The sequence below is a fragment of the Vigna unguiculata genome, chromosome 5 (assembly GCF_004118075.2).
Source record: "Vigna unguiculata cultivar IT97K-499-35 chromosome 5, ASM411807v1, whole genome shotgun sequence".
NCBI classification, from domain to species: Eukaryota; Viridiplantae; Streptophyta; class Magnoliopsida; order Fabales; family Fabaceae; genus Vigna; species Vigna unguiculata.
The window spans coordinates 24,987,817-25,059,905 of record NC_040283.1 but is presented as its reverse complement, the minus strand read 5'-3'; the positions used below and the strand labels follow the sequence as shown (position 1 = coordinate 25,059,905).

The 72,089-nt window shown below is 36.3% G+C and overlaps 3 protein-coding genes across 5 annotated transcripts; 2 read left to right on the top strand and 1 right to left on the bottom strand.

The window, feature by feature from the left end:
- Positions 1–16,017: 16,017 nt before the first annotated feature.
- Positions 16,018–25,292, top strand: LOC114184204. Of its 3 annotated transcripts, none has more exons than XR_003604553.1 (2): positions 16,018–16,420; positions 16,905–19,106. XR_003604553.1 is itself a non-coding variant. In XM_028071482.1 (2 exons), exons 1-2 carry the CDS (start codon positions 16,121–16,123, stop codon positions 25,210–25,212), a joined length of 342 nt encoding a protein of 113 aa, XP_027927283.1. In that variant the 5' UTR covers positions 16,018–16,120; the 3' UTR covers positions 25,213–25,292. The 3 variants fall into 3 exon arrangements, 2 of the variants coding, with proteins under 2 accessions (XP_027927283.1, XP_027927282.1); XM_028071482.1 differs by lacking the exon at positions 16,905–19,106 and adding an exon at positions 25,171–25,292; XM_028071481.1 differs by lacking the exon at positions 16,905–19,106 and adding an exon at positions 21,206–21,557.
- Positions 25,293–35,617: 10,325 nt separating this feature from the next.
- Positions 35,618–36,355, bottom strand: LOC114184517. Its single transcript, XM_028071825.1, has one exon. The coding sequence runs from the start codon at positions 36,353–36,355 to the stop codon at positions 35,618–35,620; it is 738 nt and encodes a 245-aa protein (XP_027927626.1).
- A 24,381-nt stretch (positions 36,356–60,736) lies between these two features.
- Positions 60,737–61,996, top strand: LOC114184516. The gene is made up of 2 exons (XM_028071824.1): positions 60,737–61,209; positions 61,267–61,996. The coding sequence occupies exons 1-2, from the start codon at positions 60,737–60,739 to the stop codon at positions 61,994–61,996; spliced, it is 1,203 nt and encodes a 400-aa protein (XP_027927625.1).
- Positions 61,997–72,089: the final 10,093 nt, after the last annotated feature.

Sequence of the window (72,089 nt, the reverse complement as noted above, 5' to 3'; positions counted from 1 at the left end):
TTGAGACTTTACTTTGATTAATTAAGCTTTTTATTTGGTGAAGAGATAAAAGAATAGACATGATTAGGCATAGTAAAATTTGATTGAGACTGTACTTTGGTTGAATTTACTATGGATAATCTAAAAGTTCTCACTTTTAATTGAGACTGTACTTTGGTTAAAAGTGAGAACGCCAACAAATTCATTGAGACTTTACATTGATTAATTTGTAAATCTACAACAATAATTAATTGAGCAATAATCTTTAGATAACCGATGATGAATCTATTTTGAAAAAGCAATGGAATCAATCTATTTTCTTTACTATTATTTTTATTTTTTTTTTATCTTTTAAATTTTATTTCTATCTTTGTTTATCTTAATCCCCTATATTTTTTTATAATTTTATTTGACTAACTCTTGTATAGTTTTATAAGAACTAATTTGTTAAAAATCAATTCTGTGTTCGTTGGGAGACGACTTTGGGTTACTTTACCCTTACTATTTTGTTGACTACTTTCTTAACAATACTGAAGTTGTTATAGATAAGTAGTATTAATTTGAACGCGTCAACGACAGCGTTATCAGCCGATAACTTCAGTATACTTAATAAAAGGGAAGTCCCCGCGTTCAATAGGTCTTGAGGGCCTGGGTTAGGGCCCAGGCCCACTTACAGCCCAAGCTAGAGCCCAAGCCAAGGCCCGACCCAGTGGGAACCTTTCACCCTGGACCGCTATACTGGCGAAACCGACCCTGACGAGCACCTCAAAGTCTACATCACCCATGTCGCCCTGTACACGTCCCAAGATGCAGTCTTCTGCCAAGCCTTCCCCACCACCCTCAAGGGCCCTGCCCTAGAATGGTTCACAACCCTTCCCCCTTACTCCATCGACAATTTCGACGTCCTTTCCTACATGTTCTCCACCCATTTCGCTGGCAGCCGTCCACACCAAACTACCACAATCTCCCTCCTAGGCATTAGACAGGAACAAGGCGAACCACTCAGAGCGTTCATAGATCGCGTCAGTAAGGCAGCTCTTCGCACCCCACACCTCAACCAGGAGATGATCCTCTAGTGCATGGCACTTACCCTGCAACCCAGCCCCTTCGCCAACAACGTCTACCTCCACCCACCATCCTCTATGCACGAACTCAAATTACGTGCAACCGACTATGTCCGCATGGAGGAAATGCAAACCCTTCACACCAAATTCTGCAATGACTATGCAGCTACCACCGTCAATCCTACCTCGCAACCTCCCCGCCCTGATGCCCGCCCGCACGAGCCCCGCCAACCTCGCTTCACAAGATATGCCCCCCTTACCGTAGCTCGCTCCCACATCCTCGATGAGGCCCTACAAGCTGACCTAATCCCTCCACCACGCAAGACAACCACCCCTCCTAACGCTGACATGACCAAATATTGCCGCTACCACCGCAACCATGGCCACACTACAGAAGAATGCAAAGCACTCCAGGATAAAATAGAAGAACTGGTCCGTGCTGGCCACTTTCGCCGTTTCATCCGTAGAGATGACCATTCCTCTTCTTCTCGATCCCGCTACCCCCTCGATCCGACCACAGACGCCCTCAACATGACTCCCGTTATGACAGACGCCCCGCCCAACCCACCAACCAAGAACCCGAACTGGCCCGCACCGACATCACCCCTGCCGACATCACCCCTGCCGACCCCCCTACGCGGCACCATCAACACCATCTCTGGTGGCTTTGCTAGTAGAGGATCCACTTCTTCTGCCATAAAAAGACACCTCCGCCATATCCAATCCATCAACCATATTACCCATTCCCACCACAGATGCCGCATGCCTCCTATCATCTTCACAAATGACGACTTTCATGGCCTCGACCATCAACAAGATGACCCATGGTTATCACTGTTGAAATCGAAAACTACGCTGTTAAGAAAGTCCTTGTTGATCAGGGCAGCTTCGTTGATATCCTCTACTGGGCCACCTACCAAAAACTTCAACTTCTGGACACCGCCATGGTCCCATATGACGAGCCAATCTATGGCTTCTCTGGTGAACTAGTATCCACCTGTGGCTACATCGACCTCCACACCGTCTTTCGTGAGGGGACCCAAACCAAAACCATCCCAATCCGCTTCCTTATAGTCGACGCGCCAACATCCTACAATATCCTCCTGGGTCGTCCTTCCCTCAACACCCTTGGCGCCGTCGTCTCCAGCCCTCACTTGGCCATGAAGTTCCCTTCCCCTTCCGGCGACATCCTTACCATCCACTACGACCAGCGCTTGGCTCGCGAATGCTACATGGCCAGCCTGCGACCACAACTCCCAATTCAAAAAACCAACCACATTGAACGACCCCCTGGCTCTAGCATCGCCCTGTCCGGCGAAGATCTGGACCCTAGAGTAGGCCTGGATGTTCGTCTTGAACCAGTTGAGGAGACCTCCCCTCTAGAGCTTCCCAATGGCCACTCTATAAACCTAGGCACCGGTTTAAACTCTGACGAGCGTGCCATCATCACACCCATCCTCATCAACAACACAGATATTTTCACCTGGTCAGCCGCTGACCTCCCTGGGGTGGACCCTCTAGTGGCATCCCACAAACTATCCATCTATAAAGAAGCCCGCTACGTATCCCAAAAAAACGCAAACTTGGTGAAGAATGTCGACTAGCAGCTAAGGTCGAAGCCGACAAGTTACTAAACACAGGATTCATAAAAGAAGCTCAGTACACCACTTGGCTTTCTAATGTTGTCTTGGTGAAGAAAGCCAATGGCAAATGGCGGATATGTGTAGACTACACGGATCTAAACAAGGCTTGCCCTCGCGATGCCTACCCCTTACCCAACATCGATCGACTCGTTGACGGCGCGGCAGAAAACAAGGTGCTTAGTTTTTTGGATGCATATTCCGGGTACAACCAAATTCCCATGGCCTCATCTGACATGCACAAAACCGCCTTCATCACGGACGATGCCAACTACTTCTATAAGGTCATGCCTTTTGGTCTCAAAAACGCTAGAGCAACCTACCAACGACTGATGGACAAGGTTTTCAGTCATCTAATGGGACAATGTGTCGAAGTATATGTTGATGACATGGTGTTCAAGTCTCCAAGTCATCGCCAACATGCCGAGGACCTATCAATAGTCTTCTCTGCACTACGCCAATACAACCTTCGCCTCAACCCAGACAAGTGTGTATTCGGCGTCGATCGGGGTAAATTCCTTGGTTTTATGTTAACCCAGCGCGGCATAGAAGCCAACCCCGAAAAATGTAAGGCCATCATCGAGATGCGCAGCCCCACTACCATCAAGGAAGTCCAACGTCTCATAGGTCGCCTCACAGCCATTTCCCGCTTCCTACCCAAGCTAGCCGAACAAACCCAACCCATAGTCCAACTCTTAAAGAAATCCACCCGGTTCACGTGGACTGATGATTGTGAACAAATCTTTCAAAAACTGAAAACCACCCTCACCTCACCACCTATACTCCAAAAGCCGGACACCCACCAACCCCTCCTCGTATACATCACAACCACCGACTACACTGCCAACGCCGCGCTTGTCCAAAAAATAGAAGTGATGAGTGCGTATTTTTGCCCTCATTTAATGTTTAATTCTGGGTATTTAATTGAATTTGTGTGCTTAAAGAGTGATTTAATTGATAATTCTGATAATTAGGTTGTTTGAGCTTGTGTGATAAAAATGTCTTAAAAAGTGATTTTTAGCTGCATAAATTATTTTTGGATATTTTAACGTTTGTTGATGCAGCTGAAGTTAAGTTTTAAGCTCATTTAGAGGTGTGGAAATAAATTGATTAAAGCTTCATGACACCTTAAAGATAAATCAAAGAATAAGAAATTATCAAAAGCACAAAAATTCAGGCCAAGCATTGCATGAAGACGATAAGAAAAACTTGGAAAAGTGAAGAAGTTTGGCTAAACCAAGAAGAAATGGACAAAAAAATTGGACCTTGCGGTTTTCTTTATCTTTATGATAGAAGATAATTTGGGAAAATATATCTTTAGATATTTTATTTGATATTTTTAAATAATTATCTTATTTAATTATATCATAAAATATTAAAAGATAATAACTACCAAATCTGTTTAAATATGACAAGATCTTCTTGAATCTTTTTAGTTACACAACAAACAAATATATCTTGAAGATATTGGATTATTTAGAAGATAATTTAAGGAGATTGCAAAGGGTTGATTTGGAAAATTAATACAAATATTAATTGGTGATAATTTATCATATATCTTTAAGTAATTAATTAATTTAATTATATTAGATATTGATATTATCAACCAATTATATTTGTCAAATAGTCTATATCTCTCCAAGTATTTTTAAATATTTATATTTATCTTTATTTCAAAAGATATTTGAGAGATTTTAGCAACAGAAAAGCCCAGTCCAATTCCTATATAAAGAGACCAAGGGAGAAGTAGAAAACAAGCTCGGCACTTCGGAATTTAGGAACCCTTAGGGGGACCTAATTTCTTTCTCTCTCTTTTCTTCTCTCTATTCTTCCTTTATTCTTCTTTTGTATTCCATGGATTGCTAAACTTCTTGGGTTGATTCCATTGTAATTTCATTATGGATTCTGAGGTTAGAATGAAATAATTTCTTTGTTCTTTTTATTATTGTTGAGGTTTTAATTCATCTATGTCTTTTATCTTTGAATCACGTAACAAGTAATGATTTTAAATCTATATGCATGTTGATCATATGAGTTCAAGGGTTTTTAAATTAAATTGAGACTTTACTTTGATTTTATTTAGAAACTTTCACATGATTAAATGAGTTTTTACCAATAATTGAGACTTTACTTTGGTTAAAGGTATTTACTCTAATGAAAATTAATCGAGACTTAACAAAACATATTCTTCCAAAATTATTTTTCACTCATGATCTTCAAAGAAATTGTGATGTAGAGATCCAAAAGATTCGTTCATGTGAAAAGCTAGCAGCTTTGTTTGCAAAGTCTTTGTCAAGGTGAACTTTTAAGCAATTGGTTCATAAGATTGGACTCTGTCATCTTAATGATGTAAGTTTACATAAGGGGGAAAATAAAAGATGTAAAAAACAATATTATATAGAATGATGTACTCTTTTTTAGGGGTGGCAATGTGAGCTTGGCCTAGTGGGCCGACCCGTAGACCTGCAAAAAAAAAATACAAGGCGGGTGAGGATATTCAACCCAGTGGCCTGTAGAAGACCGCAGCCTGTGCGAGCTGGCTTGCTGGCCCACATAAAATAAAAATAAAAAACTTACATTTTTGTATACAGTTACTTTCCTTCTTGACTTTTGCATGAACGTTTCAAATTCTTGTATGACTGGAAAAAACAAGTATTATGTATTTTTGAATGTGGTAAAATTTGAAGAATAAATCATGTATGTCAAAGTACGAATATGAATATGATGAAAATGTTGAATTATTAATTTATCATCCAACTTCCCAAATTATTTGCTTCATTTTGTAAACTTGTTAAAGTTTTCCAATTTGTTGAACATTAAAAGCTTTATCATAAGATTTAAAAAATAAATAAAAAATAATGGGCCGATCCACGAGACTGCGAGCCCATACTTATGCAGGGTGGGCCAGACTTTTCAACCCACGTTGAAAATGCGGGCCTGGCTAGTCTGACCCACATTTGCGGGTTAAGTGCGGGTCGACCCTCATTACCACCCCTACTCTTTTTCCTTCACTAGGTCTTTATCCTAAGGGGTTTTTTCTAATAAGATTTTAACGAGACACATCCTCTTATCAATGGACAGAGACATATCCTTTTATCAATGGACACCCAAGGAGTAGTGTTATGAATTAATGGTCGTCCATTGATTTGATATTACTCATATGATTGATACTCATATGATTCATTACTTTTTATGTAAATATTTGTATTAACTATTTGATTTGTACCCTTTATGGGTTACATCTTGTATCTATGAATAAAAATCTTCCTATCAGTAATAAGACAATTGTTTCTCATTCTCTCATTCTTTATTCTTCCTTTTCTTCTTTACTCTATTATTAACTTTATTTTATATTCTTTTCATCTATTTTATTTAATTATTTTTCTTAATGTGTAATCTATGTTTTCCTAGTTTAAAAAAGGAGCAGACACTACAAAATATATATTTTATAGTGGCATTTATTTGCCGTTAGTTTTATAAAATAGACGTTATGTTATTCAAATTTTAAATTTATATTTTATTTAGAGTCAGTTCAAAACTGACGGAAAGTATACATCTTAATTTTTTCTTTCTCTTTCTTTCCGCTAACAAATTCCTTTTTTCAGTATCGCACACCACATCGTTCTCTCTTCGTGAATGTATGGACTGAAGCAGCTTCTTCTTCAAGCAATGCATTGAAGCACTCCTTCTTCTCTGTTTATTCTCTTCGTCAACGATATTCTCTTATTTTCCTGAAAGCCATCACATGGAGCTATTCTTTGTAGATCCATTTTCTCCTCCATGAAAATCCTTTTGGTAAGTGTTTTTCTCTTTAGTTAGTTTTTTTCTCTTCTTTATTTTGATTTAAGTTTTAGATTATTATAAACCTTACCTCTAATTTCAAATTTTACTAACCCTAACTTAAATTTTGAATCCTAATCTTTAGCGTGTTATAAAACTAAAATGTCATTTTCCCCCTAATGAATCGCAGCTAGTTATTTTGCAGCTGAAATGAAAAATTTTCTCATCTAAAAAATACAAATAATGATGCATTTAAGTGTCAAGGGAGAATAGAGACTGTACTAGTCGAAATGTTATTATGTTTCACTAGTATCCTAAAATGAAGTAGTAATAGTTGTTAGTTTAATCATCGTCTGTGAGATATATGAGTTAAGAAAATGGTGGTCAATTCTCCAGGGAGGCTCCATGAGGTAAGGCACTAGCTAATAACAGAGGACCAAGTTGGAATATAAGGACCAGAGGATGTCTGTTTTTAATGTGAACAATATTGCCTTTTTTCCCCATTAATTATTTTAATCAAAATGTGTAACTCAATGGGAGAATTGGTTTGTGAACCCAACTGTAGCATTGCAAGCTATCATATGGCAGTTTACCATTTTCTAGTAGCAAAGCATATTAAACTTTTATATATTACATATTACATGCGTTCAAAACCGTTATTTAAATTTATGGTGCTAGGTTAGCATGTTGATTTAGTTGTTTGTAGTCAAATACTGCAACGTGAATGGTTAATTATTTTCTATATTGAAAAACTAGCTTCACAAATTAATTTAAGATTCAACATACAAACTTACACTTCTCATTTTGGTGATTTCAACCTTTTTATATAATCTTTAGGTGTCCAGTAAGAAATTGCCCCTGATCTTTGTTTAATGAATTCAACATTGAAGGAGATATAGAAAATATCCTCAGCAAAAGGTGATATGATGTCACTTCTTTTGATAATTTTCAATATGCATTATCATTGTCTTTATTATCTATCTTTTATTATCTTCCCGTGTTTAAGAATATATTAAAAGATCTTGAACATTTCATGGAATCACCTAGTTGTCTAATTGAAGAGGCAATCTTAGTTATCACTTTTTGTTCCACAATTTACTTAGGATTATTAGTCTTAATGTACTAGTTGGTTTGTGAAATGAAAGTAATAGTAATACTAGTATACTACACTAGTGCTTAAATTATTATCTATTTCAGTATAAAGAAGATTGTTGGAAAAGTATTTTTATTTTAGTACTAGTAGATTAATGAGAAATATTGTGAAGTTGTTTGATTTGAATTAAGATGAAAATACTGCATTACCATTACATATAAAGTTTGACAAATTTTATAATATATTATCCAATAGGAGAAAAATAATCAATACAAACATTTATTTCAATAGGATTTATATGAAAACAATAAAAGAAGATGCTAACGAGGTTTCTAATGTTAATTCTATTTAATTGTCTATTTTTAATTTTGTCTAATGAGATAATGTACTTCATATAATTTATTAATTTTTTTTGTTGCCTATAGAAATCTAATTATATGATTTATATTATACTAGGTTTTTCTCTACTAGGTAATAATGTATGATATAAAGTTTTTTGTATATGTAATTTAAATTGTGTTACACCATCATATATCTCTTATTTCTATATTCACTTAATGATTATAATTCATTGTTCATATTTAGAGATGGATAATTCTTGGATTAAGTTGCCACGCAATACACCACAGTATTTAGTGGGACTAAATAACTTTTTAGATTTTGCCTTTCAATATGGCGCCAGCGCGAATACGATAATATGTCCATGTAGTAAATGTGGCTTTAGGAAATGGAGAACTCGAGAAGAAGTATATGACCATTTGCTTTGTAAACCCTTTCCTCAAGGTTACACATTTTGGTGTCGTCACGGGGAGCCAATATCGAGGGAGCCTGTATTGGTAAATGGAGATGACACAACAAATACAGAATATAAAGATCCAATGCAAATAATGATAAATGATGCATTTGGATTGTCTAACATGTACACCAATGCAGAGTCATTTACATCATCATTTGAACATAGAGATGATGTTGAGGGAGGTGTATTAGAATCACAACATGGATGAAATAGTATGGCTCAAGAGTTGTTTGATTTACTTAAAGATGGGGAGCAACCACTCTATGATGGACGCACAAAGTTTTCAAAATTGTCTTTCTTGGTGAAATTGTATCACATTAAAGTTCTTTGTCGAATTAGCAACAAAGCAATGGACATGATCCTTGAGTTGTTGCATGATGTCTTTAAACATGCAAACATTCCTTCATCTAATTATGATGCAAAGAAGCTCCTCAACAAGCTTGGTCTTCATTACATTAAGCTTCATGCTTGTCCTAACGATTGTATGTTATATTGGGGACAAGATGAAGGTAAAGAGGAATGCAAAACATGAAAGATATCTAGATAGAAGCAAAAGGGTCATGAAACTACTAGTGAACACAATTTGATTAATGAGAAGCAACAAAAGAAATTGCCAGCAAAAGTTTTACGGTACTTTCCATTGATCCCACGGTTGAAAAGGATGTTTATGTCTACAAAGATATCTAATAGCATGGTTTGGCACATTGAGAATACTAACACTGATGGGTTGATGAGGCACCCTAGAGATTCAAAGGCTTGGAAGAATTTTGATCTAAAATATCCTGATTTTGCTTCGGATCCTCGAAATGTACGATTGGCCTTAGCAAGTGATGGTTTTAATCCTTTTGGATCTTTGAGCAATAGTTACAATATTTGGCCATTGATTCTCATTCCATACAACACTCCTCCATGGATGTGTATGAAGCAAACACTTTATTCTCTCAAGCATAATTCCTGGAAAGCGAATGCTAGGTAATGACATTGATGTCTACATGCAACCACTTATAGCAGAGTTGAAAGAGTTGTGGGAAAAAGGTGTTGAAACATATGATGCTTCAAAGAATGAAGTGTTCATGATGCGAGCATGTCTTTTATGGACCATTAGCGACTTCCCTGGTCTTGGGATGCTTTCAGGATGGAATACTTATACTGGCCTAGCTTGTCCATCTTGTAATTTTGATACAACTTCACTTCGGCTTCCATTTAGTAATAAATGGTGTTTTATGGGTCATCGACGATTTTTGTCTAGAGGGCACAAATTTCGGTTGAACCGAGTCCAGTTTAATGGAAATATTGAAGATAGGGACCCACAAAAACAATTATCTGGGTCAGAAATTTTGGAGCAAGTCAAGAATATAAACATCACATTTGGTAAGAAACCAAAATCATTAGATAAACGAAAGAGAAATTGTGGGAAAAACACCACTACATATCCAACACAACAGTGGAAGAAGAAAAGCATATTCTTTGAACTTCCATATTGGGAGTTTAATTTGTTGCGACACAACTTGGATGTGATGCATATTGAAAAGAATGTATGTGACAATATAATTTTCACATTGGTAAATGACAAAGACAAAAGAAAAGATCATGTTGAGGCTCGAAAAGACTTGCAAGCGATGGGTATAAGAAGAGAACTTTGGCCACCAAATGATGGGAAAAAGTTTCCTGCAACTTTGTTTACACTACAAAAAGAAGAGATAGACATTTTGTTGTACACCTTGAAAAATGTTAAGGTGCAGATGGATATTCAAGCAACATTTCTAGATGTGTTGATATAGATCAAAGAAAGATTTTTGGGTTAAAAAGCCATGATTGTCACATTTTAATGGAACAGTTGTTGCCATTGTCCATTAGAAATGTGTTGTCGATCCAAGTTGCAACTATATTGGTTGATTTATGCAGATTTTTTAAGTTACTATGTGCTAAAGTTTTAAGCCATGATGAACTAGACAAGCTTAAGGAAGAAGTTTTTCTTATAATGTGTCATTTGGAGATGTTGTTTCCTCCATCATTCTTCACAGTTATGGTTCATCTGATGGTGCATCTAGTTGATGAAGCCAAATTTGGAGGGCCAGTACATTATAGATGGATGTATCCGATAGAAAGGTATTACGACTTCTAAAGTTTAACGTGTTCAAATTTTTATTTTGCTATTTTTTTAAAGTTTCTAAATGTAATACATTATTCAAAGTTGTAGATTTATGGGGAAATTAAAGTCTTATGTGCATAATAGAGCACAACCTGAAGGCTCAATAGCTGAAGGTTGGCTTTCTGAAGAGATGCTAACTTTATGCTCAAGGTACTTGGATAATGAAATCGAGACAAGATTCAACTGAGGAGGTCGTGTTGATGATGTTCTATTGGATTCTTCATCAACTCTATTTCCTAATATAGGCAAACCTATTGGAGGTTCATCTTATTTCACTTTGACTCCAATTGAATTACTTCAAGCACATCGACATGTGTTAATCAATTGTAAAGAAGTACAACACTTTATTGAGTAAGCCTTACTTAAACAACTTATATATACACACACATTATAATGTAAGTAATATTTATATATATTACTAACATAATTTTATATATAGGGAATTTAGAACTATTATGAAAAGGAGGTTAAGAAATCGAACAAGGTTATCAAGTGTGATAGAAAAAGAAGTTCATCAAGGCATCGTTGAGTGGTTTCGATGTCATGTGAGTAAGAAAATATCATTTTTGTAATTTCTAAAGAGTTAATATGAATTGCTAATGATATTTGTTTTCATTTTCAAATAGATAATGAACAATAACCCTAAAGCTTACTCTGATGAGATTCGTGCCCTTGCACAAGGCCCACTTTAACAAGCCAAAAGGTTTACTGCATATAATGTTAATGGGTATAAATTTCGAACAATACAACATGAGCAAGGGATGAAAACTCAAAATAGTGGAGTGTTTTGTAGCTTTGGAACTAAAAGTTACGTAAGTACAAGTAATAATAGGCCAACAGAAGGCTTAGTGCCATATTATGGGAAGCTAGTTGACATTATTGAATTAAATTACTATGGTCGTTTCATGGTGCCTTTATTTAAATGCCAATGGAGTAACACTACAAATTCTAGATATATTAGAAAAGATGCATTGGGGTTCACATCAATCACTTTTTCTCATTTGATACATACGGGTGAAAGGGAGGATGATGAACCATACATTCAAGCTTCTGAAGCTCAACTTGTGTATTATGTGGAAGACAAGAAGGATGAAGGATGATGTACCCCAGTTCACTTAAAACCGAGAGACTTATTTGACATGGGTGGGGATGCTACAAGGATAACTTATGAAAGCGAGTCTCTTCAACCACAATTATCCTCATTTTGTTCGGATGACAATTTTGAAACTCATTTGTCTAGGCCAGGTGTAAATGTAGAATTTGATTAGGTGTCTACTCTTGAATTAAAGTCATAATAATTTCATTTTGTGTTTGTCTTGGATTAAATTTTACTACACATTTTGTTATTAAACTCAAATGATTTTGGATGGATATTCATAAATATATTATTTCGTAAGTCAAGTTTGGCAATGATGAGAACAAGAATGAGAAGGTATATTTTCTAATATACTTTTCCAGCTGCAGGTTCATCAAGAATGAGAAGACAATATTTCATGTTATGTTTCTATGGTACTTTTAATGAGTTAACTTTTGTGGTAAATAGGAATATTCTACTTTCTTTGTATGGAGACACCTCAAAATTCTCATGATTCAGCCAATGGTGAGTCATTTCTACATGATCATCATGATGAACTATTATCTCATCCACATAGAAGTAAATCAAAAAGAAAATATTGGATGGTTCAAGTGAGAAGTAAGTTAAATAATTTGCCTTTGTTAATCTAAATATTTGTTTATGAATTACTTGAAAGGTTTGATAACAATTTGTTAACATTTTTTTCTTATTTATAGCTAATGAAGGAGAGATAAGAGAGCGTGGTATAATGGTTAGAGAAATTTATGACCTTCCATTGGGAGATAAAGTTGTGATACCTTTTGATGGAAACCAACCAAGTGCCACAGATGTAGATGGTCTTTTAGGAGGATTTTTAGGTCGATTGGCAGCAGATTCTAAAATATTTCCCATCTATTTTGAGAATTGGCATTTAATGTTTAATAGTTACAAAAATCGAGCATGGAATGATATCATTAAGTAAAAAATACATTTTTTGTTGTTACTTTTATATATTGTCATAAATAGTTGATTTTTTATAATGTATTGTTATATTTACAAATATTAAGCTATTCTAGGCTAAGTTATGGTGGGATCTAATCTACGAAACTGCGACAAAAGTATATATGATGAAAGACATAGGCAAAAAATGGAAGGAAAATAGGCTAAAATTGTTTATACTTACTATGATGATAAAAAGAGCCGGGATGAAAATGTAAAGAACCCACCATTGTCAATTCCAGAAACTGAGTGGACAACTTTCATAGACTACAGATTGAAAGAAAACACAAAGGTATTTTTCTTACTCAATATTTATAATTTGGTTGCCCATGATTATAGAGTTCATTTTGTGTGTATGTGTATTTGCAGAATATGTGCAAAAGGAATGCTGAAAATAGATCCAAACTCAAGATTAATCACACTGGTGGATCTAAAAAACTCAAAAGAAAAAGAGTAGAGATTGTAAGTGTACTGTTTTTTTTCTTTCTTGTAAATTAGATATGCTTGACAATTAGAAATATGATTATCATAATTAGATGATAAAAATTGGCCATTATATATATGTGTTTAAGTTACTACATGTATAAAAATCCATTATTACACGCACATTGGTACAGTGCATCCACAATTCTTTCTTATAAATTATCATATAGTGAATTCATAATATTTTGTATTTCTTGATTAAGTTTTAACTTTAAAGATATCAACTAAGATTTAACTTTTACGTTTAATTTAGTTTATATTTTGTATTACTAGCATTTAACTTTCTTGGTTGAGATTAGATTTCAAATACCTTAGTTTATTCAAATATACTTCTCCTTAAGAAATATTGACTTCCTTAAGAGTATAAAACTAACAAATATGTAAATTATAAAGTTCTTATAACCTTGATAGTTATTGTTTTTACCTTTTATTTTCTAAAGCACGTTGCATATTTCAAGAGTCAAATTCCTTTCAATATTAGTCGCTTATTTTAATAAAGACATTACTTCTATTACTTAAAAAAATGTTTATATCATTTTATGAAATTAAAAATAAAAATTATTTACATCCTAGATTTACCGTGATTTACGCTATTAAATTTTTTTAATTCTTAGACTTCCTGGCAGTTACAATTGTCATTAAAATCTTTTAAATTCTTAGATTTAGTGGCAGTTATAAATGCCACTACATTTTTTTTAATTCTTAGACTTTCTGGCAGTTATAAATGCCACTAAAATATTTTAATTCTTAGACTTAGTGGCGGTTATAACCGTCACAAAAGTTTTTAAATTCCTAGATTTACTGGCAGTTACAACCGCCACAAAAATATTTAATTATTAGTCTTGCTGGCGGTTCCAAGTGCTGCAAAGTATTTTTTTTAAAAAAATAAAAAAGGATTTAGAGGCGGTTAAAACCGACGTTAAAATGACTTTGTGGCGCTAAATTCGGTGGCAGTTAATTAACTAACGGTAGAGAAAATAGTGACAATTATAACCGCCACTAAATAACACATTAAACTGACGCGAAAATTCAAAATTTTAATAGTGAGAGTTCATTTCATGAGTTGATCCTATCATTAATGCTTTACATTTGAATTAACTAGCCTTAGGAAAACTACTATTAAAATTGCCATTATTTTTAAAATTAGTTATCTTATCATAAAATATTTATTTTAAAGTTTACAATGATTTCTATCCATCAATGTAATTCTTTTAACTTAAAAAACACGTTCGTGATAATAAAAACAAAAAAGTATCATTAGAGACGACAGGAAAACAAAATGTAAGAAAAAAAAAGTAAAAGTAAAAATTATTTAGTTTAAAATTGAAATAAAATAAGTTGATAAAAAATAAATTGAAGAGACAAAAGTAAATATAATTTTAATTAATGTTTGTTTAAAAATATTATTATAGTTTATTAATATTATTAGTACAATTTATCTTTTTTATTGTTAATATTTGTTAACGTATTATCAACTGTATAAAAGAAATGTATTAAGGAAAGTACTAAATTATTTACGCTTATTGGGTAGACACCTGTTTTTTTTATCATTTTAATTTTTGTACCTTATGAAATTTACCATATTATCCATATATGTTAAGTTAACACCTATTATTTAAATTGTTTTTTTTTTCATTTTACAATATTTGTACTATTATTTGTACTAGGAAATCAACTGTATAATCAAGAAAAAAAAATATGTAAGGGAAAATACTAAATTACCCATGCTTATTGGGTAGACCCCTTTCAATTATATTAGTTTTTTTGTCATTTTCATTTTTTATATCTATGAAATTTAGCATATTACCCATATATGTTAAGTTGACATGATAACATATGTTCCACTATGAGCCCAATTACTGGAAGCATGTTGAGAAGAATACAAGAAGGTTGGGAGCATACTAAGACTAATGGGCTTAATGGACTTCAAGTCCTTTTCACTTGGGCCAAAGAGGACATTAAGATTGGATGGGCTTTTAATTAGTCCAGTAGTACAACTTTTAATTGGTCATGTATTAAGCCATGTTTTCAATAAAATGTTAGACAACTTATGAGAATGGATCATGAAAATCACCTATCCATTGAATTGGATCAATTAAAGCCCAATTTAATAGTTAGGCCGAAAACTCATTTCTAGCATGCTTCACATTTAGCATATTTAACACATGGTGCAAACATGATAAATGTGACTAGCCACATGGCTCATGATCCGTGAATCATGAGAGGGAGTTAGAAACCATGTGCTGAAGTTTGAGTCTTCCCTTTATTTCTTTGGTCGAGCTTTGGAGCCTTCTTCTTCTATAAAAGGAAGCCTCCACCCTTGTACAAATCAATCTTGAGATCTGAATGAAATGTTATTGATATTACTCCAGAAATTCTCCTTAAGAATTACCTTTGCTAGAGCTTCCTTAGCATCTCCTCTAGTCACCCTTCCTTTAGGATTGACGTCACCTTCCTAGACTTCTTCCACCACCAAATATCTTCACCACATCGAACATAATCTTCATTCAAGCTTGCTTCAATGCTGCACATCTCATGCAACTCTCAATCTACATCAATTCATGCACTTGGAGCTTCATCAAGTGGTATCGAGAGCCAGATTAAGCCACATGTGTCTTAGTTTAAGCTAAGTGATGAGTGCGTATTTTGCCCTAATTTAATGTTTAATTCTAGATTTTTAATTGAATTTTGTTCTTAAAAGATTGATTTAATTAGGATTTCTTATAATTGAGTTTATTGAGCATGAGATACAAAAAAATGTTAAAAATAATTTTTAGTTGCATTAATGTTCTTTCACTACAAAATAATTTAATTTTACTTGAGGTTATTTAGAAGAGGTTATAATAACTTCCAGAAAGAACCATACTTACTTGAGGTTTTCTAAACCTCCAATAAGTACCAGGGTTTTTTTTATCTAAACCCTAGTTAAAATATAGGTAGAGGTAGTACTATGATATCCAGCTTATTTTGTTCACCTTCCCTCCTTCATTTCTTATGTCTTTTGTATCTTATTCATATTTTTACTTCATCTTTTCTTCTCTTTGTTTTAATGTCCACCTCCTCCGTCTTCACCTATACAGATGCACGATTCTTCTTCCATCTTTGCTATTTCATCCACCGATTCACGAGCCCTGCGTCGCCTGACCTTGCCCTGTTTTGGTTCGCTATTCGCCTCGGCCACTGGCATTCCTCCTCCGCACAAGTCGTCACGAGCACCTACTTGTTGCGCCTCATTGCAAGTTCGTTATTGCGTGCGTGCCCTCATTTGGGTTGTCTTCTGCCGTCAGACGCTCACGCACTTCAGGCCTTCAATCTCGCTCGCTAACCGTTGGGGTTGGGGAAAGAAGCAGAAACCCTCAATACTACCAGCGACGACGAAGGTATGCATTTCATTTTATCCTTTTACAGAGGTTAGAGAATTTGATTTGTGGTGGGTCGAATTCGGTACCTTTGTACAAATATTCTAATTCGTTCCTATCATTTCATGGTGTCTATGATTTTATTGATGCAATTTTTGATTGGATTTAGCTTTGTTGTTTTTTAATTAAACATTTTGCTTGGATTTAGGAAATAACAGTTTTGATTTTCCATAAGTATGCTCTAACATTACAAAAAAAAATGAGAATATGCTCTGGTAATTGTTGTTACTGGCTTTTGTTTTTATGTGTTAGAGAAGCTCCCAGTGTCCTATGTGTTAGTAATCTATTAGCTTGAAGGATCCTACTAGGTTGGTTATCCTATGTGTTAGTAATCTATTAGCTTGAATGATCCTACTAGGTTGGTTATGAATTTGCTTGGAGGATCTATTATCATTATTTTGTTGACTGTATTATTAAACATGTATTTTTACTCAATATTTTATAGGAAATCTTGGCATGCAGATAATCAACTTGCTACATAATATTCTATAACATCTATTTGCATTTGAGAAGATTATACCACAATCAATTTGTTCTCGGTATGGTTTAACAATTGGTGCAATAGTGGTTCCAGCTGTTCGCGTTCTTGTATGGATACATTTTCTTGTTGCTTATCCAATTAGTGAGGTGACACAAATTAAGAAAATTTTATTGATACTTCTTTATTTTTATTTCAGTAACCAATAACGAATTTGATTATTTGTGGACTTTCTTTTCGTTATTCGTTATTTGTGGACTTTCCTTCTTGATTATTTGTGGACTTTCTTGATTCTTGGTGTTGCTCATGTTTAAGTTGTCCTCAGGATTGTTTTCCATTTGTTTTTGGTTGAAAGTTTATTTTTATGGTGTCCAACTCATTTTTCGTGTGTATGATACATGAATTTTTAAATCTATTTCTACTAGCATTCACATTAAACATGAAAATTTAGTGGGATGGGCTTTTGAGCACCTTGTTATTTGTTACTATGGAAATGGCTCATGACCTTTGTGTAATTTTTATTTTTAATCTTATTCCAATAGGTCTGGTGGTGCCATTGTGATTGTTGAACAACTCAAAATAAGTTTATAGTTTATTCTGTAAGCATCATGGTGAAGCATATAATATAAGTATGCGTGTTAAGTTGAATATAAGGGGTGAATTAAGTTGTTTGTTGGATGCACTCTGGCTTGGTTGGTGTTGCTCATGTTTAAATCATCCTTAGGATTATTTTGCATTTATGATAAGCTTATGATATCAGCATGTCATAAGCTAAAAAAAAATTGTGAATTAAGTTGTTTACTTGGCGCACTCTGGCTTGGTGTTTCTCACGTTTCATTTGTCCTTAGGATTATTTTTCATTTATGATTTTGGCTGGAAATGTATACTCTATTTTGTTGTGTATATGATACATGAATTTTTAAAGCTATTTGCACTAGTTTTCTTATTAAATGTGAAAAATTACACGAGATGGTCTTCTAAGCACCCCTTTATTTATCCTTATTAAAGTGGCTTATGACCTTGGTATAAGTTTTTTTAATCGTATTCCATAGGTTTCATGGTGATTGCTGAAAGTTATTGAAATAAGTTTTTTTTTTTAGTTTATTTTTGTAAGCTTCATGGTACGCTTATGATATATGCGCTTATAGATAAGCTTAAAGTAAGTGTTGAATTAAGTTTTTTACTAGATGCACTTTGCCATGTTGCTTATGTTTATTAGGGTTGTTATTGTTGACTTTTGGTGTACAAGAAAATTTAGTACTGCACTAAGAGATAAGAGAAGTAAGTAAATGTAAGTAGATGAACTATAATGGGTTGTATACTTTACGCTTTGGATTTATGAATGGTTAAAATTGTAGATTTTGTTTTTTGTTTTTTTATCTTTTTATGAATGTTATAGGAAAATTGTAAATATAAAAAATTTAAAACCTTTTGTCTTTTGTAATTTTTCATTTATTTTAAGATTTATGTATAAAAAAAGTAACAAACATAAGGTGGGTTTGAAACCCTTTGAAGAAAATATTGAAAGCTTATTGTTGATATGTGGTTCTAAATTGTAGACAACATTGTGGGTTTTAACTCCTAAGCAGTACTAGGGTTTTATAAACCCTAGCCATCATTACTAAGGGTTTTATAAACCCCAACCATTACTAGGGGTTTTGTAAACCCTAACCATTACGAGGGTTTTGTAAACCTCCGTCATTACGAGGAGTTTTGTAAACCTCCACTAAGTTGTGCTAATACCAGAGGTTATTAAAAACCTCGATAATCTTTTAGCTACGCTGGCTCTACTAGAGGAAAAGAGAACCCCTGGTAAAACCATTAGTCGGGGTTAAAATCCCAGAAAAACAAAAAATAACCCCAACTAAAAATAATTATTTTTGTAATGTTTGGATATTTTGAGGTGTGTTAGTGCAGTTGCAGCTAGGTTGAGCTCATGGAAGTGTGGAAATAAATTGCTTAAAGCTTCATGACACCTTAAAGATAAATCCAAGAATAGGAAATGATCAAAATCACAAAAATTGAAGCCAAACATTGCATGAAGACGACAAGAAAAACTTGAAAAATTGAAGAAGTTTTGCTAAGCTAAGAAAGGGAACGGGCAACAAAAATTGGACCTTGCGATTTTCTCTATTTTTTTCAAGAAGAAGGGCTTTGATAATTCATAAATATTTATGATAAAAGATAATTTGGGAAAATATATCTTTAAATATTTTATTTGATATTTTTAAAGAATTATCTTATTTAATTATATCATAAAATTTCAAAAGATAATAACTACCAAATTTTTTAAATATGACAAGATCTTCTTTAATCTTTTTAGATCTCTACAACAAACAAATATATCTTGAAGATATTGGATTATTTGAAGATAATTGAAGGAGATTACAAGAGGGGCAAAATTGGAAATTGGATAGAAATTAAGTTGTTGAATAATTAATTAAAGATTTTTTATTAATTATCTTTGATATATCTCAAATTATCAACAAAGGAAATCTTCCAAATATTTTAGAAATTGATAAAATATGTTAATTATTTGAGAGATATTATATCAAAAGATAAAAGATTTCAGCAAAAGAAAATATAAGATTCAAGTACAATCAAGGCCTATATAAAGAGACCAACACTACAAAAAAAAGGATTTTAACCGAAGTTTATTTTTACATTACTCAATGATAAAATTTCTGCTAAGTTATTTTCTTAAGTCTAATTGTATTTAAGGAAGGTTTTAAAACTTCTATTAAGTTCTATGAGTTTAAAACTCCAGTTTACTACCGTGATTTTTGTAACCTTCCTTAACATATCACGAGTTTAAGAACGTCCATAAAATAATTACTTTTCGAACTTTTATAAACTACCAAATGTTAGAATTAGTTTAAAAATAATTTTATAAATTCAAATGTAACATTTTAAAACAATCACTACAAGAAATTTTCAATTTTGCTAGAGAAATTAGAAAGGAAAAATATTTGTAACTAATCCCTCGCTAATTTGCGAGAAAATAGCGAAAGAACAAAATTGTAGCTAGTTTGTAGCAAAATAGCTACAGAATTAACAAAATATATATCTGAAACTAATCTTTCGCTAATTTGTGAGGAAATAGAGAAATGATTAAATTGTAGCTGGTTCACAGTAAAATAGCTATAGATTTACCATAACATATAATAGTAGCTAATCCCTCACTAATTTGTTAGAAAATTGCAAAGAAATAGAATTATAGCTTGTTCGTAACAAATTAATTAATATATATTTATAGTTATTCTCTCTCAATTAAATTTATACTAAATTAAAAAATAAAATAATTTTTAATTTAAATATCTATTTTTTAAAATTTAAATATTTTGAAATTATTGTTAATTTAAATATTCTAAAATTAATTTGAATTTAAATATTTAAAATTATTATTTTTAAATATAATTGTATGTATTAAAGTATAAAATATAAATATAAACATAAATAAATAAATAAATTAATTAAAACATATTTGTCTCATAAAAGCATTAAAAAAGTTTCATAACAAATCTTAATATAAACTTAATTATTAATTACAATTAAACAAAAAAGGTTATATATATAAACTTTAATTTTAATAAAAGAATTATAAGTTAAAAGTGTTTCAACAGGAAAAATATAGTGAGATGAAACTAATTTTATTGGATAAATTAGGACAATTTAAGTACTTTTTTTATGAATATATTTTAACAAAACATTCTTGCATATTTTTCTTTTAAAATTTTTTAGCATAAAATTTATTTGATTTTTTGAATAAAATTCATTTGACATGAAATATTTAAAAATTTTATAGTGAATAGTCTTTTTGCATAAAATTCTTGCAAAATTATTTTTTTAAGTTTATTACATTAATTATTAGAAATGTAATTATTACCTACAAGTTTTGTATTCAAATTCTTTCTATCAAATTATATTAAAAATATATGTAATTTTTCTTAAAAAATATTTATTACAAAATAAATACATATAGATTATTCTTTTTAAAAATACTTGTAAATTATTTTAATTTTATTTTATATTTTCATGACTTGAGTACCCACACATTCTAGGCAATTACCCTTGCGCTCCCTCTCATTGGGTGACCTTCATCTCATCACTTAATGCCGAGCATCCTTTTCAATTACTACATCATGTTTTTAATTCTATCTTCATTCATTCATATTCGGGAAAAGAATCTCACCTTCTCCAAATTCTCACACTCTATCACATCTCTTGGTAGTTTACATCTCTCAATTCTCCCTTCTCATTTTCTTCAGCCCCAACTACACACGATCCCGGTGATGTTTCAGAGCAATTCCGGTGATGTTCCCGTGCGATTTTGACAAGCTTCCACAGTCAACAATGACAACAAATTTGCTAGTTAATAATCTGTAGCAAAAGTTGTTAGCGAGAGATTAGCTAAGAAATTTTTCGTAGCTAATATGCAACTTTTTTGTAGTGCAAGGGAAAGCAGAAAAGGGAAGCTCGGTACTTCAGAGTTTAGGAACCCTTTAGGGGGCCTAATTTCGTTCTTCATCTCTACTTTCTTCTTCTATTTTTATTTTACTTTTGCATTCCATGGAGGGCAAAACTTCAAGGGTTAGTTCCACTATAATTTCTTAATTGGATTCTGAGATTTGAATAAATTTGTTTATTCTTTTGGTTCTTGTTGTGATTTATTTTCATTTATGTCTTTTGGTTCTTGATTTAGTAAAAGTAATGATTTTTGCATTGTAGCAAGTTAGCACAGTGTTATATCTACATAACATAACAATCATATGAGTTTAAGGGTTTTTAAATTTTAATTGAGAAGTTACTTTGGTTAAATTTAGAAACTTTCATATGATTGAATGAGTTTTTGCTAATAATTGAAAAGTTACTTTGATTAAAAGTGAGAACTTTGAATAGAATTAATCAAGAAGTTACTTTGGTTAATTAGCTTCCTACTAGATATAAGAGGTACAAGAATATACATGATTAGACATAGTAATATTTAATTGAGATGTTACTTTGATTAAATTTATTGTGGTAATCTCTAAAGTTCTTGCTTTTGATTGAGAAGTTACTTTGGTTAAAAGTGAGGACGTCAACAAATTAATTGAGAAGTTACATTGATTAATTTGAAATCTTAGACAAGAAATCAATAACAATAATCTTTAGAAAACAAATGATGAATCCTATTTTGAAAAAGTAGTGGAATCAACCTCTTTTCTTTACTATTGATTTTATTTTATTTTTATCTTTTCAATTTTATTTCTTTCTTTCTCTATCTGAATCCACTTATATTTTTATTATTTTATTTGACTAACTCTTTTGTATAGTTTTTATAAGTATTAATTTGTTAGAAATCAATTCTGTGTTCGTTGGGAGACGACTTTAGATTACTTTACCCTTTCTATCTTGTTGACTACTTTTTTAACAATACTGAAGTTGTTATAAATAAATAGTGTTAATTTGATTGCTTAACTACAACTTTATCACTAAGTTCTCAGTTTCATTATTTAATTCTGTGTTGTTCACTTAAATTTCATTCTTTTCTTGTTTTTAGCATTAATTTTGATTCTATATGTATGTATGATGATGCATCTTGCTTCTTTTCATGGATCAATTGGTCAAACTTCATAGGATTCAATTTCATGTTAATTCCGTGAGTGATTTTTCATTTTGTTTGAGTTTCTATCATTTTTAATCGGTGGATCTCAAACTTTTTGCATTCTATTTTAATTTAAGCATCCAATTCATGTTGTCCAAGTCATGTGCATCCTTTATATGTCATAAGTTCTTGGTTTACTTGGTTTAAATTTTGAATTCCAGGTCTTTATATTGAAAATTCAGTAAGAATTTGGAGCAATGAATTGATTGAACATTAGCTCAAGACAAATTTCAATTGTGCAGCCATGATTTTTATGCCACTTTCACCGATTGGCTATGCTTTGAATGCATTTTTTACCTTTTTCCATTGAGTTCTTGTTTGATATCGAATCATCACGTTCTTAGTGTCACAATTCCATGTTGTTTTGTTAAATTATGTTGTTGTTTAAAATTTTGTTTCAAGTTTTATTTGATGAATTTCATATGTAGTGTCTTTGTAACATCCGACCAAATATTACTAATTTAAATAAAATAAAGTAAAATAATATTAAATATGCCATTATTATTCACAATGCTTTCCCAAAACGTAGGAAAATTAAAATCTTAATAAAATGTCTCTAAATTCAAAACCATAAATTAAACTCCAAGTTTACATAGTTCAAAACCGATCAACTAAATATTTACAAAATAGTCAAATATAGTCTATAAAACTTCCCAAGCTAGCCCCTCTCCGGCTCTAAGCGTCACCAACTCAACCTAAAACAACGTATGCTCCCATGTAACGAATTACACGATCATCGCCAAACACACACAGAAAGGGTGAGCTCATGTAACTATAAATGTATAATTTAATACATAGAAGTTCACCCCAAATTACTTTATTTCAGCCAATGCTTAACCAAGAAACCTTACCGCCCTAAGGTTTCCAACCCATAATTCTTGACCATGGACCCATGATATATATGCTTCCATGAACCTGCTCGCTCGTGGTCCTGCCTCTACGAATCTCCCCTATCGTAGTCCAACTCTACGGACTTCCTCGGTCGTAGTTCAACTCTACGGACTTCCCTGCTCATAGTCCAACACATGTGATCCAACAACTACGAACCTCTCCGCTCGCAGTAGCCCTTAAGTGTGAGCACAGAACATATGAACTTCCCCGCTCATATTATCACGTGTTCACCACCAGCCATGAACCTACCCACTCATGACACATTCAAGCATCTCTTGGTCCAAGTCCACATCTAAACATATTAAAACAAAATTAAGAAAAACACACTACCCTATACAAGATAAACATGCAAGCTGGTCTTAGGGATTCCAATGCTTCCATGAATCTACCTGCTCATGGTCCAACTCTACGAACCTCCTTGCTCATAGTCCAACTCTACAGACCTCCTTGCCTGTAGTCCAACACATGTGATCCATCCAGCTACGAACCTCCTCGCTCGTAGCAACTCTCAAGTGTGAGCACGAAACATAAGACCCTCCCCGCTCGTATCCTCACATAAGAGTATCATTAATATGAACCTCCCTACTCATATTAATCACGCGTTCCAACACTAATCATGAACCTACCCTCTCATGATACGATCAAGCATATCCCAAACCAGACCCAACACAACAAGCCATGCAAATCATATCATAAATGCACCTTGCCATTTGCACTATCGCCTGGCGCAACTTAAGCACCACCAGGCGAAATGGTAGTGCAGACCACTTGGCGATTCCATAACACCGTCGGGTGCCACAACACATAGGGCTTCCCTATTTCTTGCTATCCCCTTGCAGTTTACTATGCACCGTTAGACACCACACCAGTAATATGATATTACTAGTTTTAGGTACTCTAATTCTGTTCCTAGCATCCAATAATTCAATTCTTAAACATCCAGAAACCAAAATATACATAATAGTTCTCATACTTACTATACCTATAGTATACATAATATTCTAATATGCACCTAATGTTTTTTTTCTTGAATATTATATAATTTTATATCAACTATAATTTGAACAATATTCCTATATAATTTATGTTATATATATATATATATATATATATATATATATATATATAAATTCTTACAAGTCTTTTATTGTCTTTTCATGTAACTATAACAAAATCACAACCACTTCATCTTTATATCACTGAAAATACCAAAACCTAATAATCACAATGTTTACTTCCAATGCATAAAAGAAACCTTTGTATATACTCACCTATAAAAAAAATGCATCAAACCTAAAATAAAGCAAATTACCAATCCTAAAATGCTTAATTCACTTCTGCAATTTCAAACATAACGATCGAACACCCAACCCGTTTTCTCTATACTAATATATATTATAATACAATTGTGACAATACATTTAGATGTATAATAAGAACACTAAATATCCAAGGGTTTAAACTTCATATATATATTGTGGTATACATCGGCACTGTACTGCATACCTATTCATATTCATATGATTTTTTATAAATTTTTATCCAAATCACAAGAAAATACATATTCATATAAAAGAACAAAAAAATCTAGATAGCTCCCCTTACCTGAGAATCGCACTTCAATAATGCTCTTTAAATTTCATGGTTTATCAAAACTTGCTCTAACTTTGGCTCTAATCCTCACACTGTCCTGTTTCAGTGCTCTGAATTGAGATGTGGACTTGGACCAGGAGATGCTTGACTGTGTCATGAGCGGGTATGTTTATGGCTGGTGGTGAACATGTGATAATATGAGTGAGGAGGTTCATATTATGATACTTTCGTGTGAGGATACGAGCGGGGAGGTTCGTATGTTCCGTGCTCACACTTGAGGGCTGGTGCGAGCGAGGAGGTTCGTAGCTCTTGCATCACATGTTTTGGACTACGGGTGGGGAGGTTCGTAGAGTTGGACTACGAGCGGGGAAGTTCGTAGAGGCAGGACCACGAGCGGGCAGGTTCATGAAAGCATATATATCTTGGGTCCATGGTCAAGAAATTGTGGGTTGGAAACCTTAGTGCAGTAAGGTTTCTTGGTTAAGCATTGGCTGAAATAAATTAATTTGGAGTGAACTTCTATGTATTAAATTATTCGTTTATAGTTACATGAACTCACCCTTTGTGTGTGTGTTGGGCAATGATCGTGTAATTCGTTACACGGGAGTAAACATTACGTCAGGTGGGCTGGTGATGCTTAGAGTCGGAGAGGGACTAGCTTGGGAAGTTTTATTGACTATATTTGACTACTTTGTAAATATTTAGTTGATCAATTTTGAACTATGTAAACTTGGAGTTTAATTTATGGTTTTGAATTTCGAGACATTTTATTAAGGTTTTAATTTTCCAACGTTTTGCGAAAGAATTTTGAATAATAATGGCATATTTAATATTATTTTACTTTATTTTATTTAAATTAGTAATATATGGCCGAAATGTTACATTTGGTATCAGAGCAATGGTTTTCAAAAGATTTTTGGGGTTTGGAGAGTAAGCTTGTCGCGTTTTGGTTGCGAATCTTTGTAGCAATGGACTGCTTGTCTATCAATCATGTTGTCATTGATTGTGGATGGTGCAAAGTGGTGTTTCATAAATAGGCTGGTTAGGAGACTGTTGTGTCTCTTATTAAGAGTTCAAATATTATGGACTCCTTGGTGAAACAGGGAGCATTAAGAATAGGAAATGTCTTGGTAGAGAAATGGGGGCGCACATCCATGACTATATCAGAGATAGTTTCCTTTCTTAATTCTAAAGCTTTTGGTAAGAGAGGAAACTTATAGTTTGAGTTTGTCTCCTATACCTTTTATTGTATGTTTGCGCTTCAGTGGTTTGTGTCTATTGCCTATAGTGGTAGAGGAATGCAGATTCAAGGTCAAACTTGACCTACTAGCCTTTGCAAAGGTTGAGTAGGGCCTTTGAGACAATCTCTTGCTAAAAAATGTGAATATGCAAAAGGTTGTATATTAATGGACGAGGAAAGTTAAGTCTTGGTTTAGTGGGCTGAAAAGTGATGTCAAAACTTAGAAACAACGCGTTAGGCGGAGGGATCTTCAAGAGCAAATTATTCGGAAGCATACCACAAGTTTTGCAAGAGAATTTGAGCTCAAAGGTTAGATTAGGGAGGGGTACTAGTGTATGCTTGTGCAACAAAGTTTGAAAAGCCAAATTAGTACTACATTCTACCAAGGTCGGAGGTGTGAAATGGGAAGTAAGAGAAGTAGGAGAAAAAGATATCGAAGACCTAATGGCAAGGACCATTACAAGTTTTAATGGATCTTTAAGGAGAATTGCAAGTTTTAATGGATCTTTAAGGAGAAGTTGGGGAGTTAAACCATCTAAGTGAAGTATTGACTAAGATTATAAGGCTACTCTATGAGTCATTGGATGGTAAGAGAGGTAGAATGCCTTTGTTCTAGTACCAAGATGGGGAGTTGGTTCCTATTGTATCGGATTGTTACAACATACAACGGAGAAAGTCAATTTTATCCAAGATCAGATGTGCGCGACACAGAACAATCAATCTAGAAATTTTACTCAGAAGTTTAATGGGCAATATCGGATTAACTAGAGGATTAGTTCGATCACATAGGAGATCGTCGTACCACCACACTAGACGAACTTGCACAATGTGTTTCACATGCCACCACTAAGGAAAAAAACACTACAAGTCCCTCTCATGTGCTAGCGGGGGTGAGGTTTAGATCAGGATGAGGTTCAGATCAAGGAGGATCTGACTTTGGACATGAGGTTAGTGAGAGTATTGCATTTTCAGGTCATGAAGTTGAGGGGGAAGGAGATTTAGACAGTGAAGGTCCTTTGGGACGAAGCTACACACGAGAACACGTGGGAAATGGAGGACCTCACAAGGAAATCATATCCACAATTATTTCCGGATAAGTGCAATTTTTGAGAACGAAAATTCTTATAAGTTAGGAGGAATGTAAGACCTGGGAAAATTAAATAAATAAATAAATATTTATTTAATATAAATGCAATGGAAGGGATCTTTATGGCAATTAATGCGAAAAGTTATGACATGAAATAATATTAGCTTAAGTGGTTGAGAGTACTTGTGATACGATCCTATCCAGGAAAGAGTGTGATCGTTTCTGAATTTGAATTCTCAAGAAGCACGACACGAATAAATCAGAAAAGAGCGCAAAATAAGACATAGATGGAGGACGCCACAATCTAGCAGATTGATAAGTCAAGTGAAGATTCGCCACAAAGATGTTAATCTTTGATAAGAACTGGAGGCCTAATCCAAGAACAAAGAGAATCCTCTCTTTAATTAAATCAAATTCAATATATGACTAAAGGTGCCTACATTGTTTTTGGTACCTCTATATATAGGCACATAAGTTTAAGAAAACATGAGAACCTTACAAGAAGGCCCAAACCCATAACATAGAAACATAAACTAATTTATAAAAGAAAGTCCAAAGCTCAAAAACATAGAACATGACTAATTTCTAAAAGAAAACCCAAAGTCTAAAAACATAAAACTAATTTCCTAATAACTATCCTTCAAAAGTGCTCCAAGTCATGATCTTCATATCCTTTGAATGTCCACTTGCAGTTGCTTGTAAGTATCAAGAGCCTTGAATAGATTTTATTTTCCAATCTCTTGCTCCTTGTCCTTGCCATAGGTCCTTTGAACTATAAAGTTTCATCTTGGTTCTTCTTGTATGGAATCTAGGGATAGTCCTCTATCAACTTGGTTATGTTAAGAGGACTTGGGTTCGAGTCTTGTTGATACCATTTGTGTGTTAATTTAATTATTTTATTATTTTAATAATATGCTTGACCATGATGCGTGATAATATAATCCTTGAGGACTGAAACGGGACGGTGCGAGGATTAAAGCCAATTTGAGACTAAATTAGTAATTAAACTTAATTACAACTTATATAAACATGTTAAAATATTTTTTAAACATTTATATATCAAAATTTTCACCTAAATATTCAAATTATTTTTTTTTTACATTTTTACATAAAAAAAATCCATATTTAAATTTATAATTTTTTTTAAAATATTAACAATGTAAATGTAAAGTGACACTTGTAATTTTTAAATGTTTAATGTGACAAATATTTTTAATGTTACAAGTGTCACTTTACATTTACATTTTTTAATATTTTTAAAATATTATAAGTTTAAATAGGGATTATTTTTATGCAAAAATGTAAAAAAATAAAATAATTTGAATATTTAGATGGAGTCATTTTGTAACGTCCCATTTAATAAACAACCTTAATTAAATGAAACATCACACACAGTAATATAAAGAGCAATGTTATGGAGTATAAATATCACTCCTTACAGTTATCCCAGAAAGTTGGAGAAAAAATCTAAGGCACACCACGATGCCATTAACAAAACAAGATAAAAGTTAAACAGTATCACAAAAAAACAAGATAGTACATAGGCCTCGGCCTTTTAAGAATATTCAGAATAGAGAGTCCAACCCATGGATAGCTACGCAACGAAATTTCCATCACCCTGATGACTACGAGGAGTTTGCACATCTGCTCACATCAATACATTGATGATCATCGCAAAAGGAGAAAAACCACACATAAGACCCCAAAACAAACAGAAAGGGTAAGCTAGAGTGAAAAAAATGTTTTATCATACAATTGCATACAATTTTATAGTCAAAGATACATAAATCAACCAAGCATGTGATGACCAACAAGCAAGACTCTAAGACTCAATTATCCGGATACATATAATCAGTTAGATTCACTGAATGCTTGCACTTGTGGTGGCCTCTACTGCTCTGTAGAGCCAATTGCCAATGGGTTTCACCCTACCACACACAAGGTTAGCCTTCAAAACGTTTAAGGCCATTATCCTGCCAAAGACTAGGGCCTCCTACTACTCTCACCACTTGCGTCAGTACGCTCTACGTGAGACTAACTAACTCTTTAGAGTTTCAGGATGCAATCCTTACTAAATTATATAATGAGGCACCACCATGAAACCTTCGTGGAATTACATCCTAACCATGAGGCACGACCATGGGCTCCCACTAAAAGAGGTCATGGAATTATGTCCTGACCTTAAGGCACTACCACGAAACCATCGTGGAATTACGTCTTGACCATGAGGCACAACTATAATATATCACCATAAGATCTCCTCGCTTGAGCGAGACTACTCATCGCCCAAAAGAGAGACTCCCTTGCTTCAACTACTTCTGAAGTGAAACACATCAGGTTCCCACGAGTTCTCGCTTAGGCGAGCCTCTCTCGCCTGAGCGAGATGATTCGTCGCTCAAACGAAAGATTTCCGCCTGAGCGACAGCTCGAGCAGTAACCTGGGCCAGCTTCTTCTATTCTTGCCTAGGCGAGACAAGCTCGCTTGGGCGAGATTATCAATACTGGCCATTGTTTCATGCACGCAAAGCTAGAGATTCATCCAAACCAACAAATAATGCATTTTCATTTCATCATGAAAACCACACAATCACAGAAATGCAAAAAAAAAATAGGAAAAATGAATTACAACAGGAAACCCTAGCTTCCCTTACCTAGAAAAGCTACTATGAGAGGTTTTGGTATGAGCAAAGAAGCACCACAACTCCTAGAACGGTTTAACGAGCTGAGAAATAGCAACACTAGAACAAAACTAGGTTACCCAAAGGTACCCTAGCTGGAACCACGAAAGAAATACTTAGAAAGGAGAAAGTATAGTTTGAGAACTAACTTACATGAGATGGAAATGAGTTTTGAGCTAGCGTGACCAAGAAGGGGACCAAACCCTAACAGAGCTTCTGTTGAGGGAAAAAGGAGAGAGTAAGGTGGTTGTTTTTTTTTGCAAATGATTGCAAAATGAGAGTGTTAAGGCTGCTTAGGGGTTTTGGGCACCCTATGGGCCAGCCTTAGGCCCAATAAATTAGGACAGACCCTCAAACATTGAGGTAATAACTCTAGCCCAACTAGCACTGCTTCCCCATCTTGGTACCAACACAAAGTGTAAAACCCGTGGAATTTAATTAATTAAATAAATAATTAATTAATAAATACGGGTGGGGAGAGCCTTTATGGCATTAAATTCTAACTTGTATGATGTGGAAAAGTACTAGCTCAAATGGTTGAGAGTACTTGGTAGTGTGAGAGGACTTGGGTTCAAGTCTTATGTATGTCAATTGTGTGTTATTTAATTGTTATTATTTTTAAATATATGTTGATCATGTGGTGGGATAATATCATCATTGAATGATATTAGTCAGCATGAGATGTGAATTGGTTGAATGGTTTAGCATTGACTTGGCATTGGCATAGTTGTGGGTTCAAACCTTGGAAAACCCAAATTAAACTTTATTTTTGCATAATTATGAGAGTGAGTTCAGAGTGATTTGGTGCTGTGAGAGGGAGCATAGGAGCTAATTGGAGGGAGAACTAGGAAGACTTTGGTTGAGCAAAGACGAACCTTGTAATTCTCAAGCTTTTAGCAAGGAAACCAGGTTACGGGAGTTTTACCCATTTTTGTTGATATACGTGATTAAATTACATGATGTATAGCTTGAATTGCATGATCAATCTTGGATTCTGTTTGAATTGTTGAGTTTCTGGAAAAATTCCAGAAACCGCTTGGCGGGCCATGCATAGTCGCCAAGTGACATGTCCTGTTCTTGGTATTTCTGGGTTCTTGCAAGGAATCGCCTGGCGGTGAAGCCTTGTACCGCCAGGCGACATAAGCCATGTCACCCAGTTTCTAGGTTTCCTATGAACATCCTGGCGGGGTTAATTGACCCGCCAGGCAATGCGAACCAATCTGATTCATTTTTTGGTATTTCGACCTCTTTGGGTGAATTGTGATCGATGGAAACTATGTTTAACTTGTTAATTGATTAAGTGGGAAGGAATTATTATGATCTTATAATGAAACGAAGGGTAAGAGGATAAGTTTAGCACCATTCTTCTTCTAGGCTTGAACATTTAGAAACCAGGAGTTCTTGATTAATTCATGAGATTGAAATGTAAAATGAATTGGTGTAGTGAGATTATGATCTATGAATAGAACCTTAAGTGCATGGAAACAATATACTGGTGGGGAAATTGAGAGGTTGGTTTGTAACGCAGAAGTCAGAGTTCTCGTAGGTGCATGACAGTATTGTGGACTTCTCAGAATTGATGCATCGCCTGGCGGTAGGCTAGGTGCTGTCAGGCGCCGATGCAGAGTGTGTGGATTTATGAATTTTGGGATAAAATTGTGAGACTAGGTCTTGGTTGTATATGGAATTAATTAGGAAACTAATCGTGGTTATTGGCCGAGTAGTAGAAGGGAGATTATGAGTAGGAGTATGATTTAACTTGGGTATTAATTGTGAATGGTGAGCTTGAGAAATTGTGTGTAAGCTACTGTAATAATTATTGTAGTATTTGGAGTACTCGAAATAATACAGTGAGGGTCTAAACTCGTTATGACAGCGTACACTTAGTATGAAATTACAAAGGATAGGGGACTGTAGATGTCGTGAATGAGTAAGTGGTAGACTACAAAATAAGGCATTTGAGATGGAATGAGGATTGGGTATAGGTAGTATATTAGGGACCAACACCGTTAATAATGAAGGTGTTCGCATAGCTATTGTGTGTAGACTGTACTATCTCATATTCTGGCCTTGACCAAATGGGGCATTAAGGAAATCAGAGTATCTTGAATGATAAGTGTAAACTGTTTGGGACTGTGTAAATGTCCACATGTAAAGAGTGAATTCACTATTGTGGTGTTATAATGGTAGGAGATAGTGTAGGTAGCCAATTTATAAGCTAGAGGTTCTCTGGAATGGGGGAAAAGTGAAGCGTTCCATCAGAGTTGGATGATCAAAAGCAGAACAGTTCGTTGTACTGATACATCGCCTAGCGGCAAAGCTGAAGCCGCTAGGTGATAGCTGCCCAACAGAGAGCTACTGGAACGTGTGCGCCTGGCAGTGAGGGTCTTCCTGCTAGGCAGTATGTGCAGTGTTGATGAATCAGAGGCGCTACGCACCTGGTGCTATGCGTCCCCTGCCAAACGGTCTGGAAGCTGGCAAAGCCTAGCGGTACGTGTCCCCCGGCAGGCGATTTTACTGTAGGAGACTTGGGTTGTTGGTTCCGCATGTGTGATCTACAAGGCTTTTAGGATACTTTAAAGGTCGACTTGCTGGTGTTCCTTGAGTTGAGCTCAGAACGTATCCTTGGAGTTGAGCTCGGGATAAGGGTTAAGCATGTGGCATTCCTCGAATTGAGCTCGGAATGACATCCCTCGAGTTGAGCTCGAGATGGCGGATGAACACGAGAAACTCTTGAGTTGAGCTCGGGTTGGTGAGTGTTGTCGGTGTGAGTGTGCTGGTTGTGGCCAGTACGGATGGGTCCAGATAGACTGCCCTCCTCAATAGTTATCTAACAAGTTTGGTAGTCTTGGGACGTTACGGACCATGTTCGTATTTGGGAAATCCACCTGGCGTTACAATGTATCATTCGTAGCAATGGTTTCCCGCATGTGCTCTATCGGTTGTGGCCGATAGGTATGGCAGCAAGACACCTTGTGATAGTCACTAGAAGACGTAGACATGGTGGTGGCCATGTGGTATGAAATCTAAGGAGGGAAATTCCTAGGGTGTGATTGTATGATTTATATATAAGTATTATATATATATATATATATATATATATATATATATATATTCATATATGTTTATTCATTTAAGCTCACCCTATTTGCTTGTGTTTGGCGATGACCGTGTACGCGGTACACGTGAGCAGATGATGTTGTTACAAGTGGTAGGCTTAGCTACGAAGCGCAGATAGCTTGGGATGTTTCATCATGGAATTTTATTTTATGATTTTAAATCAGTTGTAAACATTTATGTTATCAGACTTTCATTTTATAAGGGATGAATACTCGTTTTGGATTTCAGTTATTATTATCGCGAAATAAAGTTTTAAATTTCCCTTATTTTTGGGAAAAGATGTTTTATTAAATGACGAGTATTTATTAATTTCCTTAATTTATTATTTAAATCCGTAATATCCTGACGGGATGTTACACAAAGGGGTCTTACACTTTTTGCCATAAAGAGCTTTATATCGCGCTATGCCAATGCTTGCATGGAAACTATTGTTGTAGGTGAATTCTATCAAGGGCAAAACTTCATCCTAAGCACCCAGATGATCTAGCACGCATGTCCTCAATAAGTCCTCAAGCGAATGAATCATTCTCTCAGATTGACCATTAGTCTGGGGGTGAAAGGCTGCGCTCATAGTCAACCTACTACCCAAAGCACTCTACAAGGTCTTCCAAAAAGGGGAAGTGAGCCGTGGATCTCTATCTGAAACTATGCTCGACGACACCCCATACAATCTCACAATCTTTTTAATTTACAGCTGGGCCAACTTGGCCATAGACATCCTTAGATTCATTGCCAAGAAATGAGCACTATTGGTCAATCGGTCCACTACAACCCATATCATATCATGACCTCTACAGGTTCGTGGCAAATGGATCACAAAGTCCATAGTTATGCTATCTCATTTCCACACCGATATGTCCAAAGGCTGTAGGATTCTACCAGGCCTCTGGTGCTCAACCTTTGCCTTTTGACAAGTCAAATAAGCGGATACAAATTGTGCAACATCTTTCTTCATACCCTGCCACCAGAAGGTTTCCTTGAGATCTTGATACATCTTAGTCATGGCAAGATGCAAACTAAGACGACTTTTGTGTCCTTCCTCAAGGATCAACCTCTTTACATCAGCATCGTCAGGTACACACACCCTACCCTGGAATCTCAGTACACCATCACTACCCAAGGAAAACTCCTTTGCTTCATTTGTACCCAGCAATTCTGTCACCCTTATCAAACTGGCGTCCACCAAATGGTTCTCCTTAACTAAGTTCAAAAAGTCACTAGATATAGTAAGAGTACTACACCTAATGAACTCAGATCCCAATTCAACTTGTGGCTTCATATCTCTGAATCTCTCTAGTAACTCTATCTCCTTGATCATAAGGTGTGTAATATGCACTATCTTCCTACTCAAGGCATCTGCCACCACATTCGCCTTCCCAGGATGATATAGAAGTTCAAAATCATAATCCTTTAATAACTCCATCCACTTCCCTTGTCTCATGTTCAACTCCTTCTGATCAAACAAATACTTGAGGCTCTTGTGATCACTCGACACACGAAATTGGACACCATACAAATAGTGCCTCCAAGTCTTCAAGGTAAACACCACACTTGTCAACACCAGGACATGAGTGGGGGTAGTTCTTCTCATGCACCTTAAGTTGCCTCAAAGCATACGCTACTGCCTTCTTCTCTTGCATCAACATAAAACCAAGCCCTAGATAAGAGGCATCAAAATAAACCTCAAAGGGTTTTCCAACATCAGGGATTACAAGTACTAGAGCACTTGCCAACCTTCACTTAAGCTCTTGAAAGCTTTCCTCACACTTATATATCCAAGCAAAAGGTTGGTCCTTTAGGGTAAGCTGTGTTAGAGACGCCACTATCTTGGAGAATCCTCTTATGAATCTCCTATAGTAGCCAACTAAACCCACGAAGCTCCTGATCTCCGTTGCTGACTTGAGACTTTCCCATTTAAACACTACCTCCACTTTCGTTGGATCCAACGCTATGCCCTATGCAAATATTACATGTCCCAAGAACTGCACTTCTTCCGTCCAGAACTCATACTTGGACAATTTAGCATACAACTGTTTCTCTCTCAGAATACCAAGCATTAGCCTCAAGTGTTCTGCATGTTCCTCCTGAGTCCTGGAGTATATAAGTATGTTGTCTATGAAGACTACGACAAACATATCCAAGAATGGTCTGAAGATCCTATTCATGTAGTCCATAAACATTGCTGGAGCATTGGTCACACCAAAAGGCATAACCACGTACTCGTAGTGCCCACATATGGATCTAAAGGCTGTCTTCTAGGTGTCCTCTGCCTTCACCAAGATTTGGTGATATTTTGACCGCGGATCTATCATTGAAAACACTGATGCCCCATGTAACTGGTCCATCAAATCATCTATCCTTGGGAGGGGGTACTTATTCTTGATGGTCATCTTGCTCAACTGCATATAGTCCACACACAGGCACAACTCTAATCCTTCTTCTTCACCAACAACACTAGTGCTCCCCACAGCGACATATTGGGCCGTATAATCTGTTTCCCCAATAGCTCCTCTATTTGATTTTTGAGTTCCACCAACTCCTCTAGAGCCATGCGGTATGGAGCTATCGACATTAGATCAGTTCCGGGTACCAGGGCAATAGAGAACTCCACCTCTCTACTTGGAGGCAACCCTGGTACTTCCTCCAGAAACACGTCTTCAAACTTGTGCACCACTGGTATAACTGATGTTCTTTCCTCCTTCTCCAACTCCAGATGGGTGAAGATAATGAAGCACTGTGCGCCGCCTTGAATCTCCTTCATAACCTTGTGAGAAGATAACAATTCAGGCTCCTCTAAGTTGGAGAACAACAACTTTTTCTCTCGGCAATCTATAAGAATGCGATTGGCAAAAAGCCAATCCATCCCCAAGATCACCTTCAACTCTTGTAGAGGTAGGCATATCAGATTCACTTTATATATGCGCCCCTCTACCTCCACTGGACATCTAGCACACAAGGACGATGTGCTGACCATACCCAATGTCGGAGTAGATACCACAAGATCACATTGCAGCTCACACACCGACAAACTTAACCTTTGCACAAAAGTTTTTGACACAAAAGACTGTGTCGCTCTAGAATCATACAATACACACAAAGATTCACCAAGAATTATGCGACGACCCATAACAAGGTTACTTGAGCCTGTTGCTTCTGCTCCCGTCATGGCATATACCTTGCCTGCTGCTTGAGACCTGTTGCCTCTATTCCTCTGCTGGTTCTGAGCTGGAGTCTAAAGTGGAGTACGTGTCTCTACCCTCGCAAGAATTGGGCAATCCTTCCCAAAATGGCATTCCCTACCACAATTGTTGCACCTCTTGAAGCGTACTAGTTGAGGGTAAACACTCCTTAAGTGCGGTCCTCCACATCGGAAGCACTACACTTGGTTCTGCTGTCAAGGAGAATCTCTAGGCCCTTGAGATTGAGGGTGATGCCTAGCATATGGTTTTTTCCTCTCTTCATGCCTATTGTTGTGGGTGTTGGGCTTCCACATCCACCTTCATCTTCTCCATAACCCTAGCTTTCTCCACTAAGGATAAGTCCTTGATGGAAAGTGGGGCCATCATCAGGCGAATGTCTCCCCGGAAGCCATTCTTAAATTTCTTGCATCGCCACTCCTCATCAAGTGGCATGGTGTAGAAGCGGCTAAAGTGCTTGAACTTATCGGCATACTCGACCACAAACTTATTTCCCTGAGTTAGTTGGAGGAATTCCACCTCCTTATTATATTTGACGCTGTCTGGAAAGTACTCGAAGAGGAACTTCCCCCTAAAGGCTTCCCACGTGACCGACTCCTCTCTTTCTTCCATGATGGACTTCATCCTGATCCACCAATGCTCGACTTCTCCAGTGAGAATGTATACTCTAAAAGCCAGCCTACTCTCCGTAGGGCACATCTTTGCATCGAAGATCCTATCCATATCCTTAGCCACTAGTCTGCGGCATCCGGACTGGTCTTGCCATTGAATTCCACCAGTGGTGCTTCAAAAAGTACTCCAAACTCCATTCTCTAGGTGGAGGTCATGGTTCGGGGCCGTAAACAGGGCAACGATCCTTTTCTCCTCCAACTGTCGGAGGGCCTCCATGTGTTGCCTATGAGCATCCTCAGTAGCCACCCTTGTAGCCTCCATCTCCTGCATCACCAATTGTTGTTGCTCTAATGATGTTGCATGGCGCTGTATCGATGCCTCATGTTGTTGCATCATATTGTTACGTTGTTGAGTTAGGGCTGCCACTATAGCCTCTATCGCTCTCACGATATCTGGTGCATCACCACAAGGAGATTGAGGATTTCTACTAGGAGGTGTCATTTCACTGGCCACACAAGAAAACCATCACTCAGACTTGATTAGACAATAAACTTAGCTAACAACGCTAGGAAGACACGATGAAAGCTAAGCAGGTACACAAGTCTACAAACTCTAAGGAACGACCGCTCTGATACCATAAATGTAACGTCCCATTTAATAAATAAAGTCAATTAAATGAAACATCACACAAAGTAATATAAATATCACTCCTTACAGTTATCCCAGAAACTTGGAGAAAAAGTCTAAGGCACACCACGATGCCATTAACAAAACAAGTTAAAAGTTAAATAGTATCACAAAAAAACAAGATAGTACATAGGCCTCGTCCTTTTAAGAATACTTGGAATAGATAGTCCAACCCATGGATAGCTACGCAGCAGAATTTCCATCACCTTGACGACTACGAGGAGTTTCCACATATGCTCATATCAATAAATTGATGATCATCGCAAAAGGAGAAAAACCACACACAAGACATGCAATAAACAGAAAGGGTAAGCTAGAGTGAAAAAAATGTTTTATCATACAATTGCATACAATTTTATAGTCAAAGATTCACTGGATGATTGCACTTCTGGTGGCCTCTATTGCTCTATAGAGCCAATTGCCAATGGGTTTCACCCTACCATGCATAAGGTTAACCTTCAAAACGTCTAAGGCCATTATCCTGCCAAAGACTAGGGCCTCTTACTAATCTCACCACTTGAGTCAGTACGCTCTACGTGAGACTAACTAACTTTTTAGAGTTTTAGGATGCAATCTTTACTTGAATCCTTACTAAATTATATAATGAGGCACTACCATGAAACCTTCGTGGAATTACGTCCTAACCATGAGGCACCACCATGAGCTCCCACTAAAAGGGGTCATGGAATTACATCCTGACCTGACCATGAGGCACCACCACGAAACCATCATGGAATTACGTCCTGACCATGAGGCACCACCATGAGATCTCACTTAGAGATTCATGGAATTACGTCCTAAATCATACCAAAATCATGTATCACCAAACAAAAAATTATCATACATATCAATCTCATTACAATATATATAACCAACCATCCACTCAGGTTCCATTTGAAGATCATACCAAAGTCATCAATTCCAGCCACACAAACAAATCATGCATACATACTCATGTATTTCATACTTTAATTAGGGTAAACCCACACAATAAAACAATCAATCCTCGAAAACAAGGAAGGAAATATCACTAGAGCATGCACCAATCTCGCTCAAGCCGTGGCCCTCGCTCAGGCGAAAGAGACCCTTTGCTCAAGCTACAGGCTCTCGCTTAGGCAAGACTGCCATCAGAAAGCACTACAAGTCTCGCGAGCTCTTGCTTAGGCAAGCTTTCCTCGCCTGAGCGAGACTACTTTTCGCCTAAATGAGAGACTCCCTCGCTTGAGCTACTTTTGAAGCGAAACACATCAGGTTCCCACGAGTTCTCGCTTAGGCGAGCCCCTCTCGCCTGAGCGAGATGAGCCATCGCTCAAACAAAAGCTCTCTGCCTGAGCGAGAGCTCGAGCAGCAACCTGGGCCAACTTCTGCTATTCTTGCCTAGGCTAGACAAGCTCCCTTGGGTGAGATTATCAATCCTCGCCACTTTTTCACGAATGCAAAGCCAGATATTCATCCAAAACAGTAAACAATGCATTTTCATTTCATCATGAACACCATATAATCACCAGAAATGCAAAACAGAAATAAAAATAGGCAAAATGAATTATAACACGAAACCCTAACTTCCCTTACCTTGAAAAGCTACTGCTATTCTTGCCTAGGCGAGACAAGCTCGCTTGGGCGAGATTATCAGTCCTCGCCACTTTTTCACGCATGCAAAGCCATAGATTCATCCAAAACAACAAACAATGCATTTTCATTTCATCATGAACACCACATATTCACCAGAAATGCAAAACAGAAATAAAAATAGGCAAAATGATTTATAACATGAAACCCTAACTTCCCTTACCTGGAAAAGCTATTGTCAGGGGTTTTGGTACGAGCAGAGAAGCACCATAGCTCCTAGAACGATTTAACGAGCCGAGAAATAGCAACACCAGAACAAAACTAGGTTACCTAGAGGAACCCTAGCTGGAACCACGAAAGCAAGACTTAGAAAGGAGAAAGTACAATTTGAGAACTAACTTACATGAGATGGAAATGAGTTTTAAGCTAGCGTGACCAAGAAGGGGACCAAACCCTAGCAGAGCTTCTGTTGGGGGAAAAAAGGAGAGAGTAAGGTGGCTGTTTTTTTTGCAAGTGATTACAGAATGAGAGTGTTAGAGCTGCTTAGGGGTTTTGGGCACCCTATGGGCCAGCCTTAGGCCCATAGATTAGAACAAGCCCTTAAACATTGGGGCAGAAAAATAAACGGTTCTTACAGATTTGATATATAATTTTTTTTTTTAAATTTAACATGTATATATAGGGATCTTTTTAAAAATTTGAATAAAATTAGAGGACCAAATTAGGTATTAAGCCAACCTAAAATAAAGCAAATCACCAATCCTAAGATGCTTAATTCACTTCCGCAACTTCAAACATAACGACCAACACTTGACTCATTTTCTCTATACTAATATATATTATAATACAATTGTCATAATACATTTAGATGTATAATAAGAACACTAAATATCCAAATGTTTAAACTTCATATGTATTATGGTATACATCGGCACTATACTGCATACCTATTCATATTCATATGATTGTTCATAAATATTTATCCAAATCATAAGAAAACACACATTCATATAAAATAAAAAAAATCTAGTTAGCTCCCCTTACCTGAGAATCTTGCTTCAATGCTCTCTAAATTTCGTTCTTGGTCCAAACTTGCTCTAACCTTGGCTCTAATCCTCGTAGTGTCCCGTTTTAGTGCTCTGAATGGTTGTCCTCAACAATATCACTAAATTGCTTTGTTTCCTCCCTATAACACCCTCATCTTCTCTCCTTTCAGCCCATGGGTTTCCTGATCCTTCCCATTCATGCCCAAAGGGGTTTTGGCAAAAAAAAGATCCTATTTAGTGTCAACCAATGTTCAAACACACAACCACTTATTTAAAAAGCAAGTGCACAACCACTCCTAAAAGATTATAATAGCACGCACCATGGTCAAGCATATTATTAAAATAATAAAATAATTAAATTAACACACAAATGGTATCAACAAGACTCGAACCCCAAGTCTTCTCAACATGACCAAGTACTCTACACAAATGCTAATACTATTTCATGTGATAACTCTCCGCATTAATTGCCATAAAGATCCCTTCCATTGCATTTATATTAAATAAACATTTATTTATTTATTTAATTTTCCCGGGTCTTACCGTCTCTTTATTGGATTTATCATAATTAATTGACACCTACAAATACGGATATGTTTTGAACAATTTGTTCATAAGACAATGACAAAAAATATACAAAAAGAATGAAGAAAAAAAATTAAGAAACAAAAAATGATAAATGGTGAAAAATGAGTGTGCAACTTTAAATTTCTGGCCAATATAGTGGCAAATTCTTTGCAGATTGAAAAAATAGTGGTTGGTTTAATCAATGTTAAATTTGGCCTTAAGAAATTCGGAATTCTTAACTTATTTTGGCTTGAATATTGAGATTAAAACAAGCCTTCTTTCATTTCATTATGTTTCCTTTTCTATTTTAGTTTTAGTGATCAAATTCTAGTGTCATTCTGAAGTTTCACTTTGTGTGCTAACTTCTTTGAGTACCATTAATTTTTTGCTTATCATTTTTTGGCTATTCCATTCGAGTTATCTCCAATGAAATCTTTCTTTGGGTTTGGCAATTTCTTTTGTTAAGTATTCTTGTTTTATTTCTTGCCATTCTTTTAGTTTGTGTTGAATTTGGGTATAGGAAAATCCTTTCAAGCTGGACTTCTTCTAGAGGTAGCATCTTAGGGGGTGGAGATTCTAGAGAAGCTTCAAGCTAAGGGGATTTCTCTATGTCCAAGCTAAGGGGATTTCTTAAAGAGCATCCAAACACCAATTGCCAAGAGAGAGTGGAGAGAAAAAACACAAAGCAAGGGAGAAAGTTGGTCTCGGGTTTTGGCCATTTTTGGCTTGTAAAATTTGTTTTCCAAGTGCTTTCACATTGTAAAGGCCTAAGTTAATTGTCTTGGAAAATCCTTTGGTGTTCTTCCATCTTTTGGCTTTGTGACTTGCTTGTAATAGAATTGGTGTAGTTGGTGAATGTGTCTTGTTAGCCAAAGCTACAAGCCTCACCTTAAATTTTGTTTAGCTTTTTCTACTTTACACTTTTTAGGTGGCTTGGTTAAGATATCAAATTCTCAAACCTTGCTATCTAGGGGTCTGTTTTAGTGTGTAGTCCTTTGTTTGTTTTATTTTTCTTTGAATCATGTCTTTTAATTTTAAGAGCACATATTCTTTTGAAAGTGGTCAAGTAAGTAGTAAGGTAAACTCTGGCTAGGTAAGATTTGGTCAAGTAAGCAGTCCTTATGACCCACCTCCCTTACCAGGGAGTGAACTTGTGAAAACTTAAGACTGTCATTATCTAGAATACCTTCTCACTATAGTGTAAATGAATATGAGCCTAATGAACCCACTTTGGAACAAATTACCAAAGAGCTTAGATCCATTAACAATGGAAAGAAAAAGAGTCTAACTAGAGGAGACTTGATAATGTCAACAAAGAACTTCAACTTAGTATCATAATCCAAGAGCTTAGAGAACTTAGAGAAGAAATGCAGCAAGGAAAATCCAAGGGAAATAGGAATGAAGAGTCACCTTATGAAGAAGAAAAAGAAATGGAGTTGGGAGAATATTATCAACAACCTTCTGCCATGAGGAGGCAGAGGAACACATACACCCCAAATGAATTTAGGGTTGACTTGCCCTACTTTTATGACAAAGATAATGTTGAGGTCTACTTGGATTGGGAAATGAAGGTGAATCAAATACTTGCTTGCCACCAAGTTAGTGAAGAAAGAAAGGTCTCTCGAGTAACCCTTAGCTTTCAAGGGTATGTTATGTATTGGTGAACATCCTTAGTCCAAGAGAGACTTTGTCCTAATAATCATGCTATTGAGTATTTGAATTTATCTAAAATATGCCCTTAAGAGAAGACACATTCCCTCCTATTATAATAGGGAACTTTTGGACAAACTCCAAAGACTTCATAAAAAGTCTATGACTATGGTAGAGTATAGACATAAAATGAAGTTGTTCATCATGAGGCCAGTAATAGTTGAGCAAGAAGACATATCCATAGCCATGTTTTTGAATGGTTTGAAGCTGATATAAGAGATAAAGTTGAGCTTCCACCTCATCGAGATTTGAATGATCTGGTTCAAATGTGTATTAAGGTAGAACAACAACTATTGAGAAGATCTTCTTCCAAAAGAGAACAAGCTCATTGTAGGTCATTTGTCAAGAAAGTTTTTAAGAAAGAAAGGGAAGAACCCTTCAAGGATCTAGCCAAGGAAAAGGAAAAAAGACAAGGGTGAATCATCCACACACACTAGTGATATCAAGTGTTTCGAAAAAGGCCACACAACAGCTCAATATCCCACCAAAAGGACCATCATCTTAAGGGCCATTGATCGTTAAAACAATGAAGAAGAGTCAAGAACTAGTGAGAGTGAGAGCTCGCGAGAGTCAAATGGAGATGATACATACCCATGTGAAGGAAACCTTCTCATGTTAAAAGGTTACTTAACAACCAACCTAGTGTTTCACAAATCAGACATTGAGAGAGCATATTTCACACAAGATGCAATGTTTCAAACAAAGTGTTTTCTCTAATTATTGATACTGGATCGTGTTGAAATTGTTGTTGTAACACCCTGATTTAGGGTGTCACGAGCAATAATAAAACATACACTTCGTAGAAAAACAACGGAGATACAACTTTAATATTATCTTTAAACACGTAAGTCAAATAACAACAATAACCTAAAATAAATTACATTGCATTTGATATTTATTCGAAATAAAGTTTAATAAACGAAAACCCCAAGTTTATCTCATTCTCACGTGAATTTATAACATGTTTGACACACATGTATTATCACCTGCTCTCATATAACACACATTATGCAATCATCACATACACATAAACACACAAACACACAAAACAAACAAATAAGGATAAGCTAACCACAAATAATGATGTATAATGTTTTTTCATCAAAATAAGACATTGCAAATAATATTAAACATCACATTCAAGTAATATACTTAAGTATTATAATCACAATCTCATCATACATAAATACAGTGACTATAATCTTAAGGAAAAGATCCAAACTATAACCCCAATGACATCCATCTATACCCGTGAATGATTTATCTTTTTGAACCAAAAGCTACCACCATGCGAAAAAGTCTTTACCTTATGATATATATTAAACATGCGATCACTTATATAAAAGAAACAAAGTTGTGATTACCATGTCTAAGCCAATAACTTTTATCCATAATAATAATAAAGATGCCAATGCCTTATAATACATGCCTTTTATATTATATACCTTAATATATAATATACATAAAATATCTTACAAAATAATATATACGTACATTTTCCGCAATTACTAACAAAATTATCTTTTCTTAACATTATAATCCACCACCAGACTTAAATAACAAAGGAAACTCATTCTAGTAATTTGGTACCCAATTAATAAAATATTACTATTATAAACAACAACAACAAGGAATATGGCATAAACCAAAATAAAAGATAGCAAATGCACCACTCCACTCTAAACCTGCTATACCCATGCAATTCACCACATGAGGGTTTCAATTTAAATTTAAAAGTAGGAGCAACAAGCCAAAAGGAAATTGGGGACAACACCTTGGTAGTCACAAGAATTCTAGGTTTTCTTCTCTAAATAAAAGAACTTAATCCCATCAAGGTTTCTAGAGATGGAAAATAAATCCGTTCCTGTGGGTATTGCCCGAATTCGTCCCCGTTTTGACGGGGAATCCCCGCATTGACTAGGTTTGGGTATGGGTATGGAGAATCCCCGACTTTTTCAATTGGGTATGAGGATGGGTGTGAGGATGTACATATCCCCGTCATAATACCCGTCCTTGCCAAATCTTCATCCTCGTTTAAATTATTAAAATATTTACAATTAATTAAGTAACCATATATATATATATATATATATATATATATATATATACTTTCTATTTTTTATTTCTTCTAATTATATGGTTTGTCATGAAATTCATTCGCATCTCCATTATATTTTTCATCTTATTATAACTTATATGTAATTATGTTAAAACTATTTATGTTAATTAATTTTTTTTTATGTCTCACATTTGAATATTTCTATTATTTTTTAATATTTTTATTTATTGTATATTTTCTTTTCACATGAGAATGTTTAATACTTTAATTTAAGTGTTTAATAGCAAAAATATTTCATTCACTAGGTAATATAAAAAAAATTCTTTACTTATTATTAATAATTTTTATTTCATCTTACGAACTCTTTTGTTTCGCTAAAATAATTTTTGTTATTTCTCAACCATTAAGTATGTATATGTTGATATTTGAAAAGTTTTCTTTGATCTCTAAGGTATTTTTCATCTTATCGTACCCTTAATTATACATTTGTTCACCTTTGTGCAATTTCTTTTAATAGTCTCTCAAATTATTTCTAAGACACATATTTGTTAATTTTTTAATATTTTTATTTGTTGTTTATTTTCATCATGTAAAATACTATTTTGATATATTTTATCCAACTATTTTTTATTTTCTAACTCATTATCAATCATACTGTAATTTTTTTACTATAATTGTATAAATAAATTTTATTTACTACAATATAAAAATTTAATATAATTGCCATGAATATTTTTTTATCACTATCCAACATATATTTGAGTTCGAAAGATATAAGATCTATGTCAAAATTTTATTATTATGTTTGTTATTTGTTCTTTGCGTTATTTTGATCAAGTCATGTATTAGTGTATTTTATTAGTGTATAAAAAAAATTCATTAGAATTTAAAAAATTGAAGTAAACAAAATTTAAAATATATTTTAATTTTAATATTTGATTTTCTTTTTATTTTTTTAAAAATATTTTTAAATTTTATCAACTAGGTTTCATTAATGTTTGCAAATTTAATAAATGTTTGGTTCTCATGAAACTTTATTTGGTATTCTAGTCTAAAATGTAAACAATTATAATTTATTTCAAAGTATTTGATATCGAAGAAACAATTATCCTTCCAATATTGAATATTTGATAATATTATGTTTCCTTTACCATAATTTTTTATTATTTTATATAAATTAATTAAAATTAATATTGAAGTAGTAAGAAAACGGGTACAGGTATAGGTACGAGAATATACTCGTTATTCGGTGGGGATGGGGATGGGACAAAAGTTTCATATCTGCTGAGTTTGGGTATGGGGAAGGGTATGAATTTTTTCTACGGAGACGGGTATAGGATAATGAAACCCATCCTCGCCTCGCCACGTTGTCATCCCTAAAGGTTTCAACACACCCAAGTATAGAACCCCATCGTTAATGCTCTACACCCCAATTAAGAAAGCTTTGAAAAAAGAGTGGAAAGCCCAAAATTTGCACTTAAAAGCTAAGTAAAGCATTGCATTTAAACCCTTCCTAACGTTTGTTGTCCCTTCAAAGAAAAACCCATGTTTTAACACCTTAAAATATATGGCAATTTATTGAAGCATGTATAATCCCACACAAATGAATGAAATGTAAACCCCTGTAGAACAGAAGTCTCTCTTAAAGCACTAAAACCAAGGTATGGAAAAACTAGTAAAAAAAAGAAATTGCACCCCAAACATACTAGGTTATTCAATGTACCCCATTTGATTACACTAGCTACTAAAACTCTCGTTAGCCATTTCACGCACCCTAAGCTATCAACCCGTCCATGCACTATACACTACCTTAAATTACACCACCAAACCAATGTAACTTCTGCACCATAAAAGATAATTATATGCATGTTTTGGACTTTCAAACAAAACCACAAACCCTATGCTAGATTGTCTATGCACAAACATGCAACCTGCACCTACAAACATAACTACTGGAACTAAACTTGAAATGGTATAAAGTAGTATAAAAGTGATGAAAGTTACTATAACTCAATGTAAATGCAAAGAAGACCCATGTGAGACCTAAATACCACTCTTCACAACCATAATGTGACCCTCATGCACATATACAGTGAATAAATTAACGATTATGCTTATAAATGTCTTCCATAAAGCACCCAAACATGAGCCATGATTCATGCACACATGAAGAAACCACTCGGCTAACCAAGTTTCAAGAAGAGTTGGAAAGGGAAAAGAATCCCATGAAACTCATGCATCCAAACAAAACCACACCTAACAAACCAAGCCTAGAGATAATTGAAAGGAACCCAAGCCAAAGGAAAAACTGAGAACACCATTACAGAAACCCTAAGGGTTTTAGGATGCACGGATTTTGCTTTTCAAAATAGTGAAACCTGATTCACGGTCCAAGAAAACTTGCGCAAACTTCACACCAAATAGATCAACATATGACTATCCAACTCTAGGCATACAATTTACCTAACACATTATACGATAACGCTATGACCTCAACCATGTGGTTGCTCTAAAACAACACTAAACTAGAAACCAAATTGCAGGCCATGAGTCTTTCTTAAGCGTCGCACATGATCAAGTGTAAACATGAACAACAACAAAATATAAGAAAGAAAACAGGTCTAGCTTCATTCATCAAGCAACAAGAAAACAAGAGAAGAAAAACAAGATCAAGTTCCCCTACCTTGTGTAGAAGTTCCTCCAAGATTTACGTTTCTCCCGCAGTGATGAAGGATTATCTTATTCCTTTTTAAGATTATTGAATATGGTATGACTTGATTAAGAAAGCTAAGTGAAATCCCCACTGCACATTAAGATAGCAAGCTATCTAGATGTGAAGGTTCCTTTCACAAAGCTCAAGAGAAGAAGATGATGGATTGATTCAAAACAAAAAGGAAATGGAAAGCACATAAACCATAGAAAACCAAGAACAATTAAAGGAAGAAGAAAACATAAAATGGAAAGGAAAGGAATGGTAAAAATGTGAGAAGCACGCCACTACAAGGCTAGGCTAGAAGCCATGGCAACCTTGAAGATGAGTGGATGTGTGCCGCCACTTGCTATGCAAGATAAGGCTTAGAAGTATTCACTCCCAAGGGAGGAAACTCTCACAAATGGTTGAGACACAAGAGTGTTTTTACTTCAAAATGTTCAACCCTTTTACAAGTGGTAGATCACCCCTTAAATAGAAGAGTTTAGGGGCCTCTAAGAAAATAAAAGATACTTAAGGATGTCTCTACAAAAACCTAACTCTAGCTTCTAGAAACTAGGTCAAATAAGGTTACAAAAATGAGAGACAAAAGAGCTAACTATGGTGTGTGCAAGGATAATTTCGTTCTAGCACAAAAGGAGACAAAGAATGTGTCTCATATGTCTCCAAAAAGTGGCCAAAGTGTGCAAAAAACAAAGGAGACCAAAGGTACATAGGTACACTTGTTTTATGCCTTTTACTTTATGCTTTATGCCTTTGCTTTACTCTCTCCTCCAAATCATTTATGCTCCCCAATCACCATGTGCCACCTAGCATTGCTTTCTTACTCCTAATTAACCTACAAAGCAAATAAACATAGATTAGCATGTTGGCTTAAGTCAAGTCAACTATAGTCAACAAGTCAAACCTAGTCAAAGGTCAACAAGTCAACTAAAGTTGATTCAACTAAGTCAACTTAGGGAATCAAAAATAACAAATACAAATGAAAAGGATGAAGGATTAATGAACTTCCTTTCTAAACATGTTTAGTCTTCTTAAGCATGTGCCTTCATCCTTGGTTGGGGTCAATCCTTCATCACGCAGCCTCACCTTCACGGTTCATTACACACCTTTAAACAAACCCTATTTGCTTCTATAAAATACCTTAACAATCGTCTCCCTTCAATTATATAACCCTAACCTTAACTACTCTCCTCAGTTGAGATTCTCTTAACAAAATAAAATCATATATATCCTTTCAATATCTATGGCAACAACGTGACCTAATTTAACCAAAAAGCAATGAAGAGAGAGAAAAAAAAATTAATATCCATCTTAAGACTTTTTATGGTAATAGGACCCGAACCTTTAAACTTTTGCACACAAACGCATAAACCAACCACCAAACTAATTGCTTTCTCATTACCTAATACATATTAAAAATTTATAAACACGCGTATTCAATATTAAATATAATATTAATAATTAAAATAAATAAAATAATAATTAAAACTCAAATAATTATCTTATACTTGATAATTCAATTAAATAATTAATTTAAATAAATCAACAATCTTAATCAAGTCATCAATGTATTTCTTTTTATTCTATTTTTTTCAGATTTACTATTATAGCATTAGGTTGGTTGAAAAAATGAATTTAGTTGTAATACTTCATCCAAACCCTTACAAGCTTCATTGGCTCAATGAAGATGGGGATATACAGTTAAAAAGCAAGTGAAGGTACAATTCTCCATTGGAAAATACAAAAATGAAGTTTTGTGTGGTGAAATACCCATTGAGGCTTGTCATATTTTATTAGGAAGACCATGGCAATATGATATAAAATATTCCCATGATGATCTTACTAATGAAATAACCCTTCTCCACAAGGAAAAAAGTATGTGCTTTATCCTCTTTCACCTAATCAAGTGGTCAAAAGGGAAGAGGTAGAAAAAGAAAAAAGAAAAATCAAAACTCCCAAAAGGTAGTTAGTCAAAAGTCTGAGGTGTGGGAAAGTAGTGTTACTTTCCACAAGGTCATTCAACATGAAGCTCTTTTAATACAAAAATCTTTGGAAAATACTCTTCATTTTGAACAACCTTCATACCTCTTATTATGTCAAGGAACACTAACATTTCACATGTAGTGAGTCTATACCTAAGCCATTATCTCCTTCCATAACAATCTTTTAAAGAAATTTGATGATATATTTCCTAAAGAGGGACCCATTGGGCTTCCTCCTTTTAGAGGAATAGAGCATCAAATTGACCTTGTGCTTGGGGCTAGCCTACCTAATAGGCATGCCTATAGGACCAATCTACAAGGAACTAAATGTAAGATTTAAAGGACTTTCTTAGCCAAGAATGGGGGATTGAATTGGCAGTAACTGAAAATTAGGTTTAACTCAAATTTATAAAAAACCTTTACTTTAAATTAGATTAACCAACAAATTAGCATGCAAGCACTATTGGAACACATTGTAAATCGATTGAGAACATAGTTAACAAATTAATTTCACTTAACAGATAGTCAGGCAGATAGACCAATGCAATTCAATATATTAAAACATCCATTCAACGGATTAAAATACTAGAAAATTATGTAGAAAACACAATTGATGATAAACTAAAAAATAACTTGCACAACCAATTAAGATTGATTCCAATCTTTATATTATATCAATTCACCAGAATACCACAAAAAGATTGATTGAACCAGCTTTCTTGAAACCTTTTATGATGTAGGATTATCTTGTTCCTTTGAGAAGATTAATGAATACGGTGATGATTGATTAAGAAAATCAAGGAAATCCCCACTAGACATTAATATAGCAAGCTATCTAGATGTGAAGGTTCCTTTCCAAAGTTCTATAGAGGAGAAGAATGGATTGATGGAAATTAAGAGCCAAAAGGAAAAACATACAATAGAGAAAAGAGAAACCGAGAAGAGTAATGAAAACTTAAAATGAAAAGTAAGGAAAGGGGAGGGATGGAGGATTCACGCCACTACAAGGCTAGGCTAGAAGAAGCCATGACAACCTTGAAGATGAGTGGTGCGCCACTTGCCAAGGAAGATAAGGCTTGAAAGAACTCCACTCCCTAAGGAGGAATGCTCTCACAAAAAGGTTGATACACAAAGGTGTTTAATTTCTCCAAAATGTTCAAGCCTTGTACAAGTGTTAGAGATCCCCTTAAATAGACAAGTCTAGGGGCCCCTTAGCAAAACAATAAAGTAGAAGAATTACAAAATAAACCTAGCATGTTCTAGAAGGTAGGTCAACATATGGTGCATATGGATGAATTCTCGACCAAGCCATCTAGGTGGCAAGTCTTCACGGCCAAGGCTCCGAAAGGAGGCTTCTAGAAGTTTCTAGAAGTCTTGGTGTCTAAGGCATGTGGGCCGCCCCCTTTCTAGATGCTTCTAGAAGGTCTTGCTCCTTCTCTCTCCTCCTTAATGCAACAAGTGTCACCTCTGTGGTCCCCCCCCCCCCTTTTTTATTCCTACAAAAGCAAATTAAGGTATATTAGCATGTTGGTTTGAGGTTAACTAATCTTAGGTAAACAAGTCAACCCTTAAGTCAAGGTCAACAAGTCAACTCAAATAGTCAATCACAACCAACTTCAAGAAATTGAAACTAGAGAAATGCAAAATAAAGATAAAGAGTATAATGCCTTCCCTTTTGTCATACTCCTAATGATCCTCCTAGGGTTGGCCTCCTTGGGACTTGATGAGGTGGTTACATCTTCATCATTTTATGAAAGAACAAATAAGAAGAGGAAGAATAAATAAATGCAAACATAAATTTTTTTTATTCACTCAAAACTGAGCTACATCTAGTTTGTCAAGGCAAGCTTAGCTTGACACTCTATTACATCAAAATTTTTAAAAAATCCACCAAGATTACACTTTTGAAAACGTGAAACTACACCCAAAGCCTTGAATCTCACAAGAATCTCAAAAAAGTACAACAAGACTGCCACCTGCAAATCTGGAATCACACCAAACAACACCCATGAACTTAAGAAATACCAAACCTTGGTGATGACTCTCCCTAGCCAACTAAACCTCTTTCTCTAAGTCTCTTACACCAAACAAAATGCTCGAAGATTGTAAAGAACATGATGTAGGTTCATTTTAGTTTTATGAAATATGTTTTTTGATGTGTTAAGAAAACTTAGAGAAAATCCCCACTGAACATTAAGATAGCCAAGTTATCTAGATGCGAAGGTTCGCTTCTAGAGGTTCTAAAGAAGGAAAGTGATGGTTTGATCAAAGAAACAAAAGAAAATAAGCATTATAACCACATAATCAAATGGAAAATGAAGCAAATAAAAGAAGTAAATGGAAGCAAAAAAGATGGAAATGGAGTAAGAGGACACACGACACTCTTAAGTGAAGACACAGAGGCCAAATTTTTCCTAGAGATGAGTGATTGATGCCACCACTTGATTTCTCTAGATAAGGCTAAAGGAGAGCCTCCTCTCCTTGGAGGAGAAGCTCATGGAAATGGTTGAACAACAAGAGTGTTTATACTTCAAAATGATAAGCCCTTTCACAAGTGCATGAGCACCCCTTATATATAGAGTTTTATAGGCCTCTAAGCAAAAACCACAACTTAAAAAGGGTACTTAACAAGTACAAAACCCTACACTCTAGAAAGTAGGTTAAATATAAAGCAATAAATGGAATAGAATGACAAGAAGGATTCATACGTAAACATGCTATACATAAAGCAAATTAAATCTAAAACACAAAGCTAACGAGTTCTAGCTCCCCTAACCTAGATTTCATTGCTAAAACTTGAATATTCTTGACTTTTTCCCTGCTCCCAATGGCTTGCCTTAGCTCTCTCCAATTAAGCCCTTATGCTTCAATCAATAGCACAAATTTCACTCTAAATTCTCTTTCCCTATTGTGCAGAACAATGGCAGCCTTCAACCTCTCTCTTTTCCTTCTAATTGGCCAATTACTAAGCCATAATGATGGGTTAATGGCTCAAAATGAAAATTCTTTCATTGATGGTGGTAATTACCAGTCAAGCACAATTATTAGATGGTTTTCCAGCCCCCCTTGATTACTAGGGTTTTTGGCTTTTCACATTCATGCCAAAAAGAATTTTGGCAAAAAGAAAGTTTAGTTTGAATCTACCAAGATTTGAACCCATCACCATGGCAATGTGAAGTCAATGCACAACGGTAAGACCCGGAAAAAATTAGAATAAAGGGAAACACATAGAAAAAAAATTGATGGATTATTTGAAATTGTGGATTTATTTTAAATTAAGTATTTTATTTAATTTTGATATATGATGAAATAATTAATTGATTGATTTAAGTTAAGTTAAGTGTTGTTTATTTATTTTAATTATTTTATGGAAATATTAAATATGGAATATAAATGTATATAAACAATTGGTGCTCTTTATGTCACGAGAATGCGTCTAGTTTAGTGGCTAGCGCTATGAATTGTGTGTGGAAGTACAAGGTTTCGATCACGGTAAGTTAAAAAAAGGACTTACGTTCTCTTATTTTATTTAACTAATTAATTATGGTGGATGGACAAGATAAGTTTATATTGTATTCGTTCACAATATATATATTGAGAAAGCTCATAGTCTGGTGGTTGTTGTGCGGGCTACTGGTGCGAAAGTATGTGTGTTTGAAACCTCTGCAGCCTATATTAGGTGTAATAATTATCTTATTTTTCTCTCTCTTCTTTCTGGTGGGGCCCATAAAACTTTTTCAAATTATTTTTTTCTCTCCTTCTCACGTTGATGCATGCAGTGCTTTTGAATAGATTCTCTCTCCTCCTTTAATGTTTAAAAAACGTGGCTACACCTGAAACTATATAACCAGCTTTAATTCGTTAAATATTCGTTGCTGCCATATAGTTTTAAGTGGATAAAAATGGTAAAAATCTTGTTTATCTTTTCCTCCCATATTCTCTCTTTAGTAGATAACCTAGGGTTAGGTTTGGGTTGATGATAAAACCCCTAGTTTTAGGTTTTTAAAGGGGAGAAAGAAGAGAAAACGGGAGGGAATGGAAGAGGAGCCGTGAAAAGTGAAGGTGGAAGCTGGGAGGAAAATGTTTGTGGAGTGTTGCAAAACCAGGTAGGGGAAGTTGACCTTTCTTCTTTTCTTTTTCGTTTGAAACTTGTTTGTTCTTGGTCTTTCTTCTTTCTTTATTCTTTGATTGTTTGATGAATAAATCCTTGAAGTGGTTGCTGTTAAATTGAATAGGTGCATGGTTGTGGGTTTGATTGTTGAAATTACGTGAGGAAGTGCATGGGTGTGAGTGGTCCTTTTGGGTTTCAAACCATACGTTAGGGGTTCAGTGCATGAATCATATGGGTTTAGGTTTGCTGTGTAAGGAGCATGAATTACGTGAGTTGTGGTTTTGTGCAGTTCGTTTTCTTTTTCCTTCACGCTGGTTGCTTCTTTCCAGGAATTTATTTTACGTGTAGGGGGAAGGATTCATGGGTCCAACGAGTTATTCTCTCTTTTTCCTTTGCTTTCACTAAGTTTCGGTTGTTCACATTTGTGGGATGGTTCGTTGCTTTCATCCATCTGCCATGATAGTTGTTCATGATATATTTTGATGGCCTTTTTGCATTGTTTTCATTTTGTTGTAGTACCTACAAGGATCCTCTTCATGATGTTTCTATAGAAATTATGTATGGCCCACATTGGGTTTTCTTAATTTTTGTTTATTCTCCAAAGACATGTGTACTTCCTTTCGTATGGTGCTACATGTGCTTTATTTTCATTCTTTAAAGCCTTGGATTGTTTTCTTTTTCACATGCACTTTCTGTCACGTAAAGTCATGGTTTGTGGTGAGAAATTGTGTAGTTTAGTGGTTCATGAGTATGCTCATGTAGTAGTTAGTGCAGGTGGGTGGTATCCGTGAGTTTTAATGCATGTGTGAGAGGTGTCAAGCATTGGTTGAGGGATGGGTGTATGTTTTTTCCTTGATTTTTTTTATGCACTTAGTGTTTGAAGCTTTCTAATTATAACGTGTGCAAGTTTCTTTTTCATTGCTTTTCTCTCTTTCTTCCTTTTTCCTTATTTCTTTCACGCAATTGTGAGTGGGTGCAGACCACCACACGTAAATGTGGTTCACAAAAATGTTGGTGGTGTGGGTAGCTCTTTGGTTTTCAAAACATGTTTCATACACCCTATTGTTATGAGATGACATGCATGAAGTTGTTTTCTTATTCTTTTTGGTTTTTTTTCCCGAAAGTTATTGTTTAGCATGATAATAAAATAATGCGATGGTACTATTTGGTTATCTATACTTATTAGTGTGACCTTGCTTAATTTGAATTACATATGTTTTCATGGGTTGCATGGTTATGAAGTTAAAATGGTCGTTGGAGGATAGTTACTTGTGTGTGATGTTATGCCTGTGTTAGAATGAATGTCATTAGTTGGGTTCGTTGTCTGAATGTTTTATTTGATAATTTGATGAGTTTATGTTATGGAGCTTTATTTCACATGCATGTTGCGGTGGTGAGTACTTTGTTGGCAATATGTAATTCTCATGTGTTGAATGTTAGGAGTGTTTTGCCTTGCTTGAAGATTTTTGGTGGAATTAAATGGTGTGTGAGGTTTTCCGTACCTAGAAACCCAATGGTGACTCCCTCACCTGTGTGAAGCAGTGGAAATGGGTCCTCTTCGCCTGTGTGAAGTAGTGGTAGAGGATTGGTTCGAGTGTTGTACCCTCTCACCTGTGTGAAGCAGTGAGGAGGGAAAAGATGTTTCACCTTATTTCGACTCGTTGCGAGTATAGTGCCCGATGTGCGATTGATCGACATTTTTACTCATAATTCCTTGAAGAATAAGGGAGACAGTATGGCTGCGATAGGTGGACACATCGAACCATTAGTTTCTAGGAAACTAGATGTTGTTGTGGGGTAAGAGGTCGCGGAAAATCAAAGCTTGATCATGATTACTATGTTCAGAATTCTAGATGGATTTAGGAGTGGTGTGATAAAACCAAAACTTGATTGTGATTGTAATGCTTAAGTGTTTTACTTGAATAAGATGTTTAGTATTACTTGTCATGTTTTATTTACGAAATTCTTTTATATATCATTGATTATGATTAGCTTACCCCTATTTGTTTGTTTGTGTGTTTGTTGTATGTGCGATGATCGTATAACATGTGTGTTATAGGGAGCAAATGATATTGTAGATAATTTTGACATGGAGTAGATTGAGGAGAGGCTGAGGTGGACTCATGATTTTTTATAATTTATTAGTTGTTTTAAATCAAATACCGAAGACTATAAAATTTCCTTTTGTTCAAAATTATTATTGGAAGTTCTTTTTTATAATTAACATTTTGAACTATGTAATTTAAATTAAATTATAAGTTTTTTTAGTACATTTTCAACAAAAATCTTTTTCCACTAAACAATGATAATTTTCTAACTTTCCATGACATCCTAAAATTGGGATGTTACAACAACCATTCAATCCATTCATGATTTGTGATAACTCCTACAAATCTAGTATTAATTTGAATGCGTCAACGACAGTGTTATCATTTTAGTTCTTATTATTATTTTTATTCTTTTGATTTGATTTTATTTTATTTATTTTTATCTTTTGTTTATCAATCCACCAACTGCGTACCTCTCTGCACGCAGCATCTCTCAAGTGTGAGCACGGAACATACCAACCTACCTCGCTCGTATCCCCACACGAGAGTAATAGGATATGAACCTCCCCGCTCATATCATCACGTGTTCATCACTAGTCATGAACCTACCCGCTCATGACAACATCAAGCATATCCCAGACTAGGACCAACACAACAAACCATGCAAAACATATCATAATGCACCCTGCCACTACACCATCGCCTAGCGCAGCCTAAGCGCCGCTAGGCAAAATGGTAGTACAGACCGCCTGGCGGTTCCACATCACCGCCGGGCATCACAACTTACAAGACATTCTTGTTTCACTATCGCCTGGAGATTCAGTCTACACCGCTAGGCGCTACACCAGTAATGTGACATTACTGGTTTTAGGTACTCTAATTCATTTCCTAGAATTCAACCATTTAATTCTCAAACATCCAGAAATCAACATACACATTAATATATTCCAAATTACAACATCACAACACATATGCATCTTTCATGTATAAGCACACATTCCTCTCTTTTATAATTCATATATACTTACCTCTTAAATCAATTCCAACACACACTTTATTTTCCCCATCTCATTTTCCAACCCTTTGCATGCTTACAATTCATATACCCCACAAAAGACACAATGAAAGTTATATACTTATTCTGCATGCCCTCATAATTCCATTACATTTAAAGTATGATTATCATGTTCCCATACTTTCCCAAAACCCGTCATGATAATGCAACACTCGGTCATAGTGATATCATCAATAATGGCCTTATTCCCACACTTATAACATCTTACATTCGCTAAAATATATAGGTTCATATATTCAACATGTCTCAGCAAGCACTACCAAAAACATATTCATCAATCATGCATATATATATATATATATACACACACACACACACACACATTAACCAATCAAGGCCATACCAGCACTTGATCACACGTAATCATCCATTAGTAATCATACTATTAGGGAATTCAACAACCAATCATGAGTGACGTACATATCCCTCTTTAGGCATCCAATTCAAATCTCCACCGTTGAAAGTGAGGAAAAACATGTTGCGAAACACCTTCCAAAATTTCACCTAAATCGAACGGTTAACGGAGCGAGAAATGCAGTTTTACAAAAACTGCGCAGACTAGAAAAATCTGTGGCGCCTGGCGGCATGAAACTAGCGTCGGGAGGTTCCTATTCCGCGAAAAGTAGGAAAAACAGCGTTTTTCGTGAATCAGAGCACCATACCTCACTGGTATGGCGCCTGGCGGCCAAACCCAGAAATCCTCCTCTCACCTACGAACTTTATTCCAACCCCTACAATTCTGATTCCCTTCGATTTTAGACTCCATACTCACAGCTCAAGTGTTTAGGTTTGCAATTTATTTCATACAACTTCCAATTTCGTTCCGATTACAACACATAATAGTCCATACAATGCACACCCACCAATTTCCAAAAGTCACGATGACTCTTGTGCCAAACAACATAAACAACCAAGAACAGCTTCACACTGCCTAGCGGAAATACATGGCCCGCCATGTAAGATCTGAGAAAAATTAAATAATTAATTAAATAATTATTTAATAAGTGTAGGTAAGAGGGGCGTTTAAAGTATTTAATGCAGATAGCTGTGACGTGGAAAAGTTCTAGCTCAAGTGGTTAAGAGTACTTGATTGTGTGTGAGGACTTGGGTTTCAGTCCTATGTGTTCCATTTGTGTGTATTTAATTATGAATTTTTAAGTTATATATTTTAAAGAGTGATGTGATCGCATAACCTTAAAATCTAAGGAATTATCACAATTGTGATTTGGTTGAATTGGTTGCGCACTTGCTTTGTGATGGTAGGATTGTGAGTTCAAGCCTTGTTGAGAACTAAATAATTTCTCTTTTTGCCAATTTTTCCTTTGGCATGAATGTGAAAGGGTTAGAAACCTAGCAGCCCATAGAGAGGTAACCTAAGGGCTGGAAAACAGTTGGATAATTAAACATTGATTAGCCTTAATCTATTTTTTTATTATTAAAATTCGTTTAGGGGACTAAAGGGTAATTAGGAGAGAGTAATTGTGAGAGAGGAAATGAGATTAGAGGAAAGAGGCTGAGAGTTTAGTGTGAGGGTTTGGGCAGAGGTTTTCTGAGGCAATTGGCACGGTGTAGAGCAAGGAGTTGGAGTGAACATCATTGTTAGAGTGTAAGCAAAGGACAATGATGGTTTTTTTGGGTTAAAGTCACGTTCAATCCGAATTTGGAGCGAGGATCAAAGGTAAGGGGAGTTGTTTTCGTTGGTTTTGATCGTATTCATCATATTATGTGTTGTATGATCATAAGTGTATGAATCCTTCATCTGGTATGTGCTATTTTCGCGTTTTCTAGGATTCTGCCCAGAAACCGCCTAGCGGGTATGCATGTGCCGCCAGGCGGTTCATTGATTTGTGCTTGGTTCTGGTTTCTAGTTGATTGAACCGCCTGGCAGGGATTAACATCCGCTAGACGTCCCAACTATGCTAGCAGTTTCTGATTGATTCGCGTCTGATGCAGTGGCATTCAGACTTCTGATATTGATTTTGTGCATTAAAAGTGTAATCTTGTAGAATTGGGGTTTGGTGGTGCATGGGAATACTCTTCTAATTTGTCTTGAATAGAGTTTGATTGTTGGAATGGGTAGAATCATAAGTTAATTGTTAGGGTTCATGGTATGTACGAATTGAGGTTATAATGTCAAAGGAAACAGGGCAGTGAATTATGTGTGATACATCATATGATATTAAATGTGGAGCATAAGTTAAATTCTGGACATCTGGGCATATCACGGGTTCAGCAACCTGAACGATTTCTGATTTTTGATACACCGCCCGGCAGTGTCTAGCCTGCCACCAGGCGGCGACGGGGATAGTGGTATCACAGTTGTGGTTTCGGGGCTGGTTATATGCAAGAAGTTATGGGTGTTGTTAGAAATGGGAGAAGGACATAGTGCTGAATCATATATTTAAGTAAGTAAGTATAAGGTTGGGAAGGGGGTTGATGGTATGACTACGTGATGGGTTGTTGATAGACGTGTTAAGGAGAAGGAGAGAATAGGGTAACATTAGTTACTGGTTCAGATTTTGAAAGCCTAGTATTGTGTCTCTTTGCTGTTATATGCCTGTGATTATGAATTATGGGATTGAAGTGTCTTTAGTGACTTGGAAGCTTAAATATAAGATATGTGATTGTGCAATATTGTGTAAGACAAGATTTATGGCAGTGTAGTGTGACGTGAGTATGATGAGAGGATGAGTGATCTGACCTGTGGTATTGTGCTGGGAAACGGAGTGCCTTGGTAATGGTGTGATGATTAACGTTGTTAGAGGGAGGAAAGAGAGTACCTAAATGTGTCTGGCTTAGGTACAAAAGTGATACCTGGGAAGGTATAGGGCTGGAAACTAACCAAAACTCGGATGAAACAGGAGTAAAATCTATCCTAGAGTGTTCTAGAGTTGCAAAAACTAACCAAATCGAGTGCCAATACAAGTAGCAGGGGGTTACTGGTATGGCACCTGGCGGTCCACTAGTACCGTCAGGCGATAGAAATCATTGGAGGGACTTCTGCACGGCATGGCGCCTGGCGGCAATGTGTGCATCGCCAGGCAGTGACGGGAAACCAGTGGCACTAGAAAGGGCACTGGCGCCTAGCGGTGAGGTGGTACCGCCAGGCGGTCTGGAACAATTTCGCCTAGCGGCGTGTGTGTTGGGCCAAGCGAAATGTTGTTGTTCCTGTTTCGTTTTTGTGTGTTGTTTGAGCACTGATACTATACTTGGATCGGGAGATGCTGTGCCATGAGCGGGTAGGTTTATGGATGGTGGTTAACATGTGATGATATGAGCGAGGAGGTTCATATCCAGTTACTCTCACGTGGGGATACGAGCGAGGTAGGTTCATATGTTTCGTGCTCACGGTTGAGAGATGCCACGTGCGGGGAGGTACGGGGCTGGTGGATCACATGTGTTGGACTACGGGTGGTCAGGTTCGTAGAGTAGAACTACGAGCGGGGAGGTTCGTAGAGCAGGACTACGAGCGGAGAGGTTCATAGAGGCAGGACCACGAGCGGGCAAGTTCGTGTGAGCATCATATTCTCGAGTCCAAGGCTAACCAGTTGTGTGATTTAAAGGCTATAAAGCCTTGGGGTTAAGGTCTTGGCCAAGAACTATGTAGAATGAATAAGATGGGCGTATGATTTATCTTACATGTTGTACATCTATTATTTTATTTTCTCAGCTCACCCTTTCTGTTTGTGTGTGCTGATGATCGTGTGATTCGTTACACAGGAGCAGATGTTGATAAAGGTGGCGTTGAGGATGTCCAGACAACAGAGTGAGAGTTAGCTTTGGGATTAGAGCTAGGATTTTTCTCACATGTATTTGATTATGTTTTTATTTATGAACATGAATTTTGGGAACTTGTAACACTTTATTATTTATGTTATAAGTTTTGGCGCATGGTTTTCATAAATTTAATTTTTCCTGCGTTGGGAGTATTATTAATGCGACTTTTGATATAATTTATTTCTTTTATTATTTATTTTAAGTAATATTCCTTAGGGATGTTACATTTGGTATCAGAGCAAACGTTTTTTATTTTTTTTGGAAAATTGGAGAGTGAGTTGACGTTTGTTGTGTGAAATTGGATGATGTGTATTGATTATTACAGCTTGATAGTGTGTGTTTTAATCATTAGCTGTTTGATTTTAACAGCTGAAATATGTGGCGTGCACAGGCAATGGCAAACAGGAGGCGTAGAAATACCGTTGGGGCTGATGAGATTGTTAACGCAATCCACAGGATGGTGGATGCGATGCAACCTGTGGCAGCACCACCGAGAGCCATGATCCCTCCTGTGAGACCTGTGACCATGGAATATTTCATGCGTCATAAGCTGGCAAAATTCACTGGGAAGGCCACCCTAGATGAGGCTGACGCGTGGCTACGAGAGTGTGAGATGATATTCCGGGTGATTGAGTGCACAGAGGCCCAAAAGCTTATTTTTGCCACTTTACTGTTGGTGACTGAGGCCGAATATTGGTGGATGGGCATGCAGCAACAGATGCAGAACTGGGAGGAAGAGGTGACATGGACCAGCTTCAGGACGAGGTTCCTGGAGAAATACTTCCCTGACAGCGCTAAACATGAGCACGAGGCGGAGTTTCTCACCCTGCAGCAGGGGAATTTGTCCGTGCAGGCTTATGAGGAGAGGTTTTAGTACCTCTCGAGATTCTATTCACAGGTAGTGACGGAGGAATGGCGCTGTAGGAAGTTAGAGGGCGGCCTCAAACATGAGCTGAGGCGTTTTATCGTACCATTGAGGGTACGGGAGTTTTCGATCTTGGTGGAGCAAGCCAAGAGTGTTGAGCAACTGGAGATGAGACCCAGCCAGGTCAAACGAACCCAGAAGAGCGGTACTGAGGGCAGACAACACAAAAAGCCCTATAGTATACCAACTTCATCTTCACAAAAACTGAGGTGTTACAACTGTGGAGGAGAACACCTGCGGAGAGACTGCACTAGACCAACTAGTAGTGGAGGTAGCAGTATGAGCACTCGCAAATGCTATGCCTGTGACCAACCAGGACATTTTGCCAACAAATGTCCCAATAGGAAGACTACTTTAGTAGCGCGAACTCCGCCATCTTCATCTGACAGACCGAGAGCAGCGGGCCGGGTTTTTGCCATCACCAGCACCGAGGCCACCCGGTCAGGTTACCTGATTCTGGACCATTGTTTGCTTTTTTGTAATAGTGTGTTAGTGTTGTTTGATTCAGGAGCTTCGCACTCCTTCATATCTCACGATTGTGTGGAGAAACTGGGGTTGTCTACTCGTGACCTAGGATGCGAGTTGATAGTCTCGACACCGGCGTCTAGGCAGGTTTCAACAAATTTAGCCTATGTTAGATGCTTGATGGAAGTAGAGGGCAGACGCTTCAAGGTAAACCTAGTTTGCTTGCCCTTGGAGGGATTGGAGGTCATATTGGGAATGGACTGACTGTCTATCAACCATGTGATGCTTGATTGTGGACAGCGCATAATTGTGTTCCCAAAAACCGAGGGAATAGAGTTGGTGACGTCGAGAAAGGCATAAAAGGAGATGAAGCAACGATCCACTTGCTTTGTGATAGTAAATCAAGAGAAGAAGATGAGTACCGAAGAGCAGATCAGTAAAATACCTGTGGTGGACGAATACGCCGACATCTTCCCATATGAGATACCTGAGCTACCACCCAACAGGGATATAGATTTCTCAATTGATCTAATCCCTGGAGTGGTTCCAGTGTCCGCAGCATCGTACAGAATGGCACCGACAAAACTAGCAGAGTTGAAGAAACAGATCGAAGACTTGCTAGAAAAGAGATTCATCAGGCCAAGCGCTTCACCGTGGGGAGCCCCGATGTTACTAGTAAAGCAGAAGGATGGTAGTTCTCGGCTGTGCGTCGATTATCGGCAGTTGAATAAATTGACGATAAAGAATAAATACCCGCTGCCGAGGATTGATGATCTGCTGGATCAGTTGAGAGGGGCAGGTGTGTTCTCTAAGATTGACTTAAGGTCGGGTTACCATCAGATCTTAGTCAAGTCAGAGGATGTCCAGAAGACAGCTTTCAGATCGAGATATGGACATTATGAATATGTTGTGATGCCATTCGGAGTGACCAATGCTCCAGCTGTCTTTATGGATTACATGAACCGAATTTTCCGGCCCTATTTGGATAAATTTGTGGTGGTGTTTATAGATGGCATCCTCATCTACTGTAAGAATAAGGAGGAACATGCAGGTCACTTGAGAATTGTGTTGGAGGTGTTGAGAGACCATCAGTTGTACGGTAAATTGTCCAAATGTGAATTTTGGTTTGACGAGGTACAGTTTCTTGGGCATGTGATCTCTTCGCATGGTATAGCAGTAGACCCGAGCAAGGTTGAGATGGTGCTGAAATGGGAAAGACCTCCGACAGTAACAGAAGTCAGAAGCTTCTTGGGGTTGGCTGGGTACTACAGGAGGTTTGTAGAAGGGTTTTCTAAAATGGTGAGTCCATTGACTCAACTCACTAGAAAGGATCAACCCTTCTCCTGGACGGATAAATGCGAGAAATGTTTCGAGGAGAAGAAGAGGAGGTTGACTACAGCTCCGATTCTTATTATTCCAGATACCAATAAGATGTTTGAGGTATACTGCGATGCATCCTACCAGGGTTTGGGTTGTGTACTAATGCAGGAGAAGAGGCTGGTAGCCTATGCTTCTAGACAGTTAAAGGTGCACGAAAAGAACTACCCTACCCACGATTTGGAGCTGGCCACTGTAGTGTTTGCCCTTAAGACGTGGAGGCACTATTTGTATGGCTCCCAATTTTAGGTTTTCAGTGATCATAAAAGCCTGAAATATCTGTTCGATCAGAAGGAGCTAAATATGAGACAGCGGCGCTGGATGGAGTTTCTCAAGGATTATGATTTCGAGTTGCTTTACCACCCTGGTAAAGCTAATGTTGTTGCGGATGCCTTGAGTCGGAAAAGGATGCATATCTCAGCTATGATGGTGAAGGAGTTGGAGTTAATCGAGAAGCTCAGGGATATGAATTTGGGTATGCAGCTGAGTGAGGATTCCATTAGATGTAGTGTTCTTACACTGACTAGTGATGTGTTAGAGACCATCCGTGATCAACAGAAGAATGATGCTAAGTTACAACAAATTGTGAGTTGGATAGGGACTGAGGAAGGGAAGGATTACCGGATCGGGTCAAATGGTATCTTGTGATTCAGAGATAGGGTTTATGTGTCTGGAAATTGGAGATTGAGGAAACAGATAATGGAGGAGGGGCATAAAAATCGTCTTAGCATACACCCAGGCATGACTAAGATGTATCAGGATCTGAAACAGTCCTTTTGGTGGAATGGGATGAAAATCGATATCGCTGATTTTGTAGCATCGTGCCTCGTGTGCCAAAAGTCTAAGATTGAACATCAACGACCAGGGGGTACCTTAGAGTCGTTGGATATTCCCCAGTGGAAATGGGATAGTATTGCCATGGACTTCGTAACTCATTTGCCGAGGTCGATTAAAGGGCATGATTCAATATGGGTAATAGTGGACAGGTTGACCAAGTGTGCCCATTTCCTTGCCATTAATCAGAAGTGGTCATTGGACAAATTGGTCGAGTTATATGTGCGTGAAGTCGTCAGGTTACATGGTGTGCCTGCTAGTATAGTGTCAGACAGAGACCCGAGATTCATGTCTCGCTTTTCGCAGTCTCTACACGCAGCGTTGGGGACTCAGTTGAGGATGAGTTTTGCATAACATCCACAGACCGATGGGCAGTCGGAGCGTACAATCCAGTCATTGGAAGATCTTTTGAGGGCTTGTGTGCTGGATCATATGGGAAGTTGGAGTGAGATGCTTCCATTAGTGGAGTTCACATACAACAATAGCTATCACTCCAGTATTGGTATGGCTCCTTATGAAGCGTTGTATGGACGACGGTGTAGGAAACCGTTGTGTTGGAATCAGGATGGGGAATCGTTGGTGTTGGGTCCCGAATTTTTACAACAGACTTCTGAGAAGGTTAGAGTGATTCAGGAGAGAATGAGGGCCACTCAGAGTAGACAGAAGTCATACGCGGATAAGAGGAGGCGACCTCTAGAGTTCGAGGCTGGGGATCATGTATTCCTCAGAGTGACCCCGACGACAGGTATTGGGAGGGCCATCAAATCAAGGAAGTTAACTATGAGGTTTGTTGGGCCTTATGAGATTCTGAGGAGAATTGGCGCTACAGCTTATGAGATCGCTCTTCCACCACACTTGGCGAATCTGCACAATGTGTTTCATGTATCTCAGTTGAGGAAATATATTGCAGATCCATCTCACGTCCTGGAGTCAGACGATATTCAGATCAGGTAGGATTTGACGGTGAACACTGGACCGGTGCGAATGCTAGACTCGCAAGTGAAAAAGCTGCGAGGGAAGGAGATCAGGACCGTGAAAGTGCTATGGGATGAGACTACTCAGGAGATGACATGGGAGACGGAGAATCGCATGCGGCAGTCTTATCCGCACTTATTTCCTGGTAAGTCTTATTTTCGAGGACAAAAAACTTTAAAGGTGGGGGTAATGTAAGATCCGAGAAAAATTAAATAATTATTTAATAAATGCGGGTAAGAGAAGCGTTTAAAGTATTTAATGCAGATAGCTGTGACATGGAAAAGTACTAGCTTAAGTGGTTGAGAGTACTTGATTGTGTGTGAGGACTTGGGTTCGAGTCTTGTGTGTGCCATTTGTGTGTATTTAATTATGAATTTTTAAGTTATATATTTTAAAGAGTGATGTGATCGCATAACCTTAAAATCTAAGGAATTATCACACTTGCTTTGTGATGGTAGGATTGTGAGTTCAAGCCTTGTTGAGAACTAAATAATTTCTCTTTTTGCCAATTTTTCCTTTGGCATGAATGTGAAAGGGTTAGAAACCTAGCAGCCCATAGAGAGGTAACCTAAGGGCTGGAAAACAGTTGGATAATTAAACATTGATTAGCCTTAATCTATTTTTTTTATTATTAAAATTCGTTTAAGGCACTAAAGGGTAATTAGGAGAGAGTAATTGTCAGAGAGGAAAAGAGATTAGAGGAAAGAGGCTGAGAGTTGAGTGTGAGGGTTTGGGCAGAGGTTTTCTAAGGCAATTAGCACGGTGTAGAGCAAGGAGTTTGAGTGCAAATCATTGTTAGAGTGCAAGCAAAGGACAAGGGTGGTTTTTTTGGGTTAAAGTCACGTTCAATCCGAATTTGGAGCGAGGATTAGAGGTAAGGGGAGTTGTTTTCGTTGGTTTTGATCGTATTCATCATATTATGTGTTGTATGATCATAAGTGTATGAATCCTTCATCTGGTATATGTTGTTTTCGTGTTTTCTGGGATTCTGCCCAGAAATCGCTTGGCGGGTATGCATGTGCCACCAGGCGGTTCATTGATTTGTGCTTGGTTCTGGTTTCTGGTTGATTGAACCGCCTAGCAGGGATTAATATCCGCCAGGCGGCGCAACTGTGCTAGTGTTTTCTGATTGATTCGCGTCTGATGCAGTGGCATTCAAACTTCTGATGTTGATTTTATGCATTGAAAGTGTAATCTTGTAGAATTGGGGTCTGGTGGTGCATGGGAATACTCTTCTAATTTGTCTTGAATAGAGTTGGATTGTTGGAATGGGTAGAATCAAAAGTTAATTGTTATGGTTCATGGTATGTGCGAATTGAGGTTATAAAGTCAAAGGAAACAGGGCAGTGAATTGTGTGTGATACATTGTATGATATTAACTGTGGAGCATAAGTTAAATTTTGGACATCTAGGCATATCACGGGTTCAGCAACCTGAAGGGTTTCGGGCGACGGGGATAGTGGCATCACAAGTGTGGTTTCGGGCTGGTTATATGGAAGAAGTTATGGGTGCTGTTAGAAATGGGAGAAGGACATAGTGCTGAATCATATATTTAAGTAAGTAAGTATAAGGTTGGGAAGGGGGTTGATGATATGACTACGTGATGGGTTGTTGATAGATGTGTTAAGGAGAAGGAGAGAATAGGGTAACATTAGTTATTGGTTCAGATTTTGAAAGCCTAGTATTGTGTCTCTTTGTTGTTTTATGCCTGTGATTATGAATTATGGGATTGAAGTGTCTTTAGTGACTTGGAAGCTTAAATATAAGATATGTGATTTTGCAATATTGTGTGAGACAAGATTTATGGTAGTGTAGTGTGACATGAGTATGATGAGAGGAGGAGTGATCTGAACTATGGTATTGTGCTGGGAAACGGAGTGCCTTGGTAATGGTGTGATGATTAACGTTGTTAGAGGGAGGAAAGAGAGTACCTAAATGTGTCTAGCTTAGGTACAAGAGTGATACCTGTGAAGGTATAGGGCTGGAAACTAACCAAAACTCGGATGAAACATGAGTAAAATCTATCCTAGAGTGTTCTAGAGTTGCAAAAACTAACCAAATCGAGTGCCAATACAAGTAGCAGGGGGTTACTGGTATGGCGCCTGGCGGTCCGCTGGTACCGCCAGGTGATAGAAATCATTGGAGGGTCTTCTGCAGTGCATGGTGCCTGGCGACAATGTGTGCATCGCCAGGCAGTGACGGGAAACCAGTGACATTGGGAAGGGCGCTGGCGCTTGGCGGTGAGCTGGTATCGCTAGGAGGTCTGGCATAATTTCGCCTAGCGGCATGTGTGTTGGGCCAGGCGAAATGTTGTTGTTCCTGTTTTGTTTTTGTGTGTTGTTTGAGCACTGATACTACACTTGGATCGGGAGATGTTATGCCATGAACGGGTAGGTTCATGGATGGTGGTTAACATGTGATGATATGTGCGGGGAGGATTATATCCAGTTACTATCACGTGGGGATACGAGCGAGGTAGGTTCGTATGTTCCGTGCTCACGGTTGAGAGATGCCACGTGCGGGGAGGTACGGGGCTGGTGGATCACATGTGTTGGACTACGGGTGGACAGGTCCGTAGAGCATGACTACGAGCGGAGAGGTTCGTAGAGCAGGACTACGAGCGGGGAAGTTCGTAAAGGCAGGACCACGAGCGGGCAAGTTCGTGTGGGCATCATATTCCCGAGTCCAAGGCTAACCAGTTGTGTGATTTAAAGGCTATAAAGCCTTGGGGTTAAGGTCTTGACCAAGAACTATGTAGAATGAATAAGATGGGCGTATGATTTATCTTACGTATTGTACATCTGTTATTTTATTTTCTCAGCTCACCCTTTCTGTTTGTGTATGGTGATGATCGTGTGATTCGTTACACGGGAGCAGATGTTGATACAGGTGGCGCTGAGGATGTCCCGACGACGGAGTGAGGGCTAGCTTTGGGATTAGAGCTAGGATTTTTCTCACATGTATTTGATTATGTTTTTATTTATGAACATGAATTATGGGAACTTGTAACACTTTATTATTTATGTTATAAGTTTTGGCGCATGGTTTTCATAAATTTAATTTTTCCCGCGTTGGGAGTATTATTAATACGACTTTTGATATAATTTATTTCTTTTATTATTTATTTTAAGTAATATTCATTAGGGATGTTACACGCCAGGCGGTTCATAACAGAACCCAGTAATTAAGTCACTCATGATGCGTCGCCTGGCAGCATCCTCATGCCCGCCAGGCGGTTTCTGGGCGAAAACCCAGAAAATCACGAAAAATAGTGCAAAAGTAAGGGAAAATCCATGCAATCATATTTTGGCAAGGCACATTCTTTCATACACATTATAGAATACCCAAAATAGCTCCCCTTACCTGGAATTCGCGCTCCAATTGGTCCTCTAGCCCTTGTCCTTATGATGTCCAAGAGTTTCCCTTTTCTTCTTCACACAAAACTCAACTCTACCTCTCCCAAAATGCCAATGACTCCTCTTCAATCCTCTCTTGCCAGTACTCTCAACTGCAGTCTCGTTTTTCCCCCACTCTCCCCAATTTCACTAACTCTTAATTACTCCTTAATGACGGTTAATGGTCAAAAAACGAAAATTAATATTAATTCTATGGTTAATTGCTATTCAAAGTCAATTATGGCTATTCTCTACCTTTCTTAGCTGCCACTTTTGCAGCTAGGGTTTTTATGCCTCTTCATTACCATGCAAAAAGAGAAACTTAGCCAAAAAGGAGCTAGGGTTTTTATGCCTCTTCATTACCATGCAAAAAGAGAAACTTAGCCAAAAAGGAATTTAGTTTTGTTCTTAGCAAGATTTGAACCCACAACCACTCAATTGTCAAGTCAAGTGCTCGACCAATTCAACCAATCATGTTTCGTGATAATTCCTAAAATTTTAGGATTACATTATCACGTCTCACATTCAAATATACATTAAAATAATACATAAGTTAAAATAACATACAAAGGACTTGAACCCAAGTCCTCTCACATAATTAAGTACTCTCAACCACTTGGGCTAGTACTTCTCCACATCATAACATTCTGCATTAAATGCCTTAAAGGCTCCTATTACCCTCATTTAATAAATAATTATTTAATTAATTATTTAAATTTCTCGGGTCTTACAGAAGCTTGCCTTTTTTCTTTCTTTCTTCTTTTTCTATCATTTTATTTGGTTCTTATTAACCTCTTGAGGTGATAGATACGCTAAAGTGATCTTCTTCCCATGAAAGTGATAAGAAAACTTGTTGGTATGGCCTACAAAGTAATAAATGTGTGGCTTCCATGAGGACAACGTTACAAAGTACTTCATCCATGTATATCGAGAAGTTAATTAGGACTTGTTTATTAACATCAATTTTTCCCTCCTTACTTATCCAAGTAAGCTTGTAGGGCTTGGCATGAGGAATGGTTTCTAAGCCAAGCTTTTCCACCACACTTTTGCTAGCCACATTTGCAGTACTTCCTCCATCAATTATTCAAGAAAAAAACTTGTTGTTAATGAGGCATCTAGAATAGAAAATGTTTTCTCTTTGAGTTGGCTCAAGTTCTTTTCGAACTTGACCTAGTATGCGCCTCACTACCAAAAGTCTCCCTTACAAGGTTTAATTTCATTATCACTTGAGGAAGAAGAGTCTTCTCTTGAAGGAGAAGGGGGTAATGAGTGTTCATTCTCTACCTCACCACTTGGCTTTAAGGTTAATATTCTCTTGGTTGGGTAATTCAAGGCAATGTACCCATATCCTAAACACTTAAAACATTTGATGACACTTGACCTTTGAGAAGTGGAATGGTGTGGAGTGTGACCACCTAGTGACTTATTCCTAAGTGGTGGTTCTTGGTGGGACTTGGAAGGGGATTTATCATGTTTCTCTTTATCTTTTCCCTTCCATGAATGACTATAGTAGTCATTGTGTGAGTGACTCCTCCTAGCCTTATCTTTTCTTTTTAATTGAGTTTCAATTTTTAGGACAAGGTGTAAAACATTTTCAAGAGTGGAGTACTTATAGAACTTTACTAGGTCTTGTATCTCTCTTCTTAAACCACTCACAAACCTAGACACTTTTTCTTCATTAGATTCATCTAATCCAACCCTAAGCATTAAAGACTCTAGTTGATATGAACCTAATTGGCTGGTTAATATTGAATTCTAATTTTTATAAATATATGCATATGCTTGTTCGGTGAAGAAACACAAGTGAGGCTTGATTTACGCAATTTAGAACAGAGAAGACTAATTAATGAAGGATTGACCAGGGAAAGGGACATGAAGAGAAGGATTTCCAAATTAGCCCAGCGAGTTCAAGCATATTTTTTGTGTTTTCTTTTTAGTATTTTGTATTTAGGGTTTAAGCCTTGCCTAGTGAGACATTTTAGGTCAATTGACCTTCCACTATAAATAGGGGGCTAACCTTCATTGTAAAGATAGATTTGGATTATACATGAAGAGAAATTGTTGAACGTTTCTCTTGTGTATGTGTGTGTGAGTCTTATCTTGAGCAAGTGGCTCAAGTGAGGGAGAGAAACCAACCTGAACTCTGATTATCATATGATGAAGGATCGTCTCAGATTTGGTGGTGAATTGGGTGAATTTCGTCTTGAATGAAGATGGGTATGAACCCTATAATGAAAAGGGGGTATGGATGACGTCGATTGAGGGTTTTGCGGAATGGGAGAAAATCACGCCACTTGGTGGAGGTTCTAAGATAAGTGAGGAAGATCAGCCACTTTGATTGAATCAGAGATAAAGATAAGGATCGGTGGTTCAATGGAGAACCTCGAGACTTGAGAGAAAAACTCAAATTTTCATATACTCAGATCTGAATACAAATGTGTCTCACAAGGGTTTTTCATATAATATACAAATGTGTCTCAAATTTCCATATACTCCAATAAAGCCAAAACATAAACATTACAAAAGCTATAAAAAAAGTTTCTATTCTACAATCCGAAACTAATATGAGATCTCTTTCAAGGTCCTAGACATACTTCCATTGACTACTCCGAAAAGCTGTGACAACCCTACCTATGTCTACATTAGGATAGGTTTTAAAATAATAATTAAGTCAATTGCGTTTTTTATTTTATTATAAAAAATAAAAAATAATCATAAAATAAATAACAGTATTAAATTTATAAATTATATTTAAAAAAATAAAAATAAAAATAATAGTTCACAAACTTAGATTTTAGTTTCGCAATAAAAAGATAATTAGCCAAAGTTTATTCAATGAATTTCGGTGGGTAGTTTCCTAGATGAGTTTCACATACCCTTAATTCCCTTTCCTTCGGATTTAATTGAATTATTTTTTAAAGCATTTTTTAAATAGAATATTGAAATTGAAAGGGGTTAACTTTAATAATTAATTTTTTTAAAGATCTGATAGAAAAAGTATTATCATTACACTTTTAATTTGAAAACAATTCACCATAATCACTACTATATTTCTTATTATTAATTTCAACATGCAAAAAATAATTAATTTCCATTTGAGAGATGAAATTATTAAATAAATCAAACAGGGCACGAAAGAATTAAAATATTGAGTATATATTTAGTATTTATCGAAATAATTCAGATAAACTCCTCTATAATAAATATATATATATATATATATATATATATATATAATTGGACATATGATTTTTATATCTATTCAAACATTAAAATATTTAGTTTGTACTTAACAAACATTTGTATGTACTTAACAAATAGCACAGCAATGCACAATTTTAAATTTAATAGTACTTGTATGTTTGTATATTAAATATGTGCTTATTTGGTAAGATATTAATGTAAATTCATACCTATATTCTAACTTTTCTAAACAAAATAATATTTTAAATACTTTTATATGCTAAAAATAGATAATTAAGTATTTTTTTTCAAGAATAATATGCATTATCAAAACACTGATAATGTTAAAAATAAAGTGACTTTAGTCAAATTTTTGTTTGAGTCATCCAATTTTTATCCACTTTAAAGAAATAAATAAAAATATTTGTGCATAATCTGAGTTATTTATCTAGGGCAAGACATTGAATGAGTGTCCTTATCACGGGACACGACACATGATTCATGACACATGGTCTTATAAGTTACATGGGTCCATGCAATTCCGGATATTCTCATTTCTTAGTGGTCTTTCTTTTCTTTCTTGTCTCACCCGT

Excerpts from the sequence above, each read along its gene's own strand:
- LOC114184517 (XM_028071825.1), bottom strand. The coding sequence starts at position 36,355 with ATGACGGGAGCAGAAGCAACAGGCTCAAGTAACCTTGTTATGGGTCGT.
- LOC114184204 (XM_028071481.1), top strand. The coding sequence starts at position 16,121 with ATGCACGATTCTTCTTCCATCTTTGCTATTTCATCCACCGATTCACGA. Across the intron at positions 16,421-21,205 it reads TACTACCAGCGACGACGAAG|CCCCAACTACACACGATCCC; the intron begins GTATGCATTTCA and ends CATTTTCTTCAG.
- LOC114184516 (XM_028071824.1), top strand. The coding sequence starts at position 60,737 with ATGGCAAACAGGAGGCGTAGAAATACCGTTGGGGCTGATGAGATTGTT. Across the intron at positions 61,210-61,266 it reads GTGCAGGCTTATGAGGAGAG|GAAGTTAGAGGGCGGCCTCA; the intron begins GTTTTAGTACCT and ends ATGGCGCTGTAG.